This window comes from Vigna umbellata, chromosome 8 (assembly GCF_029865625.1).
Source record: "Vigna umbellata cultivar VRB3 chromosome 8, Vumbellata_1.0, whole genome shotgun sequence".
Lineage (NCBI taxonomy): Eukaryota > Viridiplantae > Streptophyta > Magnoliopsida > Fabales > Fabaceae > Vigna > Vigna umbellata.
The window spans coordinates 25,981,091-26,042,038 of NC_142172.1; the positions used below are offsets into that span (position 1 = coordinate 25,981,091).

Sequence of the window (60,948 nt, forward strand, 5' to 3'; positions counted from 1 at the left end):
CAAATACAGTAACAATATAAAGCTTTTTTTTTCTTTCACATTATCATCTAACAGTCTGTTTGGAATCTCGTTAAGAACACAATGTGCGCCTAAATAGTATGGTATTGGTAAAGGCTACATGAAGTTGATTCGCCATTAATGTGAAATTTTGAAACGACTTCCTAAAACTGACACACAAGGCGGAACACACTGTAGTCGAAGACTAGTATATACGATAACAATTTTTATTCTTGCAGCAGCCATAACTACTGTGATTTCTAATTCCTTTTCACAAAAAAAGATGATACGTAATTAGACTGAAAATTAAACCAAGCAAAGAAATCCAATCATGTGGTTGCATACCTTGGCTAAATGAATTGGTTGCAACCTGAATCTCATGATGAGTAAAGATCTTCCACGGTGACCTGCAAGGGGATGCATTTGCATCCAAGAAACAACTTGGGAGAATGGTCTCCCTCATGCTAGTGCTCATTCTTTTGGAGAGCTTGAGGGCACTGAGAGGGTGCAACGTGTTCGTATGTTTCTTCGACCCACTTCTAAACAAGTGAAGAAATGCATGCCACCTAGAACCATGTTTTGAAAGGTCTTGAGATTCAGAATCCACTGCAGGCTCTTTGGAAGAACTTGATTCTGAATCCGAGCTCCTGAAATAGTCTTCCAGAACTGTAACGGGGGAATCCACCTTTTCCTTCATTTTTTTTTGTGACCAATGAACACAGAAACCCTCAAGTAAAAGAAAAGATATCACACACCCACCAAGAAAGTGAGAAATTTCATGATGAGGGCTAACTTAGGAACACAAAAAAATGGATTTTTTTTTCAATGTTTCTTTCCTTTTTCTCTACAAAGTAAATATAAATTACAACACGACAAATCAAGGACAACCCATCAAACATGAAATTAGGCAGGCTTTCTAGGAATATCAAGGTAACCCAAGCAAGGAGAGTAAGAGAGGATGCAAAAATATCAAACGGAAGGACATTGCCCAAAACGGTTGTATCCCAGAAAAATAAATAATGGAATTTGGAATTCTTATCTTGATTTTTTCTCTCTAGAAAACCAATTAGGTAAAAACAGGGGAAAGACAAGGAAAGCTTCCTGAAGTGTAAGAATCAGAGAAGCCCAAGGGATAAGCCAAAGCGATAGAGAAAACCATATTTTGAAGAGACCCAAAACATACGTATCAGAAACAGAAAGATTACTCTGCATCCATACAGCGACACAGCATCTTAGAAACTCGCTAGGTGAATCGCACAGAAACTTGGATGATACAATACAGTGAAAGGGGAAGAGTAAACCACAAGTTAGGCAGCCGAGTAGCACAGAGAAAAAAATCCGATATTGTTTTCAACTCAAAGAAGAAACAGAGGAAAGCAGAGGAAGGGACAGTGGAGAGAACAGAGACAGAAGCATCAGAGGTTGTTTGGTTTACTTGGCCACCCCGCTTCAACAAACCACTATCATTGCCCTTTTCAATCTTGTCCCGCTACTAGTCACAATGTTTCTTTTGAATTTCGCATAAAAAAAAATAGTATATCTTGCGGCCCGAAAAAAAGTAATAGACGGTAGTTAAATAATATTTTGGAGTCTAATCTCCGTTACGCAGATTTTCGTGCCATAAATAAATAATTATTGCTATCATAGGTTGTGGATTTTCATCAGGCACCTTTCGAGATAAGAAACGAAAGTTGAGGCGAGGGTGAGGATTATGATTATGCTTTTTGGAGTTTGGATTGTAGAAGAAGATAGAAGAGTTGGCAAAGAAAATATGGCTTTGGCCATGCATACCAAAATGACTTTTATATAATTCTTCATATACTTTTTGTTTGACAAAATTTATTAAAAGTTGTTTCAATATTTTATTATGTAACAAAATTATAGTAACGATATATGAAACATCGTCCTTATCCTGGTCAGAGTCAGAGACGCCTATGTTGTTGGTCTCTTCAAGGATACGGCACGTGCAAAATGGTGTTTCTTTATTTCATTCTCAAACATGGATTGATTGCCCAAGTTGTTATATATAATCAGATAATTGCATTAATATTTGGTAAAAGTTATATTGCTAGAAAGAAAAATAATAACATGATATAAAAGAATAAAAGAAAAGTCAAAGGTAGGTTTAATGTATGGAAAATTCTACTTATAATTCTAAAATAATATTTTATACCCTAAGAATATACTCAAGGAGAATATATATGAAAAGAGAACAAAAGTTGTTAGATCAACCCTATCAAATACGCCTCATTCCGTCACAGTTGATTCAAGTGCGTAGAACTTTGTTTCTTCATTTTTAATTATTAAAGACAAGAAGTTAGTTATAGGTGTGGCCACACCATAATTCTGGTCATTATTATTGACATTATATGAACACTGGTAGGCATTTATTATTTATTTAAGAAGGGAAAAACAAATGAATTAAGTAATTAATTAAGAGGATCTGGTAATGAAGTGTGAGTTGCTTGGTGATGAAAATGTGTTATCTGGAAACAACGTAACGTTGTACCAATTCCGCAAGAGTATAAATATTATACTCGATTCGCTATCATTTCAGCGTAATTAACACAATCACTACGCACAAGCCAAAACCCTCAGCCAAGAAACTCAACCACTTATTATTATTACTCACCATTCTTCACTACCAAATTATCTCCCAGGCTCCACCCTCAATCATTTCACCCTATTAAACTATTTTTTTTATCTGTTTCCATGTTCCAAGTATCAGTTTTTCTAAGTAAAATAATAGCTAGTGATTATGTTTTTTCCGAATCTGTAGTGAATCTATTTTCGTACGCTTGAATTCTCCATTGATTGAGTTTTAAGGTGTGTCCAAATTGACTTCGTCAAGACAACAAAAAATGGCTACTTACTTCTCTCATCCAAAATTTCAATTTTTTCCTCACAAAAAATGTAAGCATCGTGTTATTATTATTAATAAAAATAATAGCTCATCGTAATTTGATTCAGTCTACATTACAAAAATAGGTTGAGTTGAATTAATCTACTAATGAAAAAAAAGAGAGATCTTAGCTTCTTCTATCCAAGAGGATCTTAGTTAATTTTTTGGTATTGAACTTTTTTTAATACTAGCCAAATATAATATATAAAATAAACTAACTATGATAATTATGTATATATTCTAACTTTCTTAAACAATAAAACCTTAAAAATTATATAATAAAAACATAATATATATTCGGTTCAGTGTAAAATTATAAATATATTTAGTTTTTAATACAATAAAAAATTATAGTACACATCTTTTAATTAGATTAATTTTTTTAAAATTTTATTAATTAAATGCTTATTTCGTCCCATGTTAAGAGATGAATTTCTGTTTAGTACCCGATTTTAAAAATGCTTCTATTTTATCCCAAAGTAGTATAAATTGTATCAATTAGACCATTTCCGTTAAATTGACATAAACGAAGTTAACTCCTTGCACTTTTTCTTCTCTCTCCTCTACATTTCCTGTTCCAGTTTTTTCTGTTCTTCTTCCTCATTTTTCCTGCTCTTATGCTCTTATGCTCCTCTATCATGCAATTAATATTTTGGAGTATTTTCTTCTGCTCCGTTGCTCCAAAATTGCAAACCAATAATAACGAAGGTTGCAGAAAATATATGCTTTAGTGTACCTGCTCCTCTCATGTTAGATTTTTCAGGGGAGGGAGGGTTGTTCTCTCGCTTAGATTGCGGTGATGGAGGTGGCGGTGAATGGAGGTGGTGGTGATGGAGGAGCATAAGATTGGTGGGGGAGAAGATTGATCTGGTGGAGGTGGCCACGAAGAAAGGGTAGGCGAAAAAGGACACAATTGTAATGTATCCAGCACCAGGCATAGGCCACCCAAAGCTCATCCAAACGCACCGTTTCAACATCACCATCATCCTCACGGGCCTCCTCGACCACCCCACCATCGAAGCATATATCTGCCGCATCACCGCCACCCATCCTTCCATCTCCTTCCTCCGCCTACCCCACATCCCACTCTCCGCCTCAACCTCCGTAAGCCTCGTCGCTAGAGCCTTCGGCTTCATCAAAGCAAATGCTTCCAACGTGGGCACCTCCCTCTCCCAAATCTCCCAAACCTCCGTCGTCAAAGACTTCTTTATCGACCTCTTCTACACTTCTGCCATGGAATCAGCTTCTTCCATGGGAATCCCAGTCTACTACTTCTTCAATTCTGGCGCCACCGTTCTCACGCTCTTCTCGTACTTTCCGAAACTCCACGAAGAGAGGAGCAAGTCGTTTAAGGATATGGTCGGGGTGGAACTGCGCGTGCCGGGCAATGCGCCTCTGAAGGCGGTGAACATGCCGGAACCCCTATTAGATGGCTACGAGGAATGTCTGCGATGCCTGGAGGAACAATCGAGCAGAAGCGTGGTGTATATGTGTTTCGGAAGCAGAGGATAATGGTGATGAATCAAGAAGCAGCAAAGCCAGGGGATCAATTCGACTTGGCTTCAGTGTTGCCATATGGGTTCCTTGAGAAGACCAAGGATCGAGGCATGGTGGTCAAGGCCTGGGCACCGCAAGTGGAGGTGCTGAGTTGTGAATCGGTGAAGGGGTTTGTGAGTCAATGCGGATGGAACTCGGTGTTGGAAGGGGTGGTGGCGGGGGTGTCGATGGTTGCATGGCCACTGTACACAGAGCAACACATGAACAAGGAGGTGATGGTGGGAGAGATGAAGGTGGTTGTTGTGTGAATCAGAGGGTAGGAGATGGGTTTGTGAGTGCAGAGGAAGTAGAAAAGAGAGTGAGGGAAGTGATGGAGACAAAGGAGATCATGGAGAGAAGCTTCAAGCTCAAACAAAAGGTGGGAATGCCAATAGGATCAATGAGATTATAACTAGAGAATCAATGACGACTGCAACTGACAAGTGCAAAACATTCATGAGTCATGAACGTGCATTCTTCCTTAGCATTAATTTAGAGAGAGAAGAAAAAGTACAGAGAATTAACTCCATTTATGTCAATTTAACATAAAAGATATAATTAATACAATTTATATTTTTTTGAAATAAAATAAAAGTATTTTAAAACCGAATACTAAAAATTTATCTAAAACCAACTAAGCATTTAAAGCTTATATATATAAATATATAAATATAATGTTTTTGTGCTGACATTATTATAAGTTTTTATTTTAAAAAAATAAATAAAAGGACATACGTCTGGAAAATACGGAACAATTGAACGTGTTTGCAGTGGTCACGTCATGGCCTTTCCATATGTTTCTTGCGCACCGTTTGGTGAATAACTTTTCTATCCATTGATATCCAAACTAGAGTCCACAGTGATCACAGTTACATGAGTTCAAACATAACAGATTAAAAATAAATAAATTATGTCAGTTCAATACAACATATATATTTAATACAATAATATTAAACTAAATCGAATATCATAAAATCTTATCTTTATTACTTTAATGTCTGTTAGTAACAAGGAAAAAGATGAAATGGATAAAAGATCCAATAGTTCATAAAGTACGAAAAAAAAATAAGACATTTGATTATAAATCAATAAAGAAAAGACAACAAAATTAGTATACGGGATATAATGCAATTAATTCCAGAACTTTTTCTTTTTCTTATAAGTTAATGCCATCGGTGTCTTTATGTAAAAATTTTATTAAAAAACATGGAAAAATCATTCAAAATTGTTGCAACCGGAATCGCGACGGGACGACGATCCAAAAAAGGAAACGGGTTTTGAAAAGAGATTTTGGAGTCGCCACCATAGTTTATTATGGGAAAGTACGGGAAAACCATAAAACGATAAAGCACGGTCCACGAAAACCAAAGATTGGGTTCGGGAGTCGGTTACGCGTGGGGAAGGTGTTAGCACCCCACAACGCATGTCCTAAGGCAGTACCTTTAACTAAATGCACGAATATGATGTGGTTTTTAAAATGTTTAACTATCCCCTAAAATAAAATTCTAAATAAACAAAACATATTTTTTAGTTTTTTGGGCCCGACAAGGATTGACCTTGCTCCTACGTATTCTCATTCAAAAATGAGAAATCAGGGTTACGTAGTTCTTTTGGAAACTGTGTTGAAAATTTTGATTAAGAAATTGTTTGAAAATTTGGTTTGGAAATGATTTTGTATTTTTGGGAAATGAACCTGACAAGGACTAGCCTTGCTCCTACGTATCTCCACTCTTGATGGAGAATCAAGGATCACGTAGTTCTGGGAAGATTGTTGGTTGTTTAAAATTGTTGATGTTTTTGGATTTTTTGAAGATTTTATACCTTTTTTGTATTTTGTTTTTTTTTTTGGAAAGAGAAAAGGTTTTTAGCACAAGGACGATGCGTGCGATCACACATGTGCTTAACCTTTTAAAACGTATTTTTGTAATTTTACTTAAGAAAGGGAAAAAGTTTTTAGCACAAGGACGATGCGTGCGATCACACATGTGCTTAAACCTTTAAAATATATTTTTTGTAATTTTAGAAAAGAAGAAGGAAAGGTTTTAGCACAAGGACGATGCGTGCGATCACACATGTGCCTAAACCTTTAAAATATATTTTTGTAATTTTAGAAAAGAAGAAGAAAAGGTTTTAGCACAAGGACGATGCGTGCGATCACACATGTGCCTAAACCTTTTAAATATATTTTTTGTAGTTTTAGAAAAGAAGAAGAAAAGGTTTTAGCACAAGGACGATGCGTGCGATCACACATGTGCCTAAACCTTTTAAATATATTTTTTGTAGTTTTAGAAAAGAAGAAAAAAAGGTTTTAGCACAAGGACGATGCGTGCGATCACACATGTGCCTAAACCTTTTAAAATATTTTTGTTAATTTTATTTTTTTATAAGTAAAATTATTATATATATATTTTGAAATAAGTGGATATTTAAAAGAAATAAATAAAATAAAATGAAATGAAATAAGATGAATAAAAAGGCAAATAAATAAATAAAAAAAAACAACAAAATGGGGGTGCCAAAATAAATAAAAAGGGGTGTCGAACGGTCAGTCGAAAAGCTTGGTTAACGAGCGGTCTGTGGAAGAAATGAATTGGACGAGCGCCAGAATAAGGAGTGACCTGCGCGAGCGCTATTTGCTTCCTGAACGAAAGCTTAAAACCGAACGCTTGGAGACAAACGTCATCGAGACCGAACGTTCAAACGAAGACCGAACGCTTATTAAACAATATAACCAAACGCTTGCTAACACATTACACGACCGAACGTTCACTAACACAAAACAAAACTGAACGTTCACATAACATGACCGAACGTTCACATATAACATGACCGGACGTTCACATGAAGACCGAACGTTCATTAAAACATTATGACCGAACGGTTGACTCTTTGTATGACCGAACGTCCTAAAGGTCAGTATGGACGAACGTTCGAATAAGGCAAAGTACGGATGGTGGAGGACGAACGTTCGTTAAAGTTAAAGGACGAACGGTTGCATGCGCAGTTGATGGCGAACGGACGCTGGGAAACGGGCTGTATGACGAGCATTCGTTGAGGAATTGGAGAACGGACGCTGGGGAAACGAGGCTGAAAGACGAGCGCTCGTTGTGGACGAGCGTTCGTTGGGAAGGTGAGGCGGGATGACGAACGTTCGTTGGGACGAGCGTTCGTTGGGGATATGACGAACGTACGTTGAGTACAGAAGGGTAGATGACGAGCGTTCATTGGATGATGTGACGAACGGACGTTGAGAAGAGGAGGCTGGTCGACGAGCGCTCGTTGGGGACGAGCGTTCGTTTGGAAGATGAGGCGGGATGACGAACGCTCGTTATGGACGAGCGTTCGTTGGGAAGTGTGGGAAATGGAGGCCGAATGACGAGCGTTCGAAAAAAGGCCGAAAAACGTGCGTTTATTATGGGCTTGGCCCACCCGGGTAGTTTCTAACCTAGAATTCCCTTAGGGGTTCTGCCTTCCCATTCTCATTCACAATCAGCACATGAGAAACCCAGGGTCCCTTTCTCTGATCGGACTAGCCTAGGGCTGGGATTGCCTCCCTTGAACACCTACGCCACTACTTCTTCCAACCAGCCACCGCGCCACCACCTTCCACCCGTCTCGGCGTCGGCGGCGACCCCAAGCACCACCGGAACCACGGCCGGCCACGACGTTCTCTCCCCCTCTCTCTCTCGCACTAGCCTAGGGTTGAGGCTTTTTCACCTTGGGCACCTCCTGCCGCCGCTCCAACTCTCCCTCTCCGTCTTGATTTTCTTATTGGTTGCTATTCACTGGTTCAAATCTGATTTTGCCTGGAATTGGTTGAGGAACAGAAACGTTGAAGACTGTGGAAAATCAGAGCTTGTGCTGCTCCATGTCTTTGAAAAGGAGAGACCGAAAATGGATTTCTATAGCTTCATTATGCATTGGAATGTGTTTGTGTGCGTATGAGTATGAATCGTGAATGAAGAGTTTATCCTGCTCTGAGTATTGATTGGGTCATGAGAAAATGATGAGTGAAGTTGAGAAATGGATTTGCTTGGAGGAGAGAAACACGATCAGAGAAGTGGAGAATCAAAGGGGTTGATGGAAGCTTGCGAGGGAGGGAGACAAAGGTTGGAGTAGGGAAATGGGTGAAGATGGTTAAGGGTAGGATGAGGCTGGGGTGGTGAAACAGAGAATGAATGGAAGGGGAGGTTAGTGAGTGGCGGACGATATTGGAGGTTTCAGATCGAAGACAACATGTAATTATACATTGGATGATGATGGAGAAACGCGGACATTCACACAACAATGCATTATCAATGGAACAACATCCAGTATGAAGCATAATACATCCAAGACTTATGACTATACGAGTGAGCAAGTCTACTTACCTCTTGGAGCTCCACTGGTTGTCGTTAGCTCCGCTAATCCGATGCCTCCTCCTCCTTCGTTCAAGCTAACCTTTGTCTTTGCAGGTGCCAACAATGGTGGACCTCAGAAGCAGTGTCCAATCCTCTTTTTTCTTTTCTTCCTCCAAACTCTCCTCTCTTTTTTCTCCAGTACCCCCAGCAAAATTTCTCTCCTTTTTTGAAGGCCCGCTGTAGCTCCTCCCCAAAATTCCCCTTTCTCTCTGCTTTTCTGTGCTACCCTCCCATTCCGTATACCAAATCGTGCATATGCCATGTAGGCTCCAAAACGTCTCTGCCACCCGCACACTCTGCAAAAACGGTTTCTTGCACCCTCTCCCTCCAACACACGTACACGTCGTACCCCCAACCAAAACACTTTTCTTTTCTCGCATATTTTTTACTAAAGACAAAACGTCCCCTTTTCCTAATTCTTTTTTTTTTAATAAAATAAAAAGGTAAAAACTAAAAAAACAAAAACTAAAGACACCAGTAAACTAATAAGAAAATACATAAATAAATAATAAAAACGAAAATAATAAAATAAAAAAAATAATAAAAAGGGTAAATAATAAAACAAAGGAGAACAGTTTACGGTAAAGCCAAAACCCCAATCCGGACGAAATTCGGTATTGACAAAAATGCATAAAATGCATGATAAAATTATATCACATGAGTAAAAAAACTTATTGTGAATAAATAATTCGATTTATTTTAATCTCAACCGTTTTTCCTATTTGGTAAACCATATAAAGCCTAAATTACAATGGATTGAATCCATCTCAACTTTGTTTATTTTTATTCTTTTTTTATATATTATTTCCCTTTATATGAATAAAATGTAAAAAGTTAGAAATTATTAAAATAAAATTGGTTTAAAAATAAAAATGTACTAATTCTTTTAAGATTTTATTTCATCTCTTTAAACAATCCAATGTCACTCAATCCATGTTTTGATTGGTGTAACTTTCCACTTTAATAGTATAAAATTACCAAAATGAAACGTTACGTAGATGCTAAAAGAACAATTAGGTAAAACAAACATCCTTCAAATAAAAGATCTACTTTAGATTTATCTAACAACTCATATGTTTCTCCTCATCTCTATCTGGAACAACTGAAAAAGTGAATTATTAAGCTCACATCATTAGGTGATCATCACAAACGAGAAACAACATACAAAGACAGGCAACATAAAAACAAGAGTAAGCTAGTTTACAATTGAGGAACAACATATATATATATATATAACTCATTTAAAACATGTTACATACAACAAACATATCACTACACAATTATCAAACACTTTATGCCGGACACTTATTATGAATGGACTGTCCGGACTTAGAATTATTGTCGAGCTATGGCGGGTTGTGTACTTTTGGTGGCTTCTACTGCTTTGCAAAGCCATTGCCAGTGGATTTCACCCTACCACACTCACAAGGATAGTCTGTTCCAAGCCTTGGAGCATACTAGAAGCCCCCAAGACTAAGACCTCCTTCTACTCCTCATGACATGGATCAATCATTTCTACTTGAGAATGAAAGACCATTGGAGTTTCAGGATAACTCCCAAGACCGAGCTCATGCATTCATTTTAAACATACTTGAACCTCACCAAGAAGATTCACTTTGGAACTTACTTTCATAACTTTGAAACCACATACTTTCACTTTGAATCTCGACTCATGACTTTGATGTTCATACAACTCATACACAATCATACATCATATCCAATTTAATCAATACATAACTCAAATCATTTATAAACAACGAAAGAAAGGGCATACCAACAACTTGGGCCAGTCGCTTAGCGCATACACTTGCTGAACGACCACAGAGTTCCCTCGCACAACGACCCAGCTTGTTGTGCAAATACACAGACAATATCCCCAGACCCCAAACCACTCGCTCAACGACCCAGTTTGTTGTGTGAATAAAACTCACAATGGTTCCAGACCCCAACATCTCGCTCAACGACCCAACTCGCTGTGCGAAAACAGAAACAGTGGGTTTTGCTTACTCACCTCTCACTCAACGCACCAAATCTATTCGCTCAGCTAAAACTCATTTTCTTAGCACACCAAGTTTGTTCGCTCAACGAGATTGCATAATTCTGCAGCACCAAAACTACAAAATTTGTGCATCTCAACCATTCTTGACCACTTTTATGCACCTTTCCCAACTTCTAACACTCCTAGATTATATTATACCATCAATTAGACTTAGACAACTTCATACAAACCATCATCAACTCATTTTTAAGTGACTACTACAAGGTTCTATTCCATAACTTACCAAAATCTCACTTTATAGACCCAACTTGGATTCTACTAGTTTTAGCTTGCTTTTAAACAAGTTAGGGACTCTAACAAGTCCCAAAAGACTCAATAAAATCAACCAAAATGACCAATTACTCACAAAACTCCCAATTCAAGTTTTCACTAGTCCAACCCCAAGAATTTAGTTCTAAACCAACATTGACTCTACCTAATTACCACCACATACTCATAACTCATTCTTTCCATTTTAAATGTTTGAGCAAGTTAGAAAACAATTCCTAAACACTCCCAACTGCATCAAACCAGTTCATCACCCCTTCCTCACCATTTCACTACCACAAACCTCCACTTAAACCAAATAAATTACAACCAAGACTAACTCTTTTTCTTCTAACAGTTCAATCAACACAATTCACTTCATCAACATCAAATCCAACCTCACAAACATACATACAACATATTCAACATGTTATACAACATTCATTATCACTCAAATCATCAATATCACCCAATTAGTTCAATTATCACTAACACACAATAACATTTTTCATCCAAACAATTTAGTACTCACATAACATTAAGCTTATACCACACACTTCAATTAAACCACAATTATTTAGCTTTCCTTATCTCTCAAAGAAACTACCCAACTCTAAAAATGCTTCACCGATTACTTGAACAGCAAGGAATACCTAGACGAACCTACGAAACATAAAATTGAAAACGGACAGAGACGTTAGAACTCTAGATGAATCAAGATCGTATAGGAGATGTATGATTTACACATGCAATAGTCCAATATTCCTCTAAAATAGATTTAGGAATGGAAGGGGAAAAATGAGTCGAAACTTATTTGCTGTATTGAAGAAATTGATTGGGTAGAAATGTAGACTTCGTTGTCGTGGTCGATTATGTACCTCCTGATCATTAAAGAGATGACTCAGGAGTTAGAACTCTTAGACAAAAGGTAGAGAACTCTAAAAAAATGGTTTCTAGAGAGATGATATGTTTTAAAATAATGAAACTCGTTTATAACAAAACTATTTATAATAAAACCGTTTAAAATTAAAATAATCGAGTATCACTATTTTTAGACTACCACCACTTCTAAAATACTATTTTCAGGTTAACAAGGAGTTAAATTTGAACAAGGTTAAATCATATCTAGGTTTTTGTAAACATGGGTAATATTTTTTAATAAAGTTTATATTAGAGTACATATGTCACGTTACTTACATAAATACCGTTATTTATATAAGTAATGTTACTTAATTTTTTTTATATATCTTGTAAGTATATATTAATGGAGAAAATATTTGAAATATTAAGACGTGGAGTTATCTATATAACCTATACAATTAAGTTAAACACTTATTTTAATAAATTTAGTATTGAAGTAAATTTTAATATTGAGTATTTAGATTTATTTAACACCATAAAATTTATAAAATTAAAATAAAATCACTTAATAATATCTCCATCTATTAACAAAAAACTGGTTTTTAGCAATTTATTTTGTTCCTAATAGGATATACAGGTTTTTATTATTTTGCTCTTCCATGTTAAAAGCTTATTTTAAGATCTTCATCTATACTTTTAGCATAATATACACTATATCTCATATTTTAATATTTGAACTTAATTTTTAATATAAATCAAAATCATTATTTGATGTAAATATAATTATAAATAGAAAATATTTTCTTACTAAAATAAATTTATTTTTTACTAAACCATAAATAAAATTAATGAAAATTCAAACATTAATTATATAAAACAATTTTACGGACTAATTAATAAATTAAAAATGAAATACACCATTTCAATATTAATCATAAAACTCAAAATTAATAAAATTTCAATTCAAACTTGAGGTAGTATATTATATCATTCTAGAACATTTTTTAGGTTCTCTATATTTCATTAACTTTTTGTGATGACAATATTTTTTTCCTCATAGTATTGATAATTGAAAATTTGATAGGATTTGAAGGTGTTTCGTTTTCTTTGTCTATAGTTTTCATACTCTTTCTTTTTACGACATTTGGGAAAATTTACGACGTTGTGTTTTAAAAAATTCATTGATGTATTTATACTTGTTGTAATTTTCCTTGATCATGAAAAAAAAAACTCATTACATATCAACAATTTTATTCTTCAAAACATGGAATATACTTGCAATTAGATGTGTGTCATCTTCACCTGTGGACTCACAATTTTTTTTCGTAAAATTTTATCTTTTTTTCCATTAAGTATAATATTTTTTTTGAGTTAATTTGAAAATAAGCTTGTATTCAGTATAAAGGAAATATGGTTATAATATAGGGATATTTTCACATTTTTGTGAATTTTCAATAGAAGGGAAAACAAAATTTGGCATTAAATTTATTATGGTAATTGGGGAAATATTAAGAGGATTTGAACAATTTGTCAAATAATAATAAGCTTACTATTTATAATTATTTGGATCCATTTTATAAGAAAGAAATAAAACAGGATTTAGAAATTAGAAGTGTGATTGAGATTAAAATACCATATATATATATATATATATATATATATATATATATATATATATATATATATATATAATTTAAAATATATACTTTTAATTTCTTACCCTTTCTCCATTTCCAGTATCACATGTCTATTATTATTTACCTGTTTTAAATTATGTATATGTTGTTTTGTTCTTGGGAAATTATTTAATTTTCTTTTCCAATATCACTCGACATATCCAAAACCAATATATTCAACATGATCTATATAACTACATGTTATATTATTGTTCTTTGCTTTTAAATCTTTTAGAACCCAACACGAGTTCATTACTTTGATGCTTTAACAATTGTTTACTTAAGACAACTTTTCTATCTTACATCTGACTCAACTTGACCTGATTGTTCTTTGTTCAAGTAGATGACTCAATCAGAGGTAAATTAAAAATTTATGTGAAAGTTCATAAAATACTTTTACTAATTATAAAACATATACCAAAATATTTATTCAAAACACAACATTTCATAAATATTTTGAGATTATAAATTTCAATAATCATTTCACGTGTTATCAATAAATTTAGTGAACTTGTAATTAAATTTAATTATTCGCTAACATAATTTAAAAAAATATATATATTCAATTGAACACATTAATTTTAATATAATAGTAGTCGACAATAATTGATAAATAATTTTTCTTTTGATAGTCAAGAAAATAGAAAGAAAAAAAAAGATTTGTGATTTTGGTTAACTTTCATCTGACATAATTTTTGGTTAAAGATGCCAATGATAGGTAAAATTGGAGTATAAAGCACTTGTCAAAAAATATTGGAGAAGAATTGTTTTTATTTTATGGTTCAAATTTCTTTCTTATTTTTTAATTTTTTAAAATTTTAGATTCTTTACCATAGAGAATTATTTTTATTTGCCGATATTAGATAAAATTGAATTTTTATGTAAAATTGTATGTGTGTATATATATATATATATATATATATATATATATATATAATATATATATATATATATATATATATTATATATATATTATATATATATATATTGTGTTTTTGTAGTATTTGATTTTCAAGTTTAATTTTTGATGTGAATTGTTTTCATGTTTGATTTGGAATCCTTGAGTTATTGAAAATTATCTTTAGAACTAGTATTGAAATTAAATACGTTTGTATATAGTAATAGAATTTGGTTCATTAATAATTTTAGATTCTTGAATTATTGTATGATTTCACTTATTGTATTTGAGTATTCTTATGAATTGATTTTACATAAATATGAAATTGAGATAATTTAGAATACAAGAGAATGAAGTGGTTAAAGTCTAATCTGGACAAATTCTAAATACACTAGTTATGTTAATTTTTTGTTATATACCAACTTTGATAAAAGTATAAAAATAATTTGAGTTAAATATGTTTTTAGTCCCTAAATTATTGGTCGTTTTTGGTTTTCGTTCCTCTTTCAAAGTAAGGTACAATTTGGTCCTCATTCTTTTCGAAACGTTCGTTTTAGTCCTCGAAAACTAAACACTGTTTAAAAATTTGGTCCTCATTTAGCAACAAATGAGGACTAAAACCAAAATTCCGAGGACTAAAACGAATGTTTCGAAAAGAATGAGGATCAAATTGTACCTTACTTTGAAAGAGGGACGAAAACCAGAAACAACCAATAGTTTAGGGACTAAAAACATATTTAACCCTTATGTCATTCTTGTGTTAACAAAGTATTTTAACTAGAAATAACATTAGATCATAATGTTCACAAAAACACAATATAAATTATTTGGGTTAAATATGTTTTTAGTCCCTAAACTATTGGTCGTTTCTGGTTTTCGTCCCTCTTTCAAAGTAAGGTACAATTTGGTCCTCATTCTTTTCGAAACGTTTGTTTTAGTCCTCGGAATTTTGGTTTTAGTCCTCATTTGTTGCTAAATGAGGACCAAATTTTTAAACAGTGTTTAGTTTTCGAGGACTAAAACGAACGTTTCGAAAAGAATGAGGACCAAATTGTACCTTACTTTGAAACAGGGACGAAAACCAGAAACGACCAATAGTTCAGGGACTAAAAACATATTTAACCCATGACATAATAGATTCTGACGGTTTTAATATAAAGTTTTTTGGGATTTTATGTAAATGTGAATTATATAAAATAATTTTAGGGCACTTTAATATTTATATATATATTGGTAAAAAATACTAATTAAAGAAAAGTTAGAAAATAATATTAAAGAGATGATGATTTAAAAATATATAAAAAAAGTTATTTTAACTTTAAAGAAAAATTATTATTCTTAAATAATTTTAAACTTTATCTTCTAATTATTGAATTACAAAAATCACTCGGGTCCTAAGCAAAACTTGCGTGTATCATTAGAAATGTGAACGAGAGTGGACACATATATAAGACGAATCATCGAAGGCTTATTGTGGTTTGTTTTACGTCAGATTTATATTAGGTGGGTGATGCTTATTTATTAAATAAATCACTTAATTAAATTAATTGGTTAGTCAATTAAAAAATAATTAAGTCACTTATAAAATGTTATGAATATGACAGATTGGTTTACTTAAGTAATTATAAATAATAATTTAATCTATTACAACTATTATTATTATATAAAATTATTTTTGTAATATTTCGATATTATAAAATTATTCTATTTTTATTCATATACTTATATTAGTATTTTTAAAAAATTCTTATTCATATATAATAATAAATGTATTACAACCTAATATACACACAAAATATATATATATATATATATATATATATATATAAATATTTCTACAAAAATAATTAAAATGAAATAAAAGTTTTTCATCTCTCTTATTATAATATTTATTGAAATAATTTTTATCTTAAGAATATATATATATATATATATATATATATATATATATATATATATATATATATATTATTAAGTTACACCAATTGATTTTAACTTAAAATCTAACGTTCAACAACATATAGATTATACATAAATTTATATATCAAAGATATTAAACAAGTAGAATATCAATTATATATTCTATAAAACATGTTATAAGTAAATTTTACTAGAAAACTTATATCTAATCCAATATTCAATACTTAAGTAGTACATCTACATATGTCACAATATATAATAATTTTTCTTTATCTTTTAGTCACTTTATATCTTAGTTTATGTTCTAACCATTAACGAAACTATGAGATTTTTCTTAAAACATAGATGTTAATTCTTAATATTCAAATCAAACAACAATTCACATATCATTCCGAATGACCACTAGTACACACAATTCTCATCAATTATGACAACCATATTCATATAATGATATTTTTACTTGAGTAAAGAATATTTCATTTGAACGAAAATATGATATTCAAGAAAAAAATAGGATAGAAATTAAGATTTAAGTTTTCACTCTATTTTCACTTGAGCAAAAATTCCTCCCTTGATAAAAAAAAGAAAAAAAAAAGCCTCAACAACCAAATGAAACCAAATTTTAAACAATTCAAATGATTAATAAAAACCATAATTTACTCAAACATCATTCTTTACTTATTTTATATAAAATCTTGGTCCCTTAACTTCAAGTATGTATATTTAGGCTTATATCAATTTCATAAACTATCATAATGAAAGATATATAAATATGTTATGCTTATCTAAATCACAATCAAAACTCAATTCAGTAAAATTCTATACTTCACATGCATAATGTTGTTGTACATACCCACCCAGTAAAGAGGCTTAATGCACCAAAGTCTGGCAACTTCACTCATAATGAAGGTTTAAGTCATATAAGTTTTGTTTCCTCTCATTTATGGGTGATTATTTGTCATTACTTCCTAGATGTCTGATTCAATGGACACTGACACAAACTTGATATAGAAAGATCAATCAGGGAGTATTACTTATTTAAGCAATCTACTACTTTCTCACTTACACTCTAAAAAAGATTCTTATTTTCATACTGACTCAAGTATTAGAAAGATTTTTGTGTAGGTGGATCTTCCCTTATCAAACTAACACAACCTACGACGAAACTATTCCCTTTTGATCTTGCCACATGTCTTATCGATACAAAATCCAAGCCCAGTAAGAACACTAGTCATCTTATCAATATATCAATAAAGTATCAACTTGAAAACATTTTAAATAATGTTTCAAGAAACAAAACTCAATAACATTATAGTTGAAACCTTTACACAAATTTTCAAAAGACCTACGATAAAATATCTAAATATAACTAAATTTTAGTACATAATGAATCACGTTGGGAAGATTCTTTTCTCAATTGATTTTAATAAGATTAAAGATAAAATCATCTGAAAAAAAATTATAAAGTAAATTTATAAAATAAATAAAAACTTAATTTATTTAAAAGTCAAATCATTGAAAAATAAATAAATTTATAAAGTAAATAAAAACTTAATTTAGATAGAAATACTTCGTCAATTTAAGATTTAAGAGAAAAAGGTGAGAAAATTTTTAAAGAAAAAGAGGGAGTAAGAGAAAAGAAAAGGAAAAAAAATGAATGGGTAGCAGTAATATAGGATAAGACAATTTACTCATATATAAAAAATTTATTAGGTAAACTTTCTAACTTGAAGACATTTTATTTTTAAATATTTAAAGAAGTTCAATTTATGCCAAACTAAGAATATCAAACACAAGTACACAATAATTATATTATACTCCTTTCATGTTTTCTTCTAAATTTAAATAAATTGATTTTTTCAAGAGAAATAAAAAATCAAATTTAACATAAAAAATTAAAGGATTGAAAGTATAATTTAATCAAATTTAAATTATATACCAGTCTCTTACAATGAAAAATAATTTTTGTAACATCCCAAATACAGTATTGAAACCATAGTGGAAACGTTACATAATCAAATTTAAATTATATACCAGTCTCTTATAATGAAAAATAATTTTTGTAACATTCCAAATACAGTATTGAAACCATAGTGGAAACATTACATAGTCAATAAGATGATAAGTTAAATATAAAGTTATTTTTTACAGTCATAAAAAAAAACTATAAATCTAACTTTATATACAACATGTACTAGTATCAAAACTATGTACAATACTGGTGTATCAAAAACCACCAAGAAACAATAAACACTACGAAAATACAATACTAATATCACTACACATCAGAAGCCTCTCCGCCTAATGCTTGCTCAACAAACACATCATCGTGCTCTGCTCACACCCACCAAATAATCATCGCCAAATAAAATACACATAGAACAAACAACCAAGAACAGACAAGAAGGGTCAGTTAATTGTAAAACAATCATTCATATTTAAGTAAATACAATTTACAATTTTCAAGCACATATAATTATAACATTGTTTCTCTTCACACATGCCGACTCAGACTTGGCCAAACCCTTTATTATCTAGTATAAATGTCGAGCCATGAATAGTTCTACACCTGTGTGGTGAAACAAATGACTCACTCAAAGCTGCCACACAAGGTTAGTTCTTAAAACGCCCTTTCCCACCATGAAGAAAGGTCCCAGGCTGGAACCTCCCACTCCTCTCACGACATGACTCATCACTCTCTAATTGAGCACGAATGATCATTAGAGGGTCATGATAACCATCATATCGACTTCTTACAATTTATACTAGTCTCCCATAAAACCACTAATAAGAGATTCCTCCTTGGAATTCCCATTCACAATAGTTCACACAAGACTTTGATATCTTCATCATACATTTCATCCAAGTATAAGGAACCATGCAACATTAATGAAAGAAAGGAAAATAACCCAGACTAGTGCCCTAGAATACCCAAAACAACAAAAAAGATAACCCTGCTGACTACAACTCAACGCCACAAACTGGCGCTCAGCACCACAAACTGGCACTCAGCGCCAACGAGACAGAGAGCTGGCGCCCAAGCTGATGCTTAATGTCCTATTAGCGAGAGCTGACGCCCAGGCTGGCGCTCAATGCCATGACATATCCACTCCCTCTTTTTCTTTGACCTTGGACACTTCTTCCCCAACTTCTACTATTCCCTAGGACTCTATAAATACTAAGAAACCTCAGAAAACTCACCTCTAGCTCAAATTGACCATTCCAAACCAAAACAACCTCTCTAAGCTACCCAAACTCATTTCCAATTCTTATAACAACCATTTCACTGCAAAATCTGCATAAACTAGTTTTGATTGACTTAATAATGGACTCTAGATTCACCAATTCCACCCAGAATCACTCCCTTAGAAATTTACTACATAAAACCCCTCTTTTGACTAAAGATCATGCACATACACCCTCACAAGACCTCTACTCCAATATAGATTAGATTTTACTATTTTAAAAGTTCCAACAAGACTAAAATAACTCAAAAACAGTCCTCAAACTGCTACTACTATTAAATCATCATTCCCTCTAAAATTTACCTCTCAAAACCCCCAATTTCACTCTAAAATGATATAGAATGCACTCAAGTGTTATTCTCAATTTCAACTTCATACTATAACTTTTTTAGGACTTAAACCAAATATAATAGACCTAAAGACCTTTACCAAACTGCAGAATTCTCTTTAAACTCATTAATCCAAAATTTGACATGATAACATCCATCACTTTAAATCTCCAATTTATACATCAAATCCTCAATTCTTCCAACTATCAACAATAACACAGTTTTATCTCAACAACATCTCCATTTCATCATACTATAAGTTATACTATAATCATACATTCGCAATTATTCAAAAAACACATAAAAAAGGGCAATTACTCATATTTTTCAAATTTCACACCACTAATAATTATATAATCACATGCACACCAAACGATAGATTACAAACATCTTACTACAATTATGAAAAACAAATTAGCTTCCCTTAACTTAGGGAAAACTAGGACAGTCCAATAATTACTCGACCGATGCTCCCACCACGAAGAATTTTAGGTAAACGCCTACAATTCATGGAATGACAGTTGGGATGAAATCTTAGGACCTATAATTAACCAAGAATCAAAGAAGAAACACACTTTATACATGCGGGACAAATTTGATACGTATGATCAAATACCAAGATAGACCGAGAAAAAGGGGTAGAAACTTACTTCGGTGGATAATGAAGACAATTCAACAGTGATCACATAGGAACTTCCTGATCGTTAAATAGATGATAAAAGGGGAAGAAAGTGTGGAGAGAAGGCAGAGAGAGTTTAGAGAGCGAGTTCTAGAGAGATGAAGTGTTTTTAAGTAATGAGACGATTGTATGAAGTTTTTATCTATAATATCGACTTATTTACTATTTTAAAATAAAATAGTCGGTCTCAATATTTTAAAACATCTATATACTCTAATACCCCATGTTCTTACAATTTCTAAAGTATAAAACGTAAAATTATAATAAAAATATCAATAAAAATAATTATTTATATTTTTTATTTTTCCATTTTTTTAAAATTATAGAAAAATGTATATCTTTTTCTTTTTAATTTCTTAACAAATATATATACAGATACAAAGTAAAAGAAGAGTTAAATATCCATAATTATTTATGAAAACAGTTAAATTAATCATAATAATAATAATAATTTATTTTAGGTTTAATAGCCTCTTTTGTCTCCAGATTTGTTCAATAATATCAATTCAATCTCTTGTTTTAAAAGTGTTTGGAATGAGTTCTTACTTATTAAATTTTGCGTCAAAAATGTCCATTCCGTTAAATAGAAGCAAACAGAGTTAATGGGCTGATGATCTGGCAGCAATCATTGGTAATTTGTCATAATTTAGTTATGTGCATGTTGAGGTGTATTTAATCACATAATATAGGGTTTTTTTTTAATGATAAGGTTTTTTTAATTAAGGAAAAAATGATTTAGGGCTTTTTATTTGTGCGAGATTAGGCATTTTGATTTGTGTTCACGATGAAGATGAAGAACTTCGATACAAATTCTTTGTTCTCTCGCATAAATCAAAATGGAAGAATAATAAAACGGAGATGGGTGGTGGAAAGTTGAAAAACACAGAAACCATGGGCATTGAATCGGTGGCGCCATCGCCACCACCTCCGAGATCGGAAGGAAACACCGCTTTGCTCCAAAACCCCAATATACCCTTCCCATTGGTTCTTCTCTTCGCTGACGCCCTCCTCGTCACTCTCATAATCGCATTTGTATCTTTTAAGTTTCAGTTTCCATTCTATTTGGACTTGCAACCCTGCAACAGAAAGTTATTGTTGAACGTAGGAGCAAAGTTGACATTAAAAAGAGGGTCTATGATTCCCAAGCTGCGGTTGCACTTCACCGAAAGACTCACGAATATGCTATCAGAGGTTATATACTGAACATCAAACTCGGCGATTTTGACTTCCATATTGTCGTTGCTGTAGTTTAGTTTGACTTTGCTGTCAAAACAGAACCCAAAAGCGTATTTTAGGAAATGTTGTCCGCAACTGGGTTGGCAGTTGATGCTGGTTGGAGCGATGGTGAGAAGCAATGCGAACTTTGTGTTGCCGTGGAACATCTCTGGATGTCAAATGAAACTTGGATTTGAGGGAACGGTGTAATCATCAAAGGGTGGGTGTTGTTGTGGTGGATTCGGGCTCTCTTGAAATTCTAGAAATTAGGGTTGGCGGGGCATAAGAAAGGGGGTGGGGGTGGTGATAGGGTAGGGGAGTGCAGAAGGGGAAGTGAGGGAGGGAGCAAGTGGGGCAAATATTCAATGGAGGAACATATATTCAATGGAGGAGTCTATTGTTGATTATCCGTTGTTGACTACAACATTGTTTTTTGGAAGAAGAAGAAGATTTGATCTGAGGCTTTCTTCCCTTCTCTTCTTCTCCAATGTGAGAAACCAGAGACTAACCCTTCAGTAAACATTAATTCAAATTATAATTAAAAGTCATTAATTATAACTAAAAGTTATTAAAAGGAAAACATTAATTCAAATTAAATGAAATATTAAACACGTCATCACGCATATAATTTAAAATGTCACGTTTTTGCCAAATCATCAATCTATTAACGCCGTTTATTTCTATTTAACGGAAGGCATAATATTGATGCAAAATTTAATAAGTGAGGACCAATTTCAAATACTTTTAAAACGAGAGACTGAATTGACATTATTGAGCAAAACTGGAGACAAATTAGGCTATTAAACCTTTATTTTATAAGTAAAAATATATTCTCTGTATTATTGATTTTCTTTTCCCAAACAAATATTTCTATTTGAATTTCCCTTCTTCTCTGTGTGGGGACGCTTGCACAATTTTTTATTTTTCACAATCACGTGAACTGAATTTCTTAAACTATTAGGATTAACTTTGTAAATAAGAGTTTATGTTAAATGGTTATACTCAGTTACTTTTTTGTGTGTATCTTGCAACTTTCTGAGTTGAGTTGATCAATAATATTCTTGGCTATTCTCTTTTAAGTCATTCTTTGCATCATAAGCTCTCTTTCTCTAATATGGTAACCGATTAAAATACCTTTGCATCTTCCGCACGCTCCCTTAGCCAAAACCCTCTCACAGTCAACCCTAAATGACATTATCAATCCTAGAGAACACTCAGTGATTGTTCTTGTTGCTTCGCTTCTTATCAAAAACAACTATTATCAATAGGAAAGGGAAATGGTGGTTGCTTTAGAAACCAAGAATAAAGAAAGATTCATCTTCAATGATTTTCCCTGTCCTCCAATCTCTCACCATTTACATGATGCCTGAAAGCGTTGTAATAGAATGGTGATGATTTCATGGATCACAAGATCCATGACTCCATAGATTTGATGTGTTTGGTTGTTTAACTTTTGCTTCTACTATCACTCCTGTATGCACTAAGTTTGACCAAAGAACTTCTAAATGTGTTTCTTTGGGTTTTTTACTAAGTTTGACAAAAGAGTTTCTAAATGTGTTTCTTTGGGTCTTAAAAATGGGGTTAAAGGTTATGTTTTATAATGCTTCATATCACGAAATGTTATTTTTTATGAGACACACTTCCCGTATGACAGTCGATTCTAATTTACCATACGCTATACTATCAACGACATTATAGATCAACATTTCACAATTTTATATAATTTTACACGAATCCTATTACTACTACACATATATATGATCAAGTTTTTCTCTCTAATAATGATGCATCTTTGAATTCTGATCAATTTCGAGCCAGAGTCTATTGCACGAGTAACCATAAGAAAGCCTCCCTCATACCTAATTGACTATCATTGTTGTTGTAAAACATGAAATTATATAAAATCTATATTTCTTCCATAAAACTTCTTACAACTACTACTATACTTACATAGGTGTGCATGTAGAAGTTAGGCACCTCCTAACCTAATAGTTACGCACATCCTAACCTAATAATTAGCACCTCCTAATCTAACTAATTATGATAAGCACACATTACATTTCAACACTTCCTCAAGTTAGATCATACAGATTGTATGAATCGAGTTTGGAATAGACAAACTCAATATGAGAGAATGTCAATAAACCAAACTGCACACACAAACCAACTCCTCAGCAAAATATGGAGAATAATATTGGACAACAATGGACAAACGCAAAAGTTCAACTATGATTACTATGATGACAAGTGAGATTTTCATCAATAGTAGATGACGACCTACAACAACAAACTGCAAAAACTAGGACTAGATTGCCATCAACAAATGGAGGCCTGTAGTAGCGAACAACAACAAAACTATAGGAACTGGATTGCCATCAGTAGCAGCGAACAAAAACAAAATCTTTAGGAACTGGATTTCCATCAGTAATAGATGTGAGGCCTACAAAGGCTAACAACAACAAACCTACAGGGACTAAACAACCATCACTGATTGATGGGGCCTATAGTGGCTAAAACTTTCTCCCCTTCACGATGAATAGTGAAAAATAACTGCACGTCGATGATAGAACATTAAGGTGAAAGATCTGGCTCTTCAAAAGACTTTTCCACAAGAGATGCAACTGATGAGGGCATGTAGTGGATGAAAGATATTTCCCCTCACGGCAAACAGTGGAAATGACAACTCATGCACTTCTCGAGGCACTCTTAACCTTGACTTCTCCAAAGAAAATGTGGCGACTTACTACGAATGTCGGCTACAGACTGCAATAGTGGCGACTGATTGTGGCAGTGACGATAGCTGATTGTGGCAGTGACGATTGACTGTGGTAGCAGCGACAAACTATAACAACGATGACTGACTGTGGCAGAGACGACTATGGTAGTGACAACTGACTATGACTGCCCTTTGGAGACTTGTAACTTTATGATATGAGTCAAGAGGAGCATCAAAGATGCTACAACATTCAAGGCTAAACGCACATTATTGAAGGAGACTAAGGTCACTAGTTACCACCAACAAAGAGCTAGAACAAATCAAACAAAAGAATTAAGAAACAATGCTGAAACAAAGGCATTTTTTCCTTTTTTTTTTTACTTTTTTTCATTTTCTTCTTTCCTTTTTTTTAATAATTGTGGCACAAAATAAAAGAGAAAAAGAAAGCAATTGATGATGGCAGAAGCAAAACACCATTAAAACCCTTGGATGGATTGTGTTGAGCACTATAAGGATGAAAAATTCAAGTAACAAAGATTGGGACTTATGATGGAATCAAAAGGCCAAAGACAAGTTCAAGGTCTAAAGGTTCTGTGTTAGATTACTGACAAATTGTGATACTTAACATTGTATCACAATAAGTACGGACTAAACAAGCTAAACTCGAGCCCAAGAAGAAACTAACCAACAACTATTGAAGAAAGAAGTGATACAATGACGTCGAGAGCGGTTTGCTAAGTCATCTACCAGCTTATCACTCGCAAGAGCTAAGGGGCCAGCAATACCTAGTGGTTCAGTTTCTTGAGAACAACTGAGATTCGTCTAAGGGCGAATCAGAAACTCTTAATTTCGAACGAGTTAATCCGGTGAGTCAGAGTGGGTCTCGAAGAACAACCCAACGATTCAGTAGTGAGTTGTTACAATAAGCATTGGTGGTGCGGAGAGCCTTTCAGTATGGATATTAGGACTAACTTTGTCCTAAATTATCTTTATCATAAATATTTTTAAATTATCAAAACCCTTTTTTGTGGAAAAAGATAGAAATAGATTGTCTCTTCATTCGATTCAAGGTTCTTGAAAGTTCCATTATTCTTTTTCGGATTAAATATATTTTTGGTCCTTTAACTTTTTAAGTGAAAATTAGAATTAGTCCATTTTTGAAATTTTGGACCAATTTAATTCTCCATCTTTAGAAATTTGTGAATTTAATCATTATAACCAAATTTTGTTAAGTTTATTTGACATTTGAAACATGTTTATGAGCTAGCTAACAATGAAACGAAAATATGTTCAAAGATGTAAACAACTGAAATACTATCATATTTGAAAATTTAAATAAATTTTAAAAAATTTGATTAAAAAATCTAGATTCATACCTTTTTAAAATTGAAAGACTAAATTGAATAAAAATTAAAAAAACAAAAACATATTTAATTCTTCTTAGGTTCCTCTAAACATCGGCTCTGGGACATGCTTGCAAAATCTCTCTCTCTCACCCTTTTCATATCAACCTAAGCAAGATGAGTTTGTTTAAATCCATACTCTATCTTTAGAGGGGTATTAGGACTAACTTTGTAAATAACAAGTTCTGTTAAAGGGTTATAGCCAGTTTCTTTTTCACAGTTACTCTATTGTGTATATAATTCATGTATCTTGCAACTTAGTTAGTTGAGTTGATCAATAATATTCTTGGTTATTCTCCTTTTAAGCCATTTTTTACATCTTAAAGCTCTGTTTCTCTAATACAAACTTTTTTACTTAATAGAAAGCTTTATGGATCTTTTAACATTGAACAGGGACGTGAAGGAGAATGGCATCAGAAAAAGTGAAGAACCAAAAAACATTTTACCTTTTTTCTATCAATACTTGGAAATACTATCCCAACATTTTACGAGAAAACAGCAACCAAAGTCTCAGCATCAACGAAAATTAACTGTTGTATGACGGCGTACTCTCCTGGAGATGAGCAATCCAAAAGTTGACTTTGTAGCATCATTTAATGTCGTGTAGTCAGTAATAAGGTCCAATATATTATATAAACATAAATATTTTAAACAACCATCAGTACGATTTACGTTTGTACATTATGTGTGGTGTTAGGAAAAAAGGGAAAATAGAAAACCTTTTACTTTTGTCTGAGCTAAGGGATGGATAAAAAATGCGTGCTTTCTTGAGAAAACCGAAGCAAGTAGGATTGTGCAAATTATGTTGGCGTGTTAGTGACGTGTAGATTTGATGCAGGGGCAGTGGGCAATTACTATTTTGGTTAGTGGCTTCTAGACGTTGAAAAAGGTGTTGAAAGAGAAGATAGGAATGGATGGATAGGGATGAACAGTGAAGGGAAAAGATCAACGATCGAGGATGAAGGATCAATGATTGTGTGTGTAGTGGGAAGGAGTAGAAGAAGAAGAAGTAGTTTGAGTTGAGTTCGCGGAAGCACCCTGAGCCTGTGTCAGTGTCTGCTATTACTATTGAGTATTGAGTAGTAAAGAGTAAAGAATGAAGAGGAACATGGTCAAAAAAATATCAGAACACCAACCCCTCTTACCTTTCTTCCCATTCCCATTCCCATTCCAACTCCCACATCGCTAACCCACCAACCCCTCCATTTCCATGACTCCTCTCAACCCCTTCATCCTCCTCCTCCTCTTCTGCTTCCTTTCTCTCCCATCCTCTTCCTTATCCGCCTGTCCCCTCAACTTCACCGTCCTCGGCACCACCAAGCCTTCCTCCTTTGACTCCTCCCGCTGCCAGGTCATCAGCCAGGCCCTCCGCCTCGTCCAGTCCGACTACCTTCGCCGCAGCGGCTTTTTCCTCGCGCCCTCCAACGCCTCCGACTCCTGCTGGCAAAGCTTCCAGTCCTACGTTAACCTCTTCGACCCCACCTACAACATTCGCTCGTCCTGTGGCTACCAAACCTCCTGGATCTCCCAGGGCTGCGTCAACGTCACCACCAGACAGGAGTTCGAAGCTCTGGTTCCTCAATCCGCTCTTCAGTCCGTAGGAAAAAACTGCAATCAATCGCTCGAGAATAATTCTCCCTGCGCCCTCTGCACCTCCTCCCTCTCCTCTATCCCGCACTTGGGACAGTCCGTCGGCAACCTCACCAGCTGCACTGACTACTCTTCTATCTACGCCGCCGCCTTCGCCAACTACCTCGGCCCCTCCGACCCCGGCACCGCCAAGTGCTTGTTCTCCCTCGAATTTCCCTCCGCCGGTTCCTCCGCCTCCAAAAGAAGAAAGCTTCTTTTTGGGCTTGTTTCTGTTGTCTGTGTCGTGGTTTTCTGCTTGCTGGCTTTCGGCTTTTGGGCTTATCGCAAGTTTGAAAAGAAGGTGGCTCGGGATATGGATGTTCGTGTTGTGGAAACCGGTTTCATTTCTGGGTTGGATTCCATGGACCAGAGCACCACCTTGATCAGGTTCACTTTCGATGATATTAAGAAGGCAACTAAGAATTTCTCCCGGGATAACATAGTTGGAAGAGGGGGTTACGGGAATGTGTACAAAGGGTTGCTTCCTGATGGGAGTGAGGTTGCGTTTAAGAGGTTCAAGAATTGTTCGGCTGCTGGTGACGCGAGCTTTACTCATGAGGTTGAGGTTATTGCTAGCGTGAGGCATGTTAACCTTGTTGCCCTGAGAGGTTATTGTTCTGTCACGACTCGTTTAGAAGGTTACCAGAGGATTATTGTTTGTGATATGGTGAAAAACGGGAGTCTCCACGACCATTTGTTTGGTTCCAATGGGGTGAAACTGAGTTGGCCAATTCGTCAGCAGATTGCTCTAGGCACCGCTAGAGGGCTGGCTTATTTGCATTATGGGGCTCAACCTGCAATTATTCATAGGGATATTAAAGCAAGTAATATACTTTTGGATGATAAGTTTGAAGCCAAGGTTGCTGATTTTGGACTGGCGAAGTTTAACCCTGAGGGGATGACGCATATGAGCACTAGGGTGGCTGGAACCATGGGGTATGTTGCTCCGGAATATGCTTTGTATGGACAGTTGACAGAGAGAAGTGATGTGTTCAGTTATGGGGTTGTGCTTCTTGAGCTTTTGAGTGGTAGGAAGGCGCTTCAGATGAACAATGATGGTCAACCATCTGCTTTAACCGATTGGGCTTGGTCATTAGTTAGAACCGGAAAGGCTTTGGATGTAATTGAAGATGGCATGCCACAACCTGGTTCACCACAAGTTCTCGAGAAGTATGTGTTAATTGCTGTGCTTTGCTCTCATCCACAGTTGTATGCTAGGCCAACAATGGATCAGGTTGTTAAAATGATGGAGACCGATGAATCAGTGCCCTCAATACCCGAACGCCCAATCCCTTTTGTCGCTGGGAGGCTCGATATTGACAGATCTGTGAGCAGTAGTGGCTCTGGTCAGCTCTCTAGTCCAACGGGTTATCAAACATATACTCTAGAAAGTGATAGCCAATTAACTAATTCTAGGGAAGAAAGAAGCTCCAGCTCCAGGGTTTTATGTACAGATTGAGATTTTTAGTGTCGGGATAAATTGTTTGTAGATTTAGATTATAGAATACTGTTTTGTTTCTTCAAGTGGTTTCTGTTACAAAGCCAAATTGGATGTACAAATTTTGGTTCTTGCTAGAGTTTGCATAATGGCATCAGAAGAGTATGATCAAGTTTAGGTGAATTAAGGGAATAACTGCTGTATCAGAAGCAACTTCCAATTCATTTTAAGTATGTTTTAGTGCAATAAGTGATGGCATTTTTAGCTGAGCTCAATTGGCACTTGTATTTCTCTGGCTGTGACACAACTTCTCAATATTAATGTTGAAGTAGAGGAGTATCATTACCGTTTGTTTTGTCAACTCAGTGGGAAAGCTGATGTAAGAGTGAAACAATCCAAAAAGAGAAGCTGGCATAAATCTCTCTCAAAAGCTAAGTGCACATGTTCCCTCCTGTCATGGGTTAATCAGGCTGCTTATGATTAGGAACATGTCAAAAAGGTTTGACTTTTATTTTCAGATATAATATTATTATGCTACCAAGCTGATAAAAAAAATTATTATCCTATCGAGCTGATAAAAAGAATTATTATGCTACTGAGCCTGAACTTCAATCATTATTCTAATAGAGTTGGCAATTATTAATGTGTCAGAGAAATGTGCAGATAGCTTAGGTTTGCAACACACAACTCATGCATTCTATGTTTTCTGTTGGCAGATGAACAAAATAAATGATTACAAATCTTTGAGATTTTATTGGACAAACTAGAGCTTTGGTTGTGATGTATTATTCTCTTTTTTTTCTTCTTTTTTTGATGGATGGTCCATTATTATGGAATAATTGACAATAACAAAACATCTAATTTTGTGGGCCCTGTGGCCGAATTTGTTGAACTATAAGAAAGTGAAGAGCATCATATTTTTGTTAAAGTAATGGCCTAATGGAGAACCGTTTTTCTTTCTTCAAATGACATCTTCACTGCTTTTTTCTTCTTGGTTCGCGGGAGAGGCTGCTGAGGGAATTCCGGAATACGAGATCTGGTGATCTTGCAATGCAGTGGTTTGAAGCTGAAAGGATGCTTTGACCTTTAAAAATTAAGCACCTCCCTCAGTAAAGGAATCAAGTACCATTAAATGAGCCTCATTCACCTGCAAAGAAATGTAACTGGCCCTTGTTCATGAACGATCGAGTTATTGAAGTATATAGCTTTTGAAATCATATAAGAATTTTGTGAAATATAAATGCTAAATATACATCATCATCATCCTATCTGTAAACAAAATATCTTACTGAGGATTTGATGGATGAATTAAGGGGCTCAAACTAGATTTGAGGTCTGGTTAAAGAATGAAATCTAGAGAATAATACAAGAAAGCTTTTAAAACTCATACAGGGAGGTTTGAACATTTGGGTTATGCCATTTGGCCTAATCAATGCCCTTGCTTCATTCCGGGCATTAATGAATTATGTTTTCCACCCATTCTTGAGAAGGTTTCTCATCATATTTTCTTACGACATTCTTGTTTACAGCCCTACACTTGAGGATTGTGTGGTGCATCTCAAGATTATTTTCTGTTATTGTGAACCAGAAATTGTATCTAAAAAGGAGTAAATGTTATTTTGCTACATTCGAGTTGGAATATCTTAGTCACTTCACTTCGTAACTAAGATTAAGGTAGCACGACCTTTAAATACCAAGAAGTTTCTGGGGGTTTTGGTTCTGACTTGATATTACAGACGCTTTGTCAACGACTTTGGCAAAATCACAAAAACATTGACTGATATGTTAAAGAGAGATAGTTTTCAGTGGTAAGAAAAACAAAGCATTTTCAACCTGACATAAGCGTCAAAACCAGGCCATGCAAGCTCAAGCCATCATTCTATCGATGAGTTTGGAGATGAGATTGTGGCCCCTAGCAATAGCTTGTTAGAACCACGCAGATTTCATCATAACCCACAACCTATAGTCACCCTGCCACCAGCCACATCCCTAGTCTTACCCTCTGCCCAACCTCCTTAGCCATACTTCAACACGTTCTTGAACTCATTGATCAATAGTATGCACCATAATTTGTAGAGCTCGCGACATTAAGAAAGGAACAACAATCGAACTTCAACACAATCATCGACACTCTCCATACCCTTACCACACAGTTATTCCCTCAACCAACACCTTCACCACAACCTCAATCGGAACCTCAACCTCTACCTCCACCAACCCAACCTCAACCTCCATCACTGCCACCACCTCCCACCGGGTAGTGATGTCTTTCCTTTTCAACTTTTTTGGTGTTTATCAAATAAGGGGAGAAAAGAATATGCTAAACCTTTTTGGGTAAATAAGTCAAGGGAAGTTCATTTGTTAAAGTCAGCACTTACAATAATTTATTCTTTCATTTAATTTTTGTTTCATTTTATTAAAAAAAGATGTTTGACTGTTGTTTCAGATTTTTTAGGAAGTTGTTAAACATGGAATCATTTCCCATGTATTTCTATTTTCCTACTTTGTGCAGTTTGAACTTTTGGTGTATTTAAGTGCTCATCAATTCAATAAAAGTGTAGCTTTTATTCGGAAAACCTCCAACAAATTGGTATCAGAGCTCTCTTCTTGAGGGACATGTGAAAAATCATTTTTTACCTCTATGGATTCAGAAACACCATACACAGCACTGGCATCACCCATTTTTGATGGTGAAGGCTATCATGTCTGGGCAACAAGGATGGAGGCTCATCTTAAGGCAAATGATCTTTGGGAAGCTGTGGAGGAGGACTATGAAGTTCTTCCATTACCTACAAACCCAACAGTGGCATAGATCAAAACTCATAAGGAGAGAAAATCAAGAAAATCGAAGGCACGAGCTTCATTATTTGTTGTCGTCTCTCCTGAAATCTTTCTTAGAATCATGACGATAAAATCAGTTTTTGATGTCTGGAATCTCTTAAAAAAGGAGTATGAAGACGATGAAAGGATTAAAGGAATGACAATTGTAAATCTTATTAGGGAGTTTGAATCCCAGAAGATGGATGAATCTGAGACAGTGAAGGAGTACTTTGACAAATTATTCAAAATCGTAAACAAAGGGAGATTACTTGGTTTTGAATTTCCTGATTCCATATTAGTACAAAAATTTCTTGTAACTATTCCTAAACGGTTTGAAGCTACCATTACTTCCTTGGAAAACTCCAAAAATCTGTCCAATATTAGTTTGGCAGAATTGCTAAATGCGTTGCAGAATTTCTAGGAATGGAAATAAATCAGAAAAATGGAGAAATATTCATCTGTTAAAAGAAGTATATTAAAAAAATTCTAAAAAAATATAAGATGTATGAATGCAAGAGCGTAGATACTCCAATGTGCTAGAAGGAGAAGTTGAGCAAAAAGGATGAAGCCGAACCAGTTGATGAAACTTTTTATAGAAGTCTACTTGGTTGCTTAATGTACTTCACAACTAATAGACCTGATATCTTACATTCTGTAAGTCTATTATCTAGATTTACAAATTGTGGAACTGAGACACATCTTATTGCTGCAAAAAGAGTTATGAGGTATGTGAAAGGAACATTAAATTTTGGAATCAAATTCTAAGCAAGTCAGAATGATACACTACAAGGATATTCTGACAATGACTATGGAGGTTCACTGGATGATTTGAAGAGCACTTCAAGCTACTGTTTCTTGTTTGGATCATGTGTGTACTCATGGTGTTGTAAAAAGAAAAATATTGTAGTACAATGTACATCAGAAGCTGAATTTATTGCAGCCAACGCTGCTGTAAATCAAGCCTTGTGGTTAAGAAAGATTTTGGTCGATTTAAATATGAAGCAAGAAAGATGCACTGAATTATTTATTGACAATCAAGCTGCTATTTCTATTTCAAGCAATCTTGTTTTTCATGGAAAAACCAATCATTTCAATATCAAATGATTCTTTCTCAGATAAGTGCAAAAAGAAGGTTCAATTAGCTTGACTTATTGAAAATTTGAATTGCAACTTGTTGATATATTTACCAAGCCTTTACCAAAAAGAAAGTTTGAATTTCTTAGAGAAAAACTTAGAGTTTCCAGCAACCAAAGTAAGGAGGGGTGTTAAAGTTCTACTTCAATTGCATCAGTTACAACAATTTATTCTTTCATTTAATTTTTGTTTTATTTTTTTAAAAAAGATGTTTGATTGTTTCAAACAGCTTGGTCAATTTCAGATGTTTTAGGAAGTTGTTAAACACGGAATCGTGTCCCATGTATTCCTATTTCCTTGCTTTGTGCAGTTTGAACTTTTGTTGTATTTAAAGTGCTCATCAATTCAATAAAAGTGTAGCTTTTACTCAGAAAACGTCCAACATCATTTAGTTATTGAGATAAAACAAAATTCTTACATTCATCATCATTTATGTTTTGTATTTCTTTTTTTTGCTTTGATTTTTTTATATAACATTCTGATTCATTGTGTTTAACGATAATATGCTTTGAATATGATATGTTGGGCTAAAATTCTCTGGTACTTTACATATATTGATTTATGACTTGGAGAAGTCATTCTTTTAATCATAATAACTTTGATGCATTGCATTTACGATATTAACTTTGATACATTACATTTGCAATATTTACTCTGATATCTATAAATTGCACATACTTTATTATAACATGCACTATGATATCGTGAAATGTCTTTGATGTTTTGATATCTTATGTTGTTTATATTGCTCTGGTAAAGTAATTCAATGAACTCTTTACCATATGTTCTGATTTCATGAAATGAAATTTAAAAAAACATTTTGCTTTGATATACTTCCTTGAAAAATCTTTCAGAAAAAGATAGTTAAACGATTAGCATGATTAAACTTAACATAGTGATAGTTGGGATGACCTGACTGCACATGAAAAAGAGATGGAGACTCTATAATGTGTAGAATGGTGGAGATTAGAAAGACCACGAGACTCACATTCTTTTCGATCATCTATCTCGTACTTTGTTCTTGTAAACAAAGAGAATATTTGGTAAGGAAAATACATAGTCAAGAGAACATGGTAAACAATGAATGGATAATAAGTTAAAAGATGACCTAGGGACATAACAAACATTATCAATGCTCCTAAACTTCAAAACATGTGTCACATGAATAAAAAATTTGTTTAAAAGAAGAGTGAAATGTACCATTGAAAATAATATATAATTAAACATTAATATCAATCACCTTTTGAATAATATGATTAAGATACCCTTAAACCAAAATTTTAATATTTAATGCCCAAGTTGCATTATTAATGTTATTTAACTTTTCAATAAACAAATACATACTAACATAGCTAGTATACATGAACAAACAAAAAACGACGAAATTTTTTCAACATATAATATCAAATTTAAAGTAATATTTTATCCTTTGAAATATATAACTCAATTTAATATATTTATATCTAACATTTAAAAATATCACTTTAAATTTATAATATTTAATTATTTAATTAAATTAAAATCTGAGTTTAGATTCATAACGTCAATGATATAAGTGCAAAATCAGTTATATTGCAGTACATATTAAATCTAATATAGCAACTAAAATCTGCAATATATATTAAAACTAATATAGCAACTAAAATTTGAACATTCTGCAATTCAATAATGTATTATTCTTTCTCCCTATCACGTTTACCCTTAAAACATCCAATCTCTTTCATACCTGGCTTAACATTTTTTGCTACTTTGTTGTCCTTTCTGGGATATTTTTATGTTTTGGCTATGCCAGCTTTGGCAATAAATTGAAAAGGAGGCTCATCATCCTCATCTTTATCTTGGATGTAATATTAATGATATGAGATTCATAATCTTTTGAAATCAAAGAGATTAGATATATATATATATATATATATATATATATATATATATATATATATATATATATTGTTTTCTTTTTTCTGATATTAAATAATTTAGTGGAATTCAAATTAAAATATCATTTTATTAATATAAAAATTCATCAAACAAATCTTAAAAATTTATTATATCTAGGTCGGTGTGCTATATGAAAAACCATAATATCTGTAAGAAAATCTCCAACGTGGGCGGGCCTAGGGCGTCTTTATCTTATCTTACGATTAAATAATATATTAGGTTTGCGTGGGTGAATTTTGTATGTATATAAAAAAAAATTAAATGTATTTAGAAAAAATTACATTAAATTTATGCATAGATATTTCTGGAATTTTTTTAAAATAAAAATTTTAATTTATACATTAGATAAAATTTTAGTTTATTAAAAAATCATTTAACTCTTTTTTCTAAAATTCGTTTCAGAAAACTTTTTAAAAAAAAGAAATTAACCGCAAAAATAAGCAATTTGTGGCTGCTGGGATTCGAGCCCAGGTCTCCACGGCCACAACGTGGAATTCTCACCACTAAACTACAGCCACTACAGATGTTACGAAAAGCTTACACTTAACTTTTGTCTGAATTCCACAAACATAACCGTTAATGACAGACCAAATACTCATAAAGGCCATCTAATTTTTACGAAGTTATATAATGATAAATAATACTATTTCGTATTTTTTTAAATACTATTTTGAAAAAATATTAATAGTGACGAACTAATTATACTATCAATTCGAAACAGGGTATCATAATCCTGAATTTTATGAACATCGTCAGAGAAGGACAAATATAATTATATTTTTTTCATAGGAACACAGTCAAGGAATGACTAACAAGAAATCACTTCATAGATTTTTTAAGTTCTTAATCAAAATCTATACAATATTATTTTTGTGAAAAATGTCATACATCATCACAGAACAGACTATTTTTTTTGTCATATGCTGTTAAATCTATTTGAATAAAGCTGTGTACAGAAGCAAGAACAAAACAAAATGCCCCATTCCGAAACATTATCATCATCATACTAATCTAAACCAAGGAAACTCAATTTAGGTCTCAAGAGTGAGTTTTCCAGATACCTTTTGAGGGTGTGGATTGTGTTATTTTTACAACTCTCTGTCTTGGTTGTTGCGTATTCTTTGTCAGCTTTTCTTCAGGGTTGTCATTTGCCTTCACCACATCAACTTTCACTATGTGATGATCTGAAGTCCCTTTGGAAGAAAGGACTAAATAGGAACCAGGAACAAACTTGTATGGAGAATTTGATGATGATAATATGTAATCTACCCTAGTTCCATACTTACATGTGCCTTGAACACCTGCATAATATTTCCAATTTTAGTGATCATAGTCATAACAGTAATAAATAAACATGTTTATTAGAGTTTGAAAATTTGTGTTTGTACTTTGGCCCTTGGCAATCATGACAACAGACTCGCATTCCCCTGCATAATCCTTTGCATCAGTGTAGTCTTTACTCTTGAGATATTTCATCACTTCAACCTTTGGTGTTGGCTTTCCAATCTCTTCATAGTACTGGACCCAGCAAAAAATTTCATTTCTACTTTTGTTACTTTTAAGATTGAGACCAAAAAGCAACAGAATAATAGAGGTACTACTTTACTGGCATGCATACCTTCACAATATCTGTCCATCTCTCTTGGGAGTAATCTGATTCATCCAGTGAATTAAGGCCTCCAGCTAAGATGTGAGGCTCATCACTGGATTGAATTATTGCATTTACCTGCTTCATTCGCCAATTCTCATCAAGATGATCAAGATGGGTACAGTAGAAGTTAAGCTCACCTACTTGAGGCACATCGATTGTGGCCTTCAAAACATTCCTGTGGATCAAATGTTAATTAATTAATCATAACTTTTTGGATGTCATGCTCATCCTTGTTGTTAAGTCATTCTCTAACCACTATGCTTTCACTCTCTAGAATGCTTCAATCCTTCTAACTAGGTTGCTTTCTGGGGTTGGAATTTGGATTTCCACAATCATTTTTCAATAGATGCGCACTAGCGATAGATTATGCCTTAGGAGGAAAGTAACAAATTTCTCAATATAATTATGATGAAACTTGAGCAACAAAAGTATATATTCTGACTGTTCTCCCAGCCCAGACAAACAGTACTTCATTTGCATCACACAGATTTGTTCCATACCAAACTTGAATTATTTTATGCTGCACACCGTACAAGTTTCATTCTTCAAAAACAAAAACCAGATAGAGTTGCCTTTTAGAGGAGTTGTTTACAGTATTCAAGGAAATAAGCCACCATTTGAATTTGGAGAATCTGACAGTTTATATAAAACAAGAAGAAAAAGCTGAAAGTGGTGTTCCTTGGTTGGAATATTCCATGATCACTAAATTATGCATCTATAAACTTGTAAAAAAATACGATTGAGGTTGAAAATAAAATATGAGTGTGAAGGGAACATGGTTGAACGGTGACAACAGAGAATCCCAATAAGGAGTAGGTGGGGATGAATCCTGCATCGCTGCCTACAGCTATTACAGTTGGCATGTCATGCATTTTGATCATTGCCGTTGCCACGTAGAAGAAAACAAGGAAAGAATCTAAGAGCAGTTTAAGAATTGATGTTAACGCTAAACTTTTTGCGTAAAGCTAAATGGGAAAGGTCGATCATTGCTTAAGCATTGGTTTGAAAGAGTGAATAGTCAGTGAATGAGAAAATCTTCTAGGTGGCTTTAAGAAACTTCCCATGTGTTAGTTTAAGAATTCTCTTTTGGTTCAAAAGTGATAGAATTATTGGTCACTTTATGAACAGAAAAGTGATTATCTTTCCATTTTTTTTTGCAGTGACAAGTTCCAAGAAGCTTCTTCGAAATACATACAAGGGCAGAAAACCAAAAAGTGTCTTAACTTTACTCCTTTTTCTTTAAAAAAATATTTTGGAGTCGTTACATTACTATATAAAAAATGAAAGGAAATACCTGCTACATGTATTTATTTAATGATAAAATAATAAACGCATTTTAATAAGGGTAGCAGGAAATGTACTGTTAGAATTAAGTGTAGAAATCAATTATTTTAAAATAAGTTAATTCTCGTGTTTAAATAGGTAATCAAAGATAAAATACAATGAAATGTAATAAATAAAAGAATTTATTTATAGATTTAAAACAATTATTAAAAAAAATCATCAAACTAGTTTAATTGAGATGACAGTTTACCAATGGAAGAACTAAATTAAAATAAGTAAATAATCTGAAGTTCCATTGGAGTTTGGTTTGAAGAATCAAAACTACTGTGCATTCATTTTCCATTTCAGTTCTGTTCCATTCCAGTGACACAAAAAGCTTAACATAAACAAAAGAAACTGCAGAAACAGAAACGGTGAAGAAGTGCAGCATTATAATGAAAAGTTAGTTAAAAAAACTGACCTGAAATCAGTGTGATCGAAGATTTGGTGAGAGACGCAGCGTTTGATGGGCCATTTGGACAAGACAGCATTGCCGTACTCAGGTGCCCAACTTTCGGCGAAGACGTAGTTCATTCCCAACGCCGCAGCCAAATCAGACAAAGGCTTCATCCCATTCTCTTCCTCAGCCTTCACATCTTGCAGACCCAAAACATCTGCGTCCACTTCCTTCAGAACCTCAACAACTGTTCTGTTACTCATGTGGGCCCCACCTCCCCCTACCGACCACGCCTTCAGCCCTTCCTTGTCGTGTTCCGAGAAGCTCGATTGTCGGCTTCGCAGCAGCGAAATCTCGTTGTCTGGTAAATTTATGGAAACCCTCATCTTCTGTCTGCTACCAACGTTCTCCTCTGCTCTGCTCTTCACTGATTGTGACTGCGATGGCGAATGTTTCAATATGCTTCTGGGCCGCGAATTCGCCTTCGAAGCGACGCCGTTTTGCTCCCCCAACTCGCGTGCAGCTTTCGGGAGCGCCGGGGCCATGGAGAACAGCGCGGCGTTGAATGTAGCGATCCGGATTGGCTTCGGAGTACCCAATTGCGCGTTAGGATGAACAGCCGCGGAAAGGTTTGGGCTTGGCTCGGTTTGGGCCTTTGGGGCGTTCTTTCCGAGCTTGCTGATCACTACTACTTTGGGCTTCGAACGGCGGCGAATTGGCCACCGGAGACGGCGGAGGAGGCGGCGGATGTTCTTGTTGAGGAGCTTGAGCATAGTGGAGAAGCCGGTCTGTGAAAAAAGAGGATCTTCCTTTGGAGAAATCATAAGATGTGGAGTTAATTAATTGCAGAGTTGTGACTTTTAACTCTGTCAGCCGATTACGTTTGGCGAGACATGCATTTTGTGTGAGAATGGAAGGACTGGTTGGATAATATACAGTGACTTGGAAGGAAAAACGAAGAAACAAAAACTAAGTATATAAATAAATATTTAAATGGATTAGATTAGGAACTAGTCGAAGGCTTGCTTTGCTTTCTGTTCAGAATTGAGTAGAAAAGGGGAAGAAGTCTTCAAGGAAATGGGTTGGTGCCATTTGGCATTTACGAATAAAAGCTTAGAAAAATGGAACCGTTATTTGGAAATGATGCCATAATTCAACAGAGAGACAAGAAAAAAGAGAAACAAGAAGATGCCTATGGGTATGCTATGGTGAGTGTGATGCTCATCCCCAACTGCTACCAAAAAAGAAAATATTATTGGTATGCTTTTAGTTGTGTAGTGGACACAACACACGCAAAGGTAATAATATCGTTTAGAGGCCATGTAAAACTTGCTGATGGAGTTTAAACTCGTTCATTTTTATAAATCATTCTCAATAGAGAAAAGTCGATCTGAGTATAAGCATTACATTGCCAAGTTCACAGCATCGTGATAACTTACAAGGCAGGTATGGTTTTCATATTTTTAATGTTTTTCATGTTTGACTAAGACAGAGAAGTAAGTGAAATAAGTGAAGGAAAAGAATACTAAATGGTAATAATGAAAGTGAATTAAATGAAGAAAGAAGTGGAGGTGGTGAGGGTGAGGGTGGACATGGAAGTGGGATTCTTATTTGGAACTCCACGTCACAGGAAACCCGGCGTACCCATCTCCCACGAACCTAACCTTCCCTTAACCATTACCATTTTACAAAATAATCTAAAGAGTAAAGACTGGAGTTCTGACTGTTGACTCTGACTCACTGCATAAGATGTGAGAAAAATAATCAGATACAATACAATAGAGTGTGAGCTGGACTGGGGTCCTTAAATCAAACAGCTTAAGAGCACAAATCAAGGTGGAATACCATACCAGGGGTCCTTCCACACAGTTTTCATCCATTTCTTTACAAACACCACAATGAAAATATTGTTTCATATATATATTTGGTTCCTCTTGCCTAGAAAAAATGATTTTCTGTGAACGATATTGATTATGTGTACAGGTCCACCAATTTTGCGGAGGGACATGAAATGGTAATGTGGTATGTGAAAACAATAGAAGATGGAAATGGAATGTGCCTGAATATATTATTTATAGAAAACAATATAGTAAAACATGGAAGGTCTGTTTCACAGTGTACCCTACAGGCTTAATGCTCAACAGTTACACTGGCATAAGAATATATGCGTTTGCCATATAATGTAAAACTAATCATCACGTATAGTCACTTTCTGAAGGAAAAGAAGCACCAGAACAAGAATTCTGAAAGAGAAAGCCAGAGTAAAACTACCATATTTGTTATTGCAATATTGATTTGCTTTAATAACTTGTAAAATAGGTTGAGTTAGGTAATAATAATAACAATAATAATATTTTTGTAACATTATACGTATTGGAATTAGACCAAAATCAGTGATTAACGATAAATTGAAGTAGATTTTACAGTTTTTCATTAAGTATGGGGGATTTTAGTTTAGCATAGCTGATTTGTATACTTCCAAAATCTACTTACATGGATATTAAAAAAAATTACCAGAAGATAAATGGTGTGTTTTGAAGAATTCATGCTTTAAATTACATGTTTTTAAGAGAACTAATAATGCGACTCCGTAATGATTGGTTTTACCTATGAGGCTTAATTAGACATTTTAAATAAATTTAGGTATTTTAAATTTATTTCTTGTTTATTTTTTATTAAATATTCAAAATTTTATATGTAAGTAAAGTTTTTACATTTACCATATTAGATGTACATGAATACTTTTTTAATATTGTAGATGCAAGATAAAAATTTTAAAGCGTATACTCAACTAAGACTGATGCAGATTTGGCTATATTTATTTAATTAAAATTCAATAATCTATTATTCATTACCTAAAAGTTGTAATAAAGTTTATCATAATCATTTTCAATTTATTTGACTACGTCAAATTTATTATATGAATTTTCAAATAACAAAAATTTACTAAATAAAGTTTATAGTGACTTGGTGGGTGTTTTAGAGTTGATAGGTGTTTTAAAATAATGAAATTAAATGTTTTAAAGTTAAAATAATTCAATAAAATAAATAAAAAAATTTAAATTCGTCTCATTACTTAAAGACACAAATCATCTCTCTAAAACTCTTTCTCTACACTTCTTCTTGCTTCTCTTTAAAAATTCTAACTTCTCGATCTTCTGTTTAACGATCAGGAAGTTCCTAGGAATTCACGATAGAGTAATCTTTACTTTTATCCGATCAATTTTTAGTATAAAACAAGTAAGTTTCGATTCTTTTTTCTTTCATTTCTAATATGAAATCACACGTAGCGATCTTTCATCACATGTGTTTTAAGGTTTTTTATCTTAGTTCCTTGGTAATCTAAGGTACTATAGGACTCATTCCATTTCCACTTTGGTGTTTTGTAGGTGTTTTTAGAGTTCCTTGTGTTTCAAGAAATCGGTGAGGCATTTTTAGAGTTGTGACAACTTTCTTTTAAGGTAAGGGAGACTAGTCCTTTCTTTAGATTATGTATGTTGTGTATGTTTAATATATTCATGAGTGGTAAGATGATTTAAATGAAATTGTGAAAATTGTTCTAATATTTATTGTGTGTGAAAGATGATTATTGATAATATGATGCTTGGATGTTTGGTAATGTGTGATTTTAATATTGTTGTTGTCATAATGGTATGTAAATAAGTGATATTAGATTATTGGAATTGGATGATAAGTTAAGGAGTAAGGTGTTGTCAAATTCATAGGTATTTGTAATTGAAAATGGTTGGTTTAAGCAATCTGGTTTTTCATCGTTGGTTTGGTGGTATTTGAGACTTGTAAGATAGCTAGAATCTTAAATAGGAATAGATGGTATTCTTTTGGTTGGGTTTTGTGTGGTTTTAAACACAAATGGGAGGTTCGAGTAGTAAAATTTTGAAGTAAGGGGTTGGGACTGATTTGGAAAGTTTAGAGTCTATGTTTGAGTCAATTATGACTTGTTCTCACTATTGGTTTAATGAAATTAGTATTATAGGTAGGAGGTTTGAGTTTGGGTGAGTTTAAAGTAGTCCAGTTGGGTTTGAGGTAGTTAATTGAAGTTAGAGAAGTGTTTTCATATGTCTCTTAGTGCTTAGGAGGTATTACGAGTTAATTAAACTTCTTTAGAGGGTAGAAAAGGTCAAAATAGAAGTGTAGTATGTTCTGAGGTGTCGTTGAGGGCCCTTGAGCACCTTTTTTGCGTAAGCTTTGGACTTGAGCGTCCCTAGACGACCTTTTTCCGAGAAGAATTTGCTCGAGCGCCCCAGGCGCCCCATTCTAGTGAGTTTGGTGCTTAGGTGCCCTTTTTTCAAGCATTGAGCATTCCTTAGCCAATTTCTGAGTTTTTCAATTTTTGTTTGTCCTGTGTTTTCCTATGTACTGTTTTTGAATCCTTGACTTATGAGTAATGGTTTTATGTGTGTTCTGTGATGATACATGAGGTTGTATATATATTTATATATTTGAATGGAAAAGTTATGGAAATGAGTTCCAAAGAGTACTTTTTGTTGGATGTTTCAAGTATTGTTAGAATAAATGCAGGTAGCTCAGTCTTGGGAGTTATCCTAACACTCTAGTGGTCATTCATTCTCAAGTAGAGAGGATTGAAACATGTGGTGAGAGTAGTAGGAGGTCTTAGTCTAGGTGCTTACAGTATGACCTAAGACGAGGTACAAACTAATCTTGTGAGTGTGGTAGGGTGAAAGTCATTGAAAATGGTTTTGCAAAGCAGTAGACGCCACCTAAAGTGCACAACTTGTCATAGCTCAACGTTCATGCTAAATCTGGATAGTCTAGTCTAGGTCTTGCATGTTAAGATGTTTGGTTTGATTCATGTTATATATGATTTATGTATGCAATGTTTTAACTTTAATATGAATTGTTTTGTATCTAGCTTACCATTTTTCCTTGTATTTCATTGATATGTCTTAGTGTTTTGTTCGTCTTGGCTATGATCATCATGTGAGTGTGAGCAGAGAGTGATGAGGTGACGGTGGAACAAGTTTTGGAGGGAGGCTCTACAAATGTTTAGTTATCTTTAGTTAGCTGCTAGGTATATAGTTTTGTTTAGTTGGTTTGTATATAAAGTTTCTTTATGGTTATTTAAAGGATTGTAAATAACTTGATATTTTTATCTATCGACTGATCTACATTATTAAAATTGATATATAGTTCTTTTATAGTATTTATACTATATTTTAGGATGTTATATTATGAACAAAAATAATTTGTATAACTTTTTTTTGTTATATAATTTTGTTATTATAATTAATTATTTAAATTTTGAAAAAGTAATTATTAAAGAGATAAATTAGAATTTTTTTTAATATAAGTAATTATTTGAATTTAAAAAAGTGGTTACTAAAAGGTAAAATTGAAAAGGAAAATGTGGACATCCAAAAGATAAATCCTCTTTATATATAGTGAGAACACATGAATCTATCTGTACTTTTTCATGATAGTATAAAAATAATAAAATTATTATTATTATAATTATTAAATTAATGGTTAAATGTTTTTGGTCACTTAAATTAGTAAAAATTGAAATTAGTTTTTTTTTCAAAGGCCCAATTTAGTTTTCTAATTTTAGAAATACATGAAGTTAGTCATTTTAACCAAATTTTATTAAATTTATTTTATATTTTAAAGTATTTTATACTAGTATTTGAGTTGTTTTCACAATTTGACACATTTTCGCTTGCTAAAAAACATATTTGAAATGTCAAATAAACTTAATCAAATTTGATTAAAATGACTAAATTCACAAAGTTCTAAAGATACAACACTAAATTGGTACAAAGTTATGATGAGAGATTAGTTACAATTTTCACTAAAAATTAGGAAACAAAAAATATATTTAATCATAAATTAAACATTAAACATTTTTATAATTTTATTATAAATAGTTTTTATTTATTTTGTTGATAATTTTTTAATTAAAAATTGTCAAACTTATAAAAATGGTCAAATTGAAAAAAAAACGGTTAATATTTTTTTAAAAAAAGGTCACAAACATAAAATTGGTAAAATAACTATTTTGGTTTAAAAAATGCTTATTTTATTGGTAAAACAAAAATACAATTGTGAACACGAAAAAAAATTATCTTCGTAGAGATATAAACTATTCACTTTTTTTTATCTTTATATAATATTAGTTAAAACACATACGTTAAGCACATGTGTATTCTTATTTTTTTTATAATTAAAATAATAAAATTATTATTATTATTTGTAACATCCAAATAATAGTGTAACACTACCGTTTAAAACATTATACAATTGTTACATCAATTAGAGCACATGATTACTGCATTGCAGTCATCTCCAAAGATAAAATTAAAATCAAAGTAAATTCATATAAAGAAACAAAAAGGGATAAGAGTTACAAAGTTATTCAAAAAAAATAATGAAGTTTTAAAATCTAATCTAAAGACTATACAATTGCACCATTATTACCATATTTTGTTGAACTAACACTTATTTTCTTACTTGCTCACACGAAATAATGTGATCATTGCAAAAAAAGAAAACAACACAAAGTTACAACCCAAAAAAGGTAAGCTAATTTATAAAAGGATCATGCATATAGGTATCAAAATAAATTTCAGAAATAGACATACAATTCAAGTAGTCGTCATGAAATAAAACATATAATACAAACGTTTTAAACTCAATTATTCGGATACATGCATTAATATCTCAGATTAACCCAAGATATGCGCTTGTAGTTGTCTCTACTGCTTTGCAGAACCATTTCCAATAGATTTCACCCTAACCCATGGAAGGTTAACTCCCTTCGCATCGAAAAACCCTAGACTAGGACCCCTTGCTAATCTCACCACATAACTCATTCTACTTTATATGTGTATGAATGGTTATTAAAGTGTTAAGATATCTCCTTGCTTGAATCTATACATCAATGCATACACTAAAAGAAACATAAGACTAGGATTTTCCTGTGGAATTCCTTAAATCATAACAACTCATCATTGCAACAACTATTAGAAATTAACTTATATCAGTAAATAAAACCAATTAAACTATCAAAAATCAGGATTTCACAACAAACAGAAACATTATGTTGTCTAACGCTCAGAGGTAAAACCACCACTCAATGTTTTGTCACAAAATTGCTTGAATCTACATTTCAATGCATACACTAAAGAAAGCACAACACTAGGATTTCATCCATGGAATTCCTTAAATCATAACTCATATCATTACTACAACCATGAGAAATTAACTCATATTAGTAAATAAAACCAATTAAACTATTAAAACATCAGGATTTCACAGCAAACAAAAACACTGCATTGTCTTATACTTAGTGGGAAAAATCACCACTCAATGCTCGTCACAAAATTGTTCACTGACTTTGAAACTAAAAATTGTCGCTTACTGCACACTAGGTATCACGTAGCGCCATGACAACAAATGTAGAAAATGCAAAATTTTAGCTTGCCAATTGATCAAATTGGTACTTTCCTTTCTTTTCTCAATTTAATTCAATTTCAAAACATGTTTTATGGTGTACCAATTAGACCAATTACTCGAGTAAAAAAACCCCAAATCAATCATACTCTCAAATTCACAATTTAGCTCCAACACATACTTTGTCTCACCAAAACTCCCAACAACATAAAAGAGCATATATTCAACATATATACCATAACATATTCAACCATCAAATCAGTACAAATCAAACGAGTTCATTTTCCAAAATACCTATCATGCATTATATCATTGGTACCCACATGATGTATTCAACATGTATACGAACAAAATGATAGAAAACCAACATGCAATTTTGTAAGAAGTCCTAGCTTCCATCACCTTATTATGCTAGACAAATTCTACCCCTTTTAAGATGCTCTAAGACTCCAAAACTTCATAGTACCTCTAGAACCACAAAAGGAACTCAAGTAACACTTCAAAGATTTCCCTGTATCCACAAATAAGAGAAGATTCCTAAAAAACTCTAATGACACATGTAAGAGAAAGGGAAATATTTGCATGTGACCTAAGGTTGACTCAATGAAAAGAAGAATGAGACATACACTCACTTACCCTATAAGTGATATAAGGCAAGTAGATTTGAAAAACTCTCGTATCCTAAAAAGGAAGACAAGAGAAATTTGTGAAAAAATGAGAAGAAATAAGATAAAGCAAAGAGTGACAGTAGAATTCTTACTTTGAGTTTCATAGAGAAAAAAAATTAGGTTTCACATTATTATTATTATTATTATTATTATTATTATTATTATTATAAAATTAAATATAAAAAAATTGTTATAATTTTATTATAAATAATTTTTACTTATTTTATAAATAGTTCTATAATAAAAAAGACGTTTAAGTTCAAAAACACAGTTAACATTAAAAAATGTTAATTAAAAAGTAAAATTAATAAAATAATCATTTTAATTTAGAAAAAGTTTTATTTAAATGATAAATTTGAGTAATAATTAAAAAGGAAAATTTCCTTTATATATATAGGTATAAATAATAAAATAATAATTTAGATTAAAATTGTATGTGGGTGCTTTAAAATATAATCTTTAGTGATAAAATCATAATACAGGTAAATCGTCCTAAGAAGAAGCATATATTACCAACACCATTTTATTTAAAAAAAACAAACAAAAAATTAATGCAAGCAAAAATGAAACGTCGACAGCAGGGTTCGAACCTGCGCGGGCAAAGCCCAACAGATTTCAAGTCTGTCTCCTTAACCACTCGGACATATCGACATGTTGAAATTAATAATAAAAGTTAAATATAAGATTTAAGAATATTCCCCGTTTTATATTTTTACTCTACCAATAAAAGTACATAATTATAATTAATGGTTAAATAAAAGTACATTTAAAGTAATATATTTTAATTTCAAAGGAAATTTTTTAAAAACTCTAATATATTATAAGTCATGCATATAGAGACGAAGAAGATGAAATGAAAAGAGATTTAAAAAAAAGGATGAATTATCCAAAGTAACATTCAAGCTTGTTGTTCTACACTATCTCCTCCTAACCATATCATAGATCAAAGTTAAAAAGGAGAAAGAAAATGATTTTGTAGTTTTGAGGTTGAAGAGGAAGGAGGAGGAGAATTGAAGCTTATGCTCTAAGAATCAAGGAAAAAACACTCTTACATTATTATTTTTAGACTATTTCATACACCCATATTAAAAAGAACAATTGATGCACCTGTATATCCATATTTTAATCATGTTATTCTATTTTATTGAATTAAAAATAAATAAATGTCTGCAGCAATGTGATTTTTATGTTTTTTAAAATATTTTTTACGTATAAAAATCTCATATTTTAGTGACTTTTTTTACTAGTAATATGAGATTTGAATATATATTTTCATTATGTTTGAATTACATTTTTATTCTTAATTAATCAGTTTCTTTAAATAAACTTTGCTAGTGTTTTAAACTCCTTTCATTTAGCTCACATCATGGCTTAAAAGATCGGTTTTGAAATCTAGAATCAAAATTCTCAGTGGTAAAATTAAAAGGTAAAAGGTAAAATAGATAAATGACAATCACATAAAAAAACATGACAGACTTTTGGATTGAACAAATTATGTGCTCCTGTTTTTTGTAATTCTTATAGATACAATTTTTATTAATTATTTTAAATAATTTTATGAATATGTGTATATAGAGTAAATACATTTCACATTTAAAAAACAAATATACATTCCTATGCTCATAAAATAAAATAAAATAAACACATTTGAGAAATAAAATGAAACCATCTTCAGGATGACTTATTTTTCTTACAGTTTGTAATTAATTTTTTTAAAGAATAACATGCTGTTCAAGTAATTTGTAATTCATGTGGGCACAAGTGCTTCTTTAAAATAACTTACTTTTCTTGTAGTTTATAACTACATATATACATGTAGTAAAAAAAACTACATGTCCAAGAAACATTCAACAAATTACTTATCTACAAATAATTTTAACGATTTGGGGGTAAAAAGTTTCATATTTTGTCATTTAACTAATAAATTGGTAGAGGGAATTGCGGGGACATATTAATTAAAGAAGAAGTGTATATCAAAAGAATATATCCTCAATAATTGCAATATAGATTAATTCTCGATTTCACACCCTAATTATTCTTTTTATTTTAGAATAATAGTTTTAATATTAATAAAGAATTCAATTACATATATATAATTCAATTAATATAAACTTATGAAGAATAATCTTAACTTGTCCATTTTTTTTATATTTGTTTCCGACTTAAATAGCTTTTGTATTTGTTATCTTAATTATAAATTGAAGGATAGTTAAAGAGAAAATTAAAAGGCCTATTATTTAAAAATTAAAAAGACTACTATTTCTTTAAAGAGTAGTATATACTTTTTATGGTATTCATGGTAAAGACTTTTTTATGTTCCTCACATTACACTAATTTGATTGGTATTACGAAGATAAATATGTGATAAAGCACTATTAAATTTCTTTGAACTATAGGATTAAGTTAATCTAAATTCATTCAAATAAAAATTTATTAAAATATGATATATAATATGACATTTGAGATAGATATTTTTTTAAGAGAGGAAAATTAAAAGAGAGAGAAAGAAATCAAATCTAATATCACTTGAAAGAATAATCTATTAATACCATACGGTTGATCTTATAAATTTTACAATATTTTTTAAAATTTGTTAATAGTTATAATTCGAACTTTATTACTTTAATTACTTAAAATTCTTACGTCCATATTTTTCACTCAAAATGATTTTAATTGATTATACTGTGTTAAACCTTCTCTTACTCATCTTACCAAGCAAAATATACTCCATTAAAAAAGTAAATTCACATAAAATAAAGAGTCTAAAAAATAATAATTTTTTCAATTTATAAAAACCTACAAAGTTTAGAACTTATAGTATGTATAAAATAGTAAGATTTAATTAATGTAATATTAATATATATAACTATAAATAAAAATTTTATAAACGAGTTTCATTACTTTAAAATATTTTATTTATCTAGAAACCACCTTTTTAGAGTTTTTTCACTTCTCTCCAAGTCTTCTTACTCTTTAGTTGTCTGTTTGAATATTAGAGTCAATTGGATGATTTTTTTGGTGAGCTCCTTCCTTTTGTCCGATCAGTTTCTTCATATGTGTAAGTTGAAATTTTATTTTTTTCCTTTGGTTGAAATTGTCCTAGCTTGCATGTGACTTCTATTGGTTGCATATGTGGTTTTGATCTTCTATATGAGTCTTTGTTGACAAGTGATCGTAAAGGTATGACCTGATCATGTTTGTGGTGTTTTTATGTGTAGATAAAGTCACCTTGAGTTATTTTATCAAGTGAGAGAAACTAAAAATTGTATGTTTATGATTTAATTGGTTTTACGTGTATATTTCTTATTTAAGTTTGAATTGTTGCTTGGATGATTGATGTTGAATCTATGAAATTATGTTTGTGTATCTGAACTAAGGTATCAATGAGGTTTGTGAACTGATAATTGTTAAAATTTTACTTTATTAAGATTTGAATTGGGTAATCTGATATTGCTTGAGCTAAAGATTGCAAATCTTATGATATTGAAGTGTTTAGAACTCTAAACTTGCTCAAGTAAGGTCAAATTGTACAAATCAAACTCAAAAAGAAGATTTTTGGTGCATTGAGATGACCCTTAGCGCCACTAATAGCATTGGGCATTGTTGAGACAATGGCTTCTTATTTAGACGTCTATTATTTTGGACTTTTAACGTCAGATCTTTGTTCGACGTCTATATGGGTGGCGTTAATGAGACGTCTGACCCAATAGGTCAAACGTCTATATAGACGTCCGATCCATACAGGTCAGACGTCTATATAGACGTTTGACACTATAGATTAGACGTCTAAAACGTTGCCGTATTTGATTGGATCTTTTTTCTCTTGAGGCCTCTTGGGTTGCTCTTGGCTCATGGTGATTCGAGTTTACAACTTTATATTTTAGTTCAAGAGAATGTATTGTACATTTTTTTTGGTATTGGACGGTTTTAAAAACGTAGTGGAGAGAATTTGAGGAGTGCAAAACACAAGAAATCGCTGCCCAAGAACGCCGCCCAAGGACATAAGCAAAATTGCACAAAAACCCAACAAAAACACATTTTAATCGGTTCAAATGAAAGATAATACATCAAAGAGTGATGTAATCGGAGTAAAATTAATTTAAAACTATGCAAAAGTGAGAAAACGAACCTGAAAAACGTAACCCGTAGAGAGAAAACGCGAGGAAGATGATGAACATTAAGTGTGCGTAACTACTGCCTCGCATTCGCGGTGTTTTAATGCAACCATATAAAAGTCGGTTCCCCCACATCAGATGTCTATATGGCTGTAGAAGTCGGATTGTCGGGATCAGACGTCTAAATGGAGTTAAAAGGTGACTTTTTAGATTTTAAAAATGAGTATATAGAAGTCGGTTCCCCCCACATCGGATGTCTATATGGCTGTAGAAGTCGGATTGGCGGGATCAGACGTCTAAATAGAGTTAAAAAGTGACCTTTTAGATTTCAAAAATGAGTATATAGAAGTCGGTTCCCCCCACATTGGATGTCTATATGGCTGTAGAAGTCGGATTGGCGGGATCGGACGTCTAAATGGAGTTAAAAAGTGACTTTTTACATTTAAAAAATGAGTATATAAAAGTCGGTTTCCCCCACATCGGACGTCTATATGGCTGTAGAAGTCGGATTGGCAGGATCAGACGTCTAAATGAAGTTAAAAAGTGACTTTTTTATATTTCAAAAATGAGTATATAGAAGTCGGTTGCACACACATCGGACGTCTATATGGCTTTAGACGTTGGTTCCATCCAGAACAGACGTCTATATGGTTGTTTTATTTACGAAAAATGCCACTAGTCATTTTTTACGTTGGATATTCGAGGGTCGGATGTCTAAAGGGTGACGTTAAAGGCCTTTTCTGCATTAGTGTAGGTGAGGGATTTTCTCATTGTGCGAAATCACAGTATGAGAGTTCATTGACTTTGTGTCATCGACACTAATAAAGACCATTGAGCGCCACTTATGCAAGAGTTCTCTAATTGGTTTGTTTTGGGCACCACTTGCTATCGTTGGGCGCCATTTTCAAGATTTAAATCCTAGGAGCTCCAATGATGGTTTGTTAGGCGAGCCTTGGGCTGGCTGGGCAAGAAAGTGGCGTAGGCACCATGTTGACTGACATTAAGCGATAACCTCCAATGACATCACTAGATTTGTGGTGTTAGGCGAAAGTTCATTGTTGGATGGTATCAGACACTTTCTTTTTTCTTGAATAGAATTTCTATTATATGTGGATTTATGATTTGAAATGTATGAAATGTTTGTGGATAATATGAGTTTTTGGAATATAATGAGAAATAAAAGGGTGAATGATACAAGGAATCCAATATGTGTTTCTTAGGGCATGCGTTGAAGTATAAACATATAATGGAGATTATCCCGAGACTCTACTAATCATTCATACTTAAATAGAGAATGATGGATTGAGAGGTGAGAGTAAGAGGAGGTCATTGTCTAAATAACATTATAGTTCTTATGACAGTAAATGGTTAACCTCTTCAAGTAGAAAAATATCCACCATGAGTGTATGACTTCCAAACTGTCTTATATCAATGCATTTTATCTGTTCATTAAATCTAGGAAAGTGTTTATCTTGTGTAGCTTGTGTTTTATATCTGTGTGGATTTTTTAATATGAATATAATAAATTTATCTACTTTTTGATGTACCTTTTTATATATTAGTTTATCCTATCTTTTGTTGATTTGTTCTATGGTTTGGAGACATCTCTAGAAAAAAATGTTAGTGTTGTGTAGAAGTTACAACTTTGGTTTTAGTTTATCTTTTTGAAAAACTTTGTATATCCTTTACTTATATTTTATAGTATTTTTTTTTATCTGTATATATGAACTATTCCTGTATATCTTTCTGAGATGGTTATAATAAATTAGTCATACATTTTGTGTACTTTTATATAATATTTTATTTAGTAATTTTATACTATTAAATAAGATGTTACGGTTAACTTCTTTAAATTTTATAAAGAAAACACTAATTAAATTATAAATCTTTAAAATTATTATGTCTTCCAAATTCTTAATAAATCGTCAATTATTTTAATAGAAAATGAGATTTTAAATGTTCTTAAGCAAAAGAAAATAAGTTTTATATGTCAATAAAATATTTCACATTCAGTCAGTAGAAAATACCCTAAATTCTTAAAATATGCATTACAAAATTATATAATTGTTCGTACATGAGAATTCATATAGCTGAGTGAAAGTGTAAATACATTTACACCGATACCAATACTCCGTAATTAAATTAAGAAAAGATGATTGATTTATTTAATTTTAACTTTAAAGAAACTTGATTCACTAAAAAATAATAAAATTACGCATGATTAAAATTAGAGGCAGAAAAATAATGAATAAAACTTTAATATCTTTTAAAATATTCTTATGTCATGCAAAAACAATTTTATGCTTTCTAAATTGGGAAGCGAACTACATAAGTAGCGAGAATAAGATTTTCTATAAACACCTTTTAAGTAAGAAAAATATAACAAAAAATAACAATATCTTTTAATAAACTTAAATTAATTTGTATACAAATTAAAAATAATAGTTTAAAGAAATGTTAAGAATTTCTATAAACTAACTTGGTAACAGGAGAATTTCCCTTCATTTTTTTTAAATCTCCTTTAAAAGTGAGAGGGAAAAGTTACCCAAAACAAAACTACAATGGAAAATTAAAAAAAAAAATAGTAAAATTTGAGGGGGAAAACTTGACCTTAAAATGCGTGAAAAAATAAAAATTGGACAGTAAAAAACTTAAATGGTAAAATGCAATTAAGAATGCAGTTAAGTGAGTTATTTAAGTTACAGAATACGGAATAGATTGTCCAAACCAAAATAATTTGATGCACTTGAAGAGGAAATAATGAATGGAGGAAGCACAGATACCTGCAGGAAGAAAAGAAAGCAGAAGTAGGTATTGGAGATGAAAAGGTATGACTCCAATAACTGAGTGAAAGAAGACCTAATATAACTCAAGATACTCTCTATTATATAAAATCTAATTGTGCTGATTTATATTTCGAAATGTAAAAGCATAAACGGTCTTTACACTCAACTGTCCCTAGGGACAGTTCTTTCTTTGTCTATTCTGTTTTTCTTTCTTGTTTATTTCTTTTTGGTTTTGGAAGGGAAGGAGGAAGTACAATGTATTTCTTCTTCTTCTTCAAGATTTCCATTCATTCAGGAAAGTCTATACTATCATCTAACGCCGAGCAAATTTAGCACGAATCCTACGTTGGATTGGGGTCCTACAGGAAGGGCATTCTTTCATCCCTTGCTTCTCATGGAGTTCATTGCATTCAGCACACACCACCTGATGTGAACATGGCAGAAAAACTACTGACATCTCCTCTGATAAGCACATCACACACTCCTGCTCACGCCTCAAACTTCCAGCAGCCAAGTTGTCTTGGCAGCTCACCTTTGTTTTAGACTCATCTGATTTCTTGTTTCCCTTCATGTTTGGAGTACTCTTTGTTCCTGAGAAGCTATCATTCCTTTCATCAACACATCTGCGGAGTGCTGCTATTTTTTCAGAGTCAGATTTTAGTTTCAAGTCAACCAACTCTTTCTCCACCTTTCCAATATCTTCCACATATTTCTGCAGATCCCTGGCAGCCTTCCTTCTAATCACATCCTCTTCAGATTTCATGTGTAGCTCACGTTGTTCTCTCTCCTTTTTAATGGATGCAGCCTGAGAAAGGAGCTTTTCTTTCGCAGCTCTCTCTTTTGCCAATCTACCCTGTAACATTTCCACCGATTGTAGTGTAGCAGTAGAATAATAAGCTGTTTGAGTATCCATTTTAAAAAATGGGGACATGGATATATAACAGAAAAACTATTATAGAAACACGGTAATAGTATATATATGTACGAATACAAAGGAGGTGTATTATTTAAAAGCCTATTTCTATACAAGATGAGCACATCTTAGCTGTACAACTAAACATTGACGTCCAAGGGATTATTAAAAGAGACTTAGTCACACAAGACAAGACCACTTAAAAAGTCACATAACTTCAATTTTATTTTGACCATTATTGGCAAGATTTAATATTAATATTTGTCTCTTACTCTTTTATAAAAACTAGTCGTCTCATTCTACAAAATCTCCTATGTGTTGTGATACACAACAAACAAAAAAACTTGCAAGGAAATAGATTATTGAATGCGCACTATTACTATACTTTTGTTTAATCTGATTCTAGATTGAATGAAATAAACTAATTAACTTTATCGAGTGAAACAATCAAGTGAACAAATAAAAAGGAATTCAAAGCGTTGTTGAATTCTGTTAATTGATTGAGAAGTAATAAAATTAGAGAAACATTTTAATGTGATTTACGGTTTGTGCTTTGAAGCAGAAGACTAAAGAAACATCCTTCAGATACACAACTTAGCACCTCTCCCATCTTGCTAGTACATGGCTATAATTGCCAACCACCTATATGTAGAGTAAAAAGTGTAAATATATTTGTTTCAAAGTATTTTGAAGGTTAAACCTACGTATCTATGAGTGTTCAAGGTGCCTAAACATGTCCAATAGAGGTGCATAAGGTTTAGAGTAGGACTGTCAAAGTAGAGGCAAAGACACTCAAGATAGATGTTGACAATATATATAAGTAAACTCCACAGATTTTTTCAGACGTATCTTGATATATTTGGCACTAAGTAGTTTCGCATTTGTCACATACCTCAATCTTGGCTTGATGATTTTTCTCTTTGTGTAGCTCCTGTTGCAGACTAAATAATTTGTGCTTCTCTTTCTCAAGTTCATCTCGGAGCAAACTATTACGGTTTTCCCATGACTGGACCTGTTTAAGTGCCGTCTGCTCACGCTCCAGTGCTTGTTGATGGCTTTCCATTGACTTTACAACCGACAACTTAGCAGCATCCAAATCCTTCTTTAGCAAGGAGTTTTCTGCCTCTAGCACAAGAGTAGCAGAAGCAGCACTCTCAATTTGCCTTTTCGTATTTTCCATGGCATTCTCCATTTCAGATATCCTCTTCAGAGCAGTCTCCTGTGCAAGTTTCTTTTCCTTTTTCAACAGTTCAGCATCTTGCTTTTCCTTCCTCAGAGTTTTAAACTCAGGCTGTAGTTTGCCAAGCCTGTTCGTGACCTGCATAACCTTCTGATTTGTCCAGTTGTTCCAACCTAGTAGCTCATCCTGCAATTCTTGCAGTCGAGCAATTAACTTCAAAATTAACTCATCCTTCTCATTTCGCGGGACATATTTACCCAAAGCCTCATCAAACGGAATATCAGCACAGTAATCAAGAATGTTGACAGAACAGCCTAGTTCAGATTTTGGTTTGGATGTACTGTCACGTGTTGAAGTTTTTGCATTCACCATGGGAGAAGAAGATATTGTATTCTTTGCAGGTAATGTTCCAGAGTTACCTTCTGCAGGTAAAGCAGATGCATCACTGGTTGAAACATGGCATGTTATATTTGCAGAATAAACTCCTTTTGAGCTTAGCAAATTTGAGGAGCCACATTTCATTTGCTGAATAGGAATTTCAGATGGTGGCTTGACTCTTTTTTCAACAACCAAACTACCGACACTTGTAATCTTTCCTGATTTAAATCCCGTTTTTCCACAATTCCTGTAAGTTTTCTCCATGTGAAAGAACTTCTGTCTAAGTGCTGCTATTTCTTTTCTGGTATGCCTCTTAGAGCACGATCCAGATTTACATTCGTGGGCAGGAAACCCAGATGTTCCGGAGGATTTCTCTGCAGTGATTGGCAATGAAACATTTTCTGCCTTAAGTTTTACCCCTCCTGTAGCGTGAGAACTTTGGTTGCTGGGTGAATTAGGGAAACTTCCAAACTTAGGTTCTCCAGACCTTTGATTCTGGTGGCTGGAGGACAAATTCTTCTGGAGAGTTGGTGAACTGCAATTTGAAATTATATCAGAGCTTTGGACCTCCGACTTAGATTGGAGACTGGAAGAACTGGGAGAGTTTTCCCCATTGCCAACAACACCCAGACAATCTTGCACTGCACAAGCCAGTGAAAGGTTCAAATCACATATCAGTAAAACCCACATTGCTTCACCAACTGTCAAGGAGGGTTTGACTTCACGAACTACACTGATCATCTCCACCATGGTGTAATGCAGCAGATGCTGGAAACTCTCAAAAACAAAATCCGTAGCATCTTCTTTCCCCTTCAAAACATTCACCGTCTTATCTACAATATTTCTGACAGGATCTCCTTCCTCAATGTACAGGGCCTTCCTTGCAAGGGACATTTCAACCGATTTTTCATCGAACCCTAATTCAACAACCTGCTTGAGTGCACACTTGAAAATCGCTTGCAAATTAGACAGCAGCAATTCCTCAAGCTGGCTTGCAATAGGATCACTCCAATCCAAAAGCTCACGCATTTGCAGTTGATTTTCTCTCCTAAGCAACTCTGACCACCACTCTGAAGGACTAAATCCATTTAAGCCATGTTGTGAAACTGGAATTTCATACCGAGGGAAGTCAAACAGAGACAACGATAAACTAGCAGGAAGTATAGAAGGATGAGATAATTTTCTCTTGTTCTTACACCCTTTATCCTGTCTGTCCTCTCCACCCGTTTTATCCATTTCAGGAGCAATTGCCCTGAAACCCACAAAACCTTTGCGTCAATTCTCTATCTACAAATAAACAAACCATAAGTCTAAAAAATGTGTGAACAAAGGATTAAGTAATTGGTAATGGGGTCGGGAGAGGGGAAATTCAAAGAAAACACAGACAAGGTAAAATTCGGAAAAAAAATCCACACAGAATTAAAACCAATTCAAAATTAAACCTTTTAAAAATAACTCACATAAAAGAAAACAAGGCACCCCAATCTAACAAGAGAAGGCCAAGAAACCGTACCTTGGGCAGGAACCGCAAGATTGAGAGCAAAATGAGGAATTTCCTGTATCTAAGACTCAGAAAGAAGACCTAGTTAGAATTGAAACTCTTTAAACAAACATCTTGTGGGCAGGACTTAAATACTTCAAGCAGAAACAGGGAATGGAAGCCAAGTGCACCCACATACCAATAAAACATTGCCAACCCATCACACAAAAAAAAGAAAACTGACGGATGCCCTCCAACAAGGCACACACAACAGGGTCATTGAAAACAGAAACAAAAAAAAAGAATATAAAAAAAAAATCAAGAAACTTTAACTTAAAATCAGCAAAGGAAACAAATGTACCTGACGCATGCATTGTTTTCATAAGAACGTTAAAGAAATAAGAAATTAACTTAGGTGATTATGGCTGAAGATTTTTGCTTACACAGTGAACAGTTGTGGTGTGGTGGTGTGTATCTGAGTGAGAGTTTGTTTGGGTTCTGGGTTTTGGAATGATCTCTTTCATTCAGTAAGGGAAGAAAAGGGTACTGCGGCTCTTGTTTAGGCGCTAACTACTACTCTACTTGCGGTTAAACCTTCTTCTCTTTTTATACCCAACCTAATCTACCCTCTTCTATTATTACATTTTTTACTCATCCAAATTATATTTATTTTTTCCATTAAACACTATGTTAGAAGATTAAAGACCAAATTTCATAATCTAGTTAAATAATCACATTTTTTTAAAAAAAAAACTAAAACATTAAAACAAACAATGTTGGAGATTTATAGAGCATATTATTTAGGAATCAATAATATCTTTCAATTCAAAGTAAATAGCTAATAATTAAAATATTGAGGTTTATTTAAAAGACAGGATTTTTTCAACCAATATTTTTAATAAAAAAATTCATGTTTAATTTTTAGCATTAGTTCAATAATTAATAACTGAGAAGATTAAATTAAATGACTTTTTTATGATATTGTTTAGTTCATTAAATAATTTAATGTTTTCCTTAACTTTGATTTGCTGCAATTAATTTCTTCTGTTTTCTTTACTTAAAAATTTAAATCGAGTTCTGACTTATTCAAATGCAGTCAAATGAACTTATTTATAGAGGAACACTCACACATTTTCTTCATTTATGATATTACAATTTGAGATTTTATTTTCAGAAAATCTTATAATTAAATATCCACCATTTATAAATATTAAAATAATTCTATTAAAAATAAATCATTTTAAGTAACTATTTTCAACAAGAGTTTATTTAGATTTTTTTTCTTAATCTCTTATATCTTTCTATTTATCCTTATTATCTCTATTACAAATTTTTTTTTAATATTTTAATAAAATAAAATACCAAAAGTTAAAATAATCCTCTATCACTATATAAATTATTTATAATAAATATAAAGTATAGCTTTTATGGTAAAAAATATTTATTAATTTATTTATTATGAGTTTTTATTCTATATAAAGGAGGTTCATTTTTAATGTTTATGTTTGTATTTTAAATTTATCATTTTTTAAGTTTAATAATTTTTTTATAATTTAACCGCTTTTTTAAATTTAACTATTTATAAAAGAAATAAAAATTATTTTTAATAAAATCATAAAACTTATTTATATTTAATTTTATAATTATAAATAATAATAATAATTTTATTATTTTTTATTATAAAAAGAATGACACATATATGTATTTTCACTACTATAATATAATTAATATATTCAAACTACTTATTTATGTTTACATTTTAATTACATATAAAATAAATAACTATAACATGTAATATGGGGACAGAATATTAATTTATTTCTATATTTTATGTTAATTAACAAATAATCAATTTGTCTTTATTATAACATCTTGTATATGTCAGTGTGATTTGTGCAATAGCTTTTTCTTCAAGCCTTTGTTTTCGTTCTCTTTTGTTTCTATTCAATACAAATAACCAATTTGTCTTTAGTATAACATTTTTTGCCTTTATTTTTATAGAAATTTTGAATTATTTTATTGTAAAAATATATTGTGATAATAAGTTTTAAAAATAAATTATATTTTAAATTTTTTTACACTGAGTGGAATATTAAAGTTATATAATTTTAAATTTCATTAAGGAAAATTAGAATTATTCACACTTAAGAAATTATCAGAGTTACACCAGATTCACAAAAGCATTATACATAAAGATAGATAATACCATACAACATACTTTAATTAAGAAATTTATATATTTCATGAAATCATATATATAGTTCTTACAATTATTTAAACCATTTTTTTATTTATACACAAATTAGCTTATAAAATATAGTTTGAGAGAAGATTTTATTAAAAAGAAGAATCTATGTCATTTCACTTTTTTTTTAATTAAGAATATTTTAAAGGATAAAAAAAATTCTTCTTATTCGTATTTTTACTTAAACAACAAAATGTCATTTCTAAGAGATAAAAATGTTGTATTACTTAATTGTCTGAGTTATTAATTGTTATTTGAGTGAAATACATAAAATTTAGAGTGTGCGACAGTCAACTTATAAACCAACATACAATAAAATTAACTTAAAAATTTATCAATCAATTCAACATAAATAAAATATTGTTTTGCATGTTAACATTATCAGTAAACTATTTCTATCTCAAACTCAACACAACGAATTTACTAATTCATTCATAATTTTATCAAATTAATAGATCCATCAATTTCTACTTCCAACATTAACATCAAATTCAAAATTTTCAAATCTCACCAATCTAGTTTCAATTTTACTACATCAATTTTATGATCCATATCCATTCACCTTAATCAAGAAATTTCAATCATATGTATTAATTCAACATCACAATCAAAATTACATTATTTCTTCTCCACCAACATCACATTGGATTCTTTTATTTTAACTTACATCAACATTTCAAATCAATTTGAAATAAAATAAATAAATTAATTCATATTACCTACTTCTTTTTAAAGATGTTAAATAAAATAATGTAAGAACTAAGTTTAGATATAGATATCCTAACTTGTTCACATAAAACTTAATTCACAAACAAAACACCTTAATAACAATCTAGATTAACAAAGTTTAATTTAATCAATTCATATCTCACATGTAGACCTATACATACCTCATGCACACCATAAAAGAAAAGCAACACTTACTTTAAAACAAAATTTGTTATAATTATCTCCTCTTACTTTTCTCAATCAACGAAAAAATTTATCCTAAAAATATCATTTATAAGAAAAAAAAAAAAGGCAAACATGTGTATCTCTCATCTTATTTTACAAAAATTACATGATAGTATATGCTTTGGATTTTACACATGCTCTCTTAATTCTAATACATGAAATATATTATGTAAATTAGCAAGAAAAGTAGGTAAGAAAATTTTATAAGTCATTGTACCTATGTTTCTCTATCATATATGACTTGATGAACTTTATTGCTCTTCCATCATTTTCGGTAAGAAAAATCCTAAAAGACATATGATCACCAACATCAAACTCAAAAGTCTTTTTCTTTTATATGAATAAGATTTGTTCTTGTTACGATGATGTCTTCACTATTGTATTTGTAT

The 60,948-nt window shown here is 32.5% G+C and overlaps 4 protein-coding genes, 2 non-coding genes and 1 pseudogene across 12 annotated transcripts in view; 2 read left to right on the forward strand and 5 right to left on the reverse strand.

Annotated features, from left to right (window-relative positions):
- LOC124846699 (receptor-like cytosolic serine/threonine-protein kinase RBK2) overlaps positions 1-1,698 on the reverse strand; it is a 3,861-nt gene extending 2,163 nt beyond the window's left edge. The window contains exon 1 of one of the 2 annotated variants that reach the window (XM_047324022.2): positions 343-1,671. In XM_047324022.2, the coding sequence (XP_047179978.1) occupies positions 343-694 (352 nt within the window). In that variant the 5' untranslated portion in view covers positions 695-1,671. Of the gene's footprint in view, positions 1-342 lie in introns of both variants that reach the window. The other variant, XM_088097344.1, reaches the window with a different exon arrangement.
- A 2,107-nt stretch (positions 1,699-3,805) lies between these two features.
- Positions 3,806-4,847, forward strand: LOC124846693 (UDP-glycosyltransferase 88F5 pseudogene; annotated as a pseudogene).
- Positions 4,848-27,006: 22,159 nt separating this feature from the next.
- On the forward strand, positions 27,007-29,744 carry LOC124846698 (putative LRR receptor-like serine/threonine-protein kinase RKF3). Its single transcript, XM_047324021.2, has one exon. The coding sequence runs from the start codon at positions 27,293-27,295 to the stop codon at positions 29,168-29,170; it is 1,878 nt and encodes a 625-aa protein (XP_047179977.1). The 5' UTR covers positions 27,007-27,292; the 3' UTR covers positions 29,171-29,744.
- A 5,743-nt stretch (positions 29,745-35,487) lies between these two features.
- Positions 35,488-35,559, reverse strand: TRNAH-GUG (transfer RNA histidin (anticodon GUG)). Its single transcript has one exon. It is a non-coding gene; the product is annotated as a tRNA-His (tRNA).
- Positions 35,560-35,846: 287 nt separating this feature from the next.
- Positions 35,847-40,416, reverse strand: LOC124846703 (uncharacterized). The gene is made up of 5 exons (XM_047324032.2): positions 40,263-40,416; positions 38,437-40,152; positions 36,660-36,867; positions 36,430-36,559; positions 35,847-36,342 (listed from the first exon to the last, which is right to left on the reverse strand). Exons 2-5 carry the CDS (start codon positions 39,234-39,236, stop codon positions 36,080-36,082), a joined length of 1,401 nt encoding a protein of 466 aa, XP_047179988.1. The 5' UTR covers positions 39,237-40,152; positions 40,263-40,416; the 3' UTR covers positions 35,847-36,079.
- A 6,661-nt stretch (positions 40,417-47,077) lies between these two features.
- Positions 47,078-47,159, reverse strand: TRNAS-UGA (transfer RNA serine (anticodon UGA)). The gene has a single exon. It is a non-coding gene; the product is annotated as a tRNA-Ser (tRNA).
- A 6,329-nt stretch (positions 47,160-53,488) lies between these two features.
- Positions 53,489-57,934, reverse strand: LOC124846697 (RING/U-box superfamily protein). 6 transcript variants are annotated; one of them, XM_047324020.2, is made up of 5 exons: positions 57,722-57,934; positions 57,394-57,442; positions 57,077-57,132; positions 55,215-56,986; positions 53,489-54,262 (listed from the first exon to the last, which is right to left on the reverse strand). In XM_047324020.2, the coding sequence occupies exons 1-5, from the start codon at positions 57,741-57,743 to the stop codon at positions 53,723-53,725; spliced, it is 2,439 nt and encodes an 812-aa protein (XP_047179976.2). In that variant the 5' UTR covers positions 57,744-57,934; the 3' UTR covers positions 53,489-53,722. The 6 variants fall into 6 exon arrangements, with proteins under 6 accessions (XP_047179976.2, XP_087953807.1, XP_087953806.1 ...); XM_088097681.1 differs by having other exon boundaries at positions 57,077-57,167; XM_088097680.1 differs by having other exon boundaries at positions 57,804-57,932.
- Between the last annotated feature and the right edge of the window lie 3,014 nt (positions 57,935-60,948).

Coding starts and splice junctions, on each gene's coding strand:
- LOC124846698 (XM_047324021.2), top strand. CDS start 27,293: ATGACTCCTCTCAACCCCTTCATCCTCCTCCTCCTCTTCTGCTTCCTT.
- LOC124846703 (XM_047324032.2), bottom strand. CDS start 39,236: ATGATTTCTCCAAAGGAAGATCCTCTTTTTTCACAGACCGGCTTCTCC. Junction 36,868..38,436: donor TTCGATCACACTGATTTCAG/GTCAGTTTTTTT, acceptor TTTGATCCACAG/GAATGTTTTGAAGGCCACAA. Junction 36,560..36,659: donor GATGGACAGATATTGTGAAG/GTATGCATGCCA, acceptor TGCTGGGTCCAG/TACTATGAAGAGATTGGAAA.
- LOC124846697 (XM_047324015.2), bottom strand. CDS start 57,743: ATGAAAACAATGCATGCGTCAG. Junction 57,443..57,721: donor GAAAACAATGCATGCGTCAG/GTACATTTGTTT, acceptor TCTGAGTCTTAG/ATACAGGAAATTCCTCATTT. Junction 54,263..55,214: donor ATCATCAAGCCAAGATTGAG/GTATGTGACAAA, acceptor GAAATGTTACAG/GGTAGATTGGCAAAAGAGAG.